Below are 72,089 nucleotides of genomic sequence, written 5' to 3'. Positions count from 1 at the left end.
AAACAACATACCCTTAGAAACATACATAAAAATTAGGCATGGCTTAAAAATGGTGGCAGACATCCAAAAGAAAGGACTTGAAGAGGAAGCATTTGTGGTGTACCACAAATTTTTAACATGAGAATCTGCACTTTCCATCTCCTTTCCTGTGACTGTTCCTTCACTAATCCTGTCTTCCTCTTCATGCTTCTCACCTCTGCTGAGCTTATGAAACTTGACAAAGACAACTTTCAATCAGATTTCTGGCAGCTCACACACACACAAGTTGATAAATGAATGAGGAACTTTCTTTCTCCAGGCACTGGGAAGGAAAGGGATGTGGGATCCCAGGGTGGAACTCTTCTCATTCCAAGAACTTCTGAATCCATGCCTAGAATTTTTATAGAAATAATTATGGAAATTCTATAGAAATGTCATATTTAGACATTTAGAACTTTTATGCATACCTTAGTCACTCTGCTTTATTCATTTAGACACTTCGTGGAGAAACTCAGAAAAGGCCCAGAATACTGCAACATGCTTTCTAAGGGAACAGGATCCAAAACCAACAAGGTAGATCTTTGTCTTTGTGATAGACCTAAATCTCCAGAGTCAGAGGGAGCTACACAAAGAAATGTCACAGAACTTAAACCTTGTTGGGAGTGGAGGTGATGCAAGCTTAGCATCACAGTACAGAAGAATGGATTGGCATTGAATGGAGCTCAAGTCAAACATAAGAAACTGACATCTCACAGAACCAGGATGTATCCCTGCTGCAGGAAAGTACTTTGAGAGCACATTCCCCATGGTGGGGATAATCCTTTAGCACAGATCCATGGGGGAGGGCCTAGGCCCTACCTCAAATGACTTGACAGACCTTGATGAACCCTCATGGAAGGCCTCACCCTGTCTGGGGATTGAAATGGTTGGGAGGATCAGAGCGAAAGGGAAATAGGACTTATGTGTAAAAGAAGAAAAAATATATTAAATTAAAAAAAGATTCTAATGTCTCTCCCAACTTGTTTTCTTTCCCCCTTTGCTGACATTAGCACTATTCTAATTCTCCATTTTGTTTTTGTGTTGCAGACAATAAATAGACAATAAATATAGCAAACTGCTGAAACAGTATAGCAAGGATTATGCAAAATACCTGCCAGATAAGGTCGTCAACAAGTGAGCATGACGACAGAATGTTTTTGTATCACTTAGTCAACCTGTGACCTGGGACTGTGTTTTCCTGTTCCAGTGGAAGTTTTGATCGAAGAGATACACTCTAGCTCTACACATACTTGCAAACACATGGGCTTGGACCTACACAAGTCAACACACAGACACACACACACACACACACACACACACACACACACAAGCACATGGATGTGCACAATCATACAAACACCCAAGGTTCATTAGGGTACTCAGAACATTGAGACAGAATTGTCACTTAAAACAGCTATGCAGTAACTGAGTAAGGGAGTCATGGTTGTTTTTCATAGTACCAGGGTTATGAAGGGGAATAGACTCCATGATGAGATGTCAGACCGGGACACAACTGCAGGTTGTTCATCTCTTTGCTGTCAAGTCTGTTCTTCTCAGTTTTGAACTATTACACTCATCCCATTTCTCTTTCTATAGGAAGAGAGAGAGAGAGACAGAGAGAGAGAGGAAGAAGAGGCAGAAAACAAGGCCTTCTATGAAGATGTAAGGAATACCAACAAAACTCCTCAGACTTTGTCAAATGGAGTGCTCTTCTGGATAGGACGGTGGATGGAGTTGATAAAGACACAAGTGGGGAGGTGGTCCCCAATCTCTCATTGGCATTTAAAACTGCTGAAGTATCTTCAGAAGACAGCTTTGTTATTAAAACAGCAGTGGTGTGTGGTCCACAAGAATCCTTCAAAGAGATCAAACCGAACATATCATCAGACAAACATGATGGAAAGGTTAAGATGGTGGAAAGCCCAGGTAAGTCAACACATGTTTAAAGACTTATTTTTAAATAGACCCTATTGCATCTGGGTCAGCTACACACATTTGTGACTACAAGTCACAAGTCAAGTAAGGTGGTCTGTTGAACAGGTATCTGAAGTCTAGAGCACTGAGAAGCACAGAGAAAACTTCATCCCCTTTTCCATGTCCCCTTTCTTTGTCTTGCCTGGATCCACTTTGCTGTAGTAACAGAACCTTGTGTGACTGGTGTTCTCTTTCCTTCCTGCCACCTTGACTTCCTGTAAAAGAGGCCTTTAACTTAGTTTAAGCCACATCAGTTTCTTCAAAACTCGTTACATACGGATCCTCATCTTTTCAGAGCCCTGTAGAGATTAGAGGAAGCACATTGGGAAAATAATTAATCATATCCCATAGTAAGGAATGTGCTGTGCAGTGTTACTTTCTAAAAGTCAAACGCTCAGTTAATACAATGACATAACGGAGAGATGTGAAGGAGAGAGACATTTGGTTGTATGAGATTATGTTTTCAGCATTAGTTAGATCTTTGTAGGAAATTCTCAAGTAGATCAGGGAGATAATGACACTGACTGAAGTACTAGCAGTGACAGTGTCAGAACCTGGGACGGGATCTCCAGAAAGCACCCAACACCTGGGTGTGGTTGGCCATGGCTACATTCAAAGTTCTCTTCCGGTGACATGGGACAGGGAGACAGGAGAAGACACGGAGCACAGGGAAATTCTATTGGACTAAAAGGGCCAGGGAAGGCCAGCACTCCAGGCAGTCTGCTCACATCTGCAGATGTGCTGAAGCACCTGTTCATCTTTGCCCACACATGAATATGCACATTCTGAAAAATGCACACAGATCATAGGCATGTGTAGACACACGGGTCATATATGACGGGTTTCAAAAGGGAACTCCAATAATATTGCGTGGAAAAGTTCTCATATATGTCATCTCATTAGTTTATTTGATTTTATTGATTATTTGTATCATCATATGGCTTACAGCCTGAATAGGCCTCACTTGAGATCCTGGCACTTCACCAAAGAAAAGCTGAAAATCCAAATGTGCATACACTAGGCTGGATTTTCACAAGTTTCTAAAGTATTGGTTGGATCTTGTCTTATCTGGCATGAGTCAAAATCTCTTCTTGAGTGAGAACCTCAAGCCAAATTGCAATTATCTTCTTAATTAGGCAGAAGTGAAAGTCAGCCTTTCCTAGCTGTGCATTCAGCAATCCACACATTTCCATATGGAGTTGAGTCAGTCTTAGCCAACCTTGGGCCTGTGCACTCAGCAATCTACACATCTGCATAACATAAAGTCGGTGCATGAGTAAGCTTTTCTGGCCCTATTGGACTGTAGAAACAACCAGGAAAGAGTGAGTGGCCCCAGCTACATTGAGAAAACTCTACCAGGGACTTTGTTGAGCTTAGTGCACCATCTTCACTCACAATTGGAGTGTAGTATGCAACATTTTTAGTTTGTGTGTTCACATGAATGGCCATGTGAATTCCAGAACTCTAGAATCTCAAGGGTCTCCACCATCCCTACAAAATATCTTATTTGGGACTGTCTGTGGTACTATGACCTTGAGAAAGACTGTGTATGTTTCTATGTAATTGCAACCTCTCAAAATATGACAGGGTTTCTGTAGCCTCATAGATCTTGCAGGAAGCAAATGTTCATTACAACTGAACTTGCCCTCCAAAAGCTTTTTTCAAGGTAGAGGCTCTGGAATACTAGTAGTTAGGCTCCCTATATATATCTGTTAAACCAAATTGGGACATAGCTTCTAATAGTTCTTTTTCCTCTGGCCTCTGCAGGAAATGCACTCATATATGTAATCCCACATACAGACACACACACACACATACTTGTAATTTTTAAAAATACTGTAAAAATGGTCTATATATACAACTTCCCACATTTATGGCATGAAAGAAAAAGGAGTCTATTTAGGGGAACAAGAGGGAACTAGATGGAAAGAAACACAGGAGAGTCACTGTGGATGAATACGGTAGAAAAGCAAATCACACACACACACACACACACACACACACACACACACACACACACACACACAATTTTATACAAAAACTCATTTTGTATGCTAAGTTTAACAATTTTTAAAAGGTGTTCCATATAATTAAAAGGCAGGTTGGGTAGTCAATGGAGACAGAGGAAAACCAAGTCAAACTGCACATGTAAATGTCTTAACTAAATTTAAGAACCAACAGATAGGGGCTGGTGAGATGCCTTAGGTTGTGAATACACTTGACAAGGAGTCTGATGATCTGAGTTTGGTCCCCAAAACTCAAATGACAGAAGCAGGAGTAACTATCAAAAGTTGTCTTCTCAGCTCCACTTGTGCACCATGGTATGCAAATGTGTGTACACACACAAATAATAACATAAAAAAACTCAAAAGAAGTTAATAGGTGGATTTGTTATTGATTAGAAGTATCTGAACGGAAGCCAGGAGGTATGCCCTTTTAGTCCCAGAAATAGGTAGGCAGAGGCAGATAGATCTCTGTGAATTTCACGCTAATCTGGTCTACAAAGAGAGTCTAGGCAAGATCCAAAACCACAAAATAAAAGTAGCTGAACAGGGAATAAGGACAGTTGAAAACAAAATTGAACCTAAAGCATAAACAACAAAAAGGATATAAAGATATACATGAGACATGGTATGATGTCATAACACATGGGGATTAAGATATGGCTCAGTGGTTACAAGCACCCAGAAGACCTGGGTTCAGTTCAGGAATCATCCATACCACTGTCCAGTACCAGAATATCTAAACACCCTCTGCCTGCTCCAAGGGAAATATACACACATAGTACACAGAAATGCATGCAAGTACTCTCAAATTCATCTAAGGCAGAATCTAATTGTTCTTGTTCTCATATACTTTAAACTTAAATCAAAGATATATATCTGTAGTTCTAGAAAAAGTCAGAGTAGAAAGAACAGCACAGAGACATTTTTTAAAACAACAAACAAAAAACCGAGGCATGAAAATCTTTCATAGCACCAGACCTACCATTGTCATGAATTGCATCCATGACATCTTATACCAGGATAAATAATCATGAGACTCTTAAGACCATGCTGTTAATGAAAGATGGCTTTACCATTTTCACTTGTGCTTGTTAAAGTACAAAACAGACCCAGCCATGACAAAAAAGGAGAAATCTTGTTTCACACCAGAAAACAGTTGATTCAAATACATACATGAAAGGTATGTAGGTGCAGGAGTTGGGGAAGGGGCACAGTACCCATGCATGTTGAGACCAGAGGCCAATGCTAGGTGTCTCCTTTAGGTGTCCTGCACTTATAAAAAAAAAAAAAAAGAAAGGAAGGAAGGAAGGAAGGAAGAAGAAAGAAAGGAAAAAAGAAAGAAAGATGCATATGGATGCTTTTGTCTGCATATGTGTGTGTATCACATAAGTTCAGTGCCCTTAGGAGACAGAAGAGGGCACTAGATTCCCTGACACTTGGGTTATGTGCTGCTTGTGAACCAACAAGTAGGTTCTGGAAACTGACAAAGTCTTCTGATTGAGTAGCAGGTGTCCTTAAAAACATTGAGCTATCCCTCCAGACCCTCCTCCATGTCATTTTTTGAGACAGGTTTCTCTTCAGCTACCTTACACCTTGCCATGCTGAAGGGCCAACTTGCTCTGATGCCTGGTTTTTATGTGGTTTCTGAAGTCAGATTTTCAGGTTTACACAGACAGTGCCAACTTCCTGCACTCCCATGTGTTTTCTGATGCTGCCTGCCCAAATCCAGAGTTACAACTTCACTCTAGAGTTAAGTCTTCAGTTTTCATACAAGGGTAAAATGACTGATGTCCTATGTAGAAGTTTAACAATCTAGATAGGTTAGGGCATGAAACCTTCATGCATTTGACTTCACAGATCAGAGCTAACATATCTATCCCAGTCTGCCTCCTTCCTCAAGTAGAATAATGTTCCCCACACCTGCCTGTCCTATGGAAGTTGGGAATGAACAAGAGGTATCAAAACTATGACATGAACCTCATAGTAAAGAAGCTTGACCCTACTCACCAGCAATCTCTCCTGCTGCCCTCTCACTGAGATCATTCCTATTGATATTCTGGAAGATTCTGATGGTCACATCCCAGGCTTTCTTCTCTATGAATCTTCACTAGTAAGTTGGGAAGATCTTCCGATGAGCCGTCTTCACTTTGTTCCAAGAACTATGTTTCAGTTTATACTTCATGATTTCAAGCTCGAAGGCCTCTTGAACTCCATGAACTTTGAGAACATTCAACAAGTATAAAAACAAAATAGTCAGGCAGTAGTGTTATACATCATTAATTCCACTCACTGGCAGTCTAAACTCTATGAGTTTTAGCCCAGCAAGTTCTATAAAGTGATTCTAGGACACAGTGGACTACACAGGGAATCTTGTTGCAAGAAATGAAAGTAAATAAATACACTAAATAAATAATAAATTAATGATTTACCATGGTCCTATACACCTTTAAACCCTGCACTCAGTAGGCAGAGGCAGGATTATCTCCCAGCTTGAGACAGTCCATGGAATACAAAATGAGACACTGTCTCCAAATAATAAATAAATAGATAGATAAATAAACAAATAGGCCGGAATAAAATAACAAAAAAAAAAGTATAAATGAACAAAAAGAATCAGCTAGCAACTGGAAAACTCATCTGATGTCCAGCAGGTGTCAGAAGAAGAGGTTGTCACAACTTTCAATCCAGTCTAATGATGGTTTTGTTCCAACATAAGGGCTCTTAGAGAACAACAGCCCTTGTCTTCTTACTTCTTTTCATTTAAAGGATTTTGTTTTCTGCTTTAGAGATCAGTCCCTGGGCCTTGGGCATGCCACACAACCATTCTCACCACTAAGCTAAATCTTCAACCCCTGACAGAAAAGCTAAAGGCTAATTTTAACAGGTGAAAAATTCCTCCCTAAGACTTTGGATTCCAACATATTCATCAATCAACTGGGTCAAAAAGAACTCAGCTTGATTCATCCAGAACTTATTTTACACCCACACCCATGCTCACAAATCCATATGTCCTTACACATAACACAACACACACACACACACACACACACACACACACACACACACACACAGGGTTTTTTAAGACAGGGTTTCAATGCATAGCCATGGTTGTCCTGGCACTAACTCTGTAGACCTGGATGGCCTGGAACTGAAGTTAGCCTGCCGCTGCCTCCCAAGTGCTGGGATTAAAGGTAAGACCCACCAATGCCCTGTGAACACACCCACCACCTTTTCATTCATTATTTTATGTGGTATAGGGAGCTGGGTTCAAAGGCATAGGACACAAGATCAAGTATTTCCTTTATATACATAATAATATTGACTTTGAGGCATGCCTAAGCACTTGATCTCTGATAATATGACACAGTGGGGTGTGCATCACCAGATCAGAGCTTAATTTTAAAGTGTTTTCTGTCTGCTCTAAAACCGCTGCAGTGCTCACCTTGCTTCTCTTTTCTGCTCACATACCAACGCCTTAGGTTTGTGATACTGCATGCACCTACGGAGGTTTTTATGAGAGGAAGGGTGAAAAGCCAGGCAGTGGAAGGGAGCAGGGTCCTTGGCAGCACTTATTCAGGTAGGCAGGGGCCAGCACAAGCTAAAGGACTTGCACTCAACTCTTCTAGTTCTCCTGAGCGACACTAGTTCCCCCTGGGGATAATACACACTCATCCTGACATCTATTCTAGTCTAGAGATTGAGTCGGGTGGCTTCACACTCTGGGTCTCGATTGCTTTTATGCACTCTGAGCCAATTCCCTGGAAAGTGGTCTTGGGACTCTGTTGTGACAGGTATCCTGATTCAGCTTCCAATTCCTGGCCATCTATACTCGTACCCTTCTCAAATTCTTGTCTGTCCTCCAGCTCACCCTTCATTGTCGGCCGGCAATGTATAGCTCAGAACTTGCTATGTAGCATAGGCTGAGCTCGGAAGTGTAATATTCCTGTTCTAGCTTCTGACACATTAGAATGTAGAGTCCTCTCTTACCACATCCATGTATACATGCATGCATACATGTTCCTCAGCCTGCCCAGTGACAGGATTAGAGGAGATCACTACTGTATCCAGTTCTGGATCTTTTCAGTAGATACATGTATGTGAGAGAGGCAGCTATTTCTGTGCTCTCCCAAAAGAAAGCTATATGTAACAGCATGAGAACAGCAGATAGTGAGTATTTCTCTTCTCATTCAAAAGGTATGGAACCAGAAATGTGTCATCTTTTGAAGTTTCCTGGACCGGGGAGAGGGGGGTTTGGGGGAGACATTGGCTTGTGTTTGGTAACTATACAATCCTAATCTGAAAATTTAAAGCTGGGATTGATCTTATTTGAAGAGTTTTCAAGACCCTTTTCATTCTGGGTCATTTGAGATCTTGGAGTGTGATTCTCCTGTGCTTGCTTCATAGGATGGCTTGGAGTATTCTACAAGACAGAACTATTTAACAGACAATACCCAGCTTACTCCGGGCCTTCCAAAATACAAGGCAAAAGTTATGAACTTCTTGGATGTTCTTTGCACTTGATCCAAATTCTGGCCTCAGTACAGAGTACTGACATGCAGAGCTGCAGGTTGCGGAACGAGGATAACATGGAAAACCAGCATCTGATAGGTCGGTTGGTTATTTATTGTGTTTAGTTCTATGCTTGTGTTATCACCATGTCACGTATTGGAGGTCAGAAGAGAATGTACAATAGTTCCTTCTTTTAATTAGATAACTAATCAGTAACAATAGTGTACCACCTCAACCATGGCTCTGCCTCTACCCAATTCGCTTTCACTCAGTCCCTCCAAATGAAAAGGCCTCACTACCACCCTCCTCTCCACTCTCCCCACCACCACCTTACTCTCTCCCTCATCACATTTACCCTGCCACCCTGGGCTCCAGCCTAAAGGCAGAGCTGATTTCTCACCTTCTGCAGCTTGGTGGAGATCCAGTCTTTGCAGAGGCCAGGAGCTCTGTGCATGCTTAGTTAGGTGTGGGCGGGTACCTGTGGAAAAGACAGTTGGGAGGGTTGGAATTCTGGCCTCTGAGGCCTTGAAAACTGTGTTTCAGTGTGCTGTCGGCTGCCTTCTCTGATCCAGCAGGAGGAGAAAACTGCCACTTATTCCCAATTCAGAGGCAGTGGATCGAGACCTGCGATAGCCATAACACTCTCCCGACATCTGGTTAAAATTAGATTTAGAATCACTAGGGCCCAGCCGGACATTCATGACAAGAGCATGTCTCCCCACACCAAGGCTTTGCGGTTATTCTGACAGTCTGAATTTGCCAAATCAGCTTTTACCCTCAAACACAGCACATGCCTTCTTTCTTTTACATGGGACAGACGGCAGGTATCCATAGCTTCTGACTTCCAGGCTGTGTAAGCGGTGGAATTTCCTTGTCTGGTTTTCATTCTTTTCTCTCTTTCTGTCAGTTTCTATTTCTTTCCTCTCTTCCTGGATTAGAGAGCAGAGGACAAACCTCTCCATAAGAAAGCTCCCACATTTTTAAAAGAAAATATTTTTCCTATATTTATTATTTTCTCTTATTTTACACTTCAACCCCAAGTCTCTCTCCTTCCTTCCATCACACCCTCTTTATCCCCCGCCCTCCAGTCCCATTCCATGTCCCCACCCATAGAGAAGGTGATGCCTTCCAGGAGGGATCAAAAAAAAATCTGTCAAGTCATTTGGAGTAGGGACTAGGCCCTCCCTTCTGCCTCTAGGGTAAGGGAGTATCCCTCCAGGGCCAATGTGCTCCCAAAGTCTTTTCCTGAACCAGGGATACATCCTGGTTCCACTGTCAGAGGTCGCTTAGACAGTCCATACCTTCTAACTGAGACCCATGTTCAGGGGGTCTGAGTTGGTGCAATGCTGGTTTCCCAGGTATAATCTGCACATCCATTAGCTCCTCCTTGTTCAGGTCAGCTGTCTCTATGGGTTTCTGTAGCCTGGTCTTGCCCCCATTTTCTTATCACTCCTCTCTCTCTGGATTTGGATTCCAGTTTTATTCAGTGTTTAGCTGTGGGTGTCTGCTTCTGCTACTAGATGAGGGCTCTATGATGGCAAATAAGTTCCTCATCAATCTCATTATCATGGAAGAGCATTTATAGTTGCCTTTCCTCTGTTGCTCAGATCATTAGTTGAGGTCATCCTTGTAGGTCTCTGAACACTTATAGTCAGTTTTCTCTTTTATGTTATCCTTTATTTTTGCTCTCTTATCCTCCTGAGTCAATCTTCCTAGTCCCACATGCTCTCCTCTCCTCCCCGTCTCTTTGTCCTTGCTTGCACTCCACTCACTGCCCACCCTCACTCCCTATATTCTCAGGAGATAATGTTCCTTTCCCCTTCTATGAGGGACCTTGCATGAATCTCTTTGGTTCCTCATGTATCCTAGTTTCTCTAGCAGTGTGGATTATAGACTGGTGGTCCTTGGCATTATGTATAAAATCCATATATGAGTGAGTACATTCCATGTTCCTCTTTTTGTGAGTGGGTTACCTCACTCACAATGGTTACTTCAAGTTCCATCCATTTGCCTGCACATTTAAAGATTCCATTTTCCCCCCACTGAGTAGTATTCCATTGTGTAAATGTACCACATCTTCCTTACCCATTCTTTAGTTGAGGGACATCTATGTTGCTCCCAGGTTATTGCTATTATGAATAATGCTGCTATGAACATAGTTGTACAGATGTCCTTATTGCATGAATGTGGATCAATTTGGTATATGCCTAAGAGGGAGATTGCCAGTTCCTGTCGTAGACTCATTCCCATTTTCCTGAGGAACCGCCATACAGATGTCCAAATTGGCTGTACAAGTTGGCACCCCCACAGGCAGTGAAAGAATGTTTGACTTTCTCCACATCCTCTTCAGCATAAATTGTCATTGGTGTTCCTAATTTTAGACATTCTGGCAGGATTAAGAAGGTATCTCAGAGTTGTTTTGATTTGCAGTTCCCTGATGGCTAAAGATGTTGAGCATTTTAAGTGTCTTTCAGCCATTTTAGATTCCTCCATTGAGAATTCTCTATTCAGTTCTGTACCCCATTTTTAATAGGGTTATTTGGTGTTTTGGTGAGTAGCTTCTTGAGTTCTATGTATACTCTGGAGACCAGCACTCTCTCTGATATGTGGTCGGTGAAGATCTTTTGCCAGTCTGTGGTCTTGTCAACTGTGTCCTTTGCCTTACAGAATCTTCTCAATTTGATGATGTCCCATTTATTAATTGTCGATCTTAGTATCCTTGCTACTTTTGTTCAGTTCAGGAAGCTGTCACTGTACCAATTCATTCAAGGGTATCTCCTACATTCTCTTCTAAGAGGTTCCGTGTGGCATGATTTATTTTGAGGTCTTCTACAGGTCACCATCCTATTATGCCAGCACCATTTGTTGAAGATGCTTTCTTTTTTTCATTGTACCATTTTAGATATTTTGATAAAAATCAGTTATTTGTCGGTGTATGCATTACTATCAGGAATTACAATCCTATTAATTATAGGTTCATCTTCATGACTTGGTCTGTGCATTTGGAGAAAGTTAAAGGAGTCAATATTACGCATGGGAATGTTCTATCTTCCTGATATTGCAGTGGCCTTTTCAGTACTATGTTATCATCAATCTCTGTAAGTAGTTTGTGCAGTGGGCATAAAATACAGTTTATGTGATTCCCAACTCAAAAGATTAGGAGTTCAAAATATATCATTATGCCTTGTTTTTATGGATTTTATTGTTGATTATTTTTTTCAAAAACCCATACATTTTAGTTAAACTCACATGAAATGTTTCTTATGAGAATGGATTGACAACTGGTATAGAGTTATTCTTGTATTCTGTGGGATGGAGTATTCCTCGTTATGTCATAATCTACATTTATATGCTATGGAAAATAATTAGTCAGTGATTTATTTTAGGATGGAAGCCTCATTTAATGAGTATCATGAGGATACTCACATGATTTTTCTAGTGTTCCTTAAAGATTTAGTTATTTATTTATTCGTTCAATGGCAATGTTGGAATGCTGAATGGTGTTTATTGGGTGGATGGAGTGGGCTTATATACTGACTCACAGCACAGTGGAAAATAACAGACTTATTAGGTTTAGCTCCTCCCCACCAGGTGTGTGTTAGCATAACAGGTAGAGTACCAATGACAACTCTGGGTTGTGGATGGGGGCAGGAAGAGTACCAATAGTAACTCTGGAGCAAGAAGTTGTGGCCAACAGCTTCAGGCTTGCTCAAGATACCAGGCAGAGCCCTACTAATCTCAAATTCCACCTTCTCAGAAAAGTCTTCATTAACTACCTTTTATAAATCAAGTATTCTTCCTGCCCAAATAGTTATAGTCACATATTTTGATTTAAGGAGTGTTGTAAGGAGTAGGTTTTTCCGCCAGCCTGGCCAGTCTTATCCAGTTGCCACACCGACCCCAAATAACACACAGAGACTCTGTATTAGATATAGTGCTGTTGTCCACGTAGTAGTTTCTTGTTGGCTAGCTCTGTCTTAAGCATTAACTCATTTCGGTTAATCAACATTTTTCCTCCAGGCCTTAGACTAAAAGGGGAATTATAGTGGGATATTCACTTTGTGTCCTTCTGTGGCACTGACCACGCCCATTGAGGGTGGACAGGGGCAGAAGTGACCCATGGAAGGAAGTCTGAGTAGGAGGAAGGTGTTTTATCTCCTTGATCTGTAGTTACAGGTCCTTGTTAAGTGTCTACCTTGGTTGCTGGGAACTTAGATCTGGTTTTCTGGAAGTCAAAGGAACATTCTTAATCACCAGTTATCTCTCCATCAGCTCTAGCATTACACACCGACAGAAACTAACTCTGCAAGTCTCAAAGATGCTTTCTGGGATTGAAGCAGTGAGAGAGGCCTGTAAATTCTAACATGCCAGAAGCTGAGACAGGAATATTACACTTCTGAGCTCAGCCTAGGCTACATAGTAAGTGTCTGGGCTAAACAGGGTAATTTTGACTTCAGAGGGGAAAACTAATTAAAACAAAACAAAACAAACAACAAACAAACAAACAAGAGTTCTGAGACCAAAGCCAACTAAAGCTACTCTCTGTTTTTACTCATACAGAAGATGGAAGAAATCCTTACATGAAGTGATAAAAGTACTTCGTAGTTGAAACAGAAGTATAATCCTGTTACCTTTACACAATGTGACTACTAATAATGTGTAGAGAGCTTTTAAGCTGTGGGCGGGCTTTCCCTGGGGTCAGAAGATTTTTCAAGGTTCCTGAATAAAATGCTTAAAGAACAGTCGGAGCATTGTGTCTTCCTTGCTGATCGAGGTGGTCACAACAATATTGTGAATGAATTCTACAACTGCCAGGGCCATATGAGTCTCTTGCTTAAAAATAAATAAATAAAAATAATAACAGAGGGTTATGGAAGATGCCTTTAATACCAGCACGCAGGAGGCTGAGGTAGGCAGGTCTTAGAGTTAAAGGCCACCTGGACTACAGAGTGAGTTTCAGGTTGAGCAGGGCTGTCAAACACAGAAACACCTTCAGCAAACTAGCAGGATACAAGATAAACTCAAAAAAATCAGTAGCCCTATATTTTTCAGACGACAAAGAGGCAGAGAAAGAAATCAGAGAAACATCACCCTTTACAATAGCCACAAGCAACATAAAGTATCTTGGTGTAACGCTTACCAAACAAGTAAAAGATCTATATAATAAGAACTTTGTGACTCTAAAGAAAGAAATTAAAGAAGATACCAGAAAATGGAAAGACCTCCCATGCTCTTGGTTAGGTAGGATAAACATAGTAAAAATGGCAATCTTACCAAAAGCAATCTACAGATTCAATGCAATCCCCATTAAAATCCCACCACAATTCTTCACCGACCTTGAAAGGATAATAATCAACTTTATATGGAAAAACAAAAGACCCAGGATAGCCAAAACATCCCTATTCAATAAAAGAACTTCAGGAGGCATAACCATTCCTGACTTTAAGCTCTACTACAGAGCTATAGTTCTGAAAACAGCCTGGTATTGGCATAAAATTAGACAGGTAGACCAATGGAATTGAATTGAAAATCCTGATATTAATCCACGCACCTATGAACACCTGATTTTCGACTAAACAGCTAAAATTATACAATGGGGCAAAGACAGCATCTTCAACAAATGGTGCTGGCAAAATTGGATGAGGGTGTGTAGAGGACTGCAGATAGACCCATGTCTGTCGCCATGCACAAAACTCAAGTCCAAATGGATCAAAGACCTCAACATCAATCCAGCCACATTGATCCTCTTAGAAGAGAAAGTAGGAGGTACCCTTGAACAAATTGGTATAAGAGACCGCTTCTTGAACATAACTCTAGGGGCACAGACACTGAAAGAAACAATTAATAAATGGGACCTCTTCAAACTTACAAGCTTCTGTAAGGCAAAGGACACAGTTGACAAGACCAAACGGCAGCCCACTGACTGGGAAAGATTTTCACTAATCCTATATCCGACAAAGGGCTAATCACCAAAATATACAAAGAACTCAAGAAACTAGTCACCAAAACACCAAATAACCCTATTAAAAAATGGGGTACAGAACTGAAGAAAGAATTCTCAGTGGAGGAAATCAAAAAGGCTGAAAGACACTTAAGAAAATGCTCCACATCCTTAGCTATCAGGGAAGTGCAAATCAAAACAACTTTGAGATACCATCTTACCCCTGCCAGAATGGCTAAAATTAGAAACACCAGTGACACCTACAGACTACAGCTAGGATATCTGAATCTTCTTCGAATCCCCCAAGACAGCGCCCCTTACCAGCAGGAAGTAGTTTGGAAAGAACGACGCCCAAATTCCCAAATATTTTGTATAAATGTTTGTTTTCATTTAATTGGACTTTGTTATATAAAATTAAATATAAATAAAAAAAATTAAGACAAAATAAATAAATAAATAAATAAATAAAAATAACAGAGGGTTATGGAAGATGCCTTTAATACCACCACGCAGGAGGCTGAGGCAGGCAGGTCTTAGTGTTAAAGGCCACCTGGACTACAGAGTGAGTTTCAGGTTGAGCAGGGCTGTCAAACACAGAAACCCTGTCATGAAAAACTACAAACAAACAAAGACCTCCTTAGGCCTCCCTACAGCCATTACCTCGGCTATTTCAGGTGCATTTCAGACTCCCTAGTCCCTCTTATACCAGAGCCCTCTCCAGGACAGCTTCCCTCCACTATCCATTGATCCTGAAGGGCAAACAGACTAAGGCAGCCACGGGGAGACAACTGAGAGATCAGGAGAAACATACTCCAGTAGCCATAGAAGCAGCCACTTTGGCCGCCCCTCCCTTGGCTGTGGAGCTAACCCCAAGGCACATGTCCCCTGGAGGCCCACATGGCTGGATGATGTCACCCAAGGCTTCAAAGTGGAAGTGTGATCTTGGCCCATGGATGTCCCTGGAGCAAGTCTGTGTGTGCAAAGTGCCTATTTTGTTTCTTGAGCATAAGGGCTTTTTCCAGCAGAAATTTAAATAACAAAGAATCCTGGTGGCTGAAAGGTGCTGAACACAAGGAAGAAAGGGAAGGAGTAAGTGAGGCCTGAAGTAGACTGCATAGGAGCTCTCGCGAGGCCTAGATGAGAGACACAAAATTGGAACAGATGATATTATAGATGGTCGGAAACTGGAAGCTGAATCAGGGATACCTGTCACAAGGGAGTCCCAGGACAACATACAGGGAATTGACTCACAGTACACAAAAGCAATCAAGGCCCTGAGTGTGAATCTTCCCTACTCACTCTCTAGACTTGAAGAGAGGTCAGGATGAGTGTGTGTGTTATCCTCAGGGGACAAGTGCCGCTCAGGAAAAATAGAAGAGGTGCATCCTAGGCCTTTAAATTCTCTTGGCCATTGCCTGCATGGATAACTACTGCTCCCCTCCACTGCCTGGCTGTTCACCCTTTGTCATATGAGAAGCTTCCTAGGCCCAGTGTCACATAACAAAGGACTTGGTACTTGAGCAGAAAAGAGATGTGTCAGGAAGGGGAAGCAAGCACTGGAGCAGTACTAGAGGAGAGAGAGAACACTGTGAAGATTAAGCTTGTGATGTGATGACTTATACCCCTGCTGTGTCCCTTTGGCATGATTCAAAGTCAATATTATTATGTTCATGAAAAAAATAACTATATTCCTAATGGCTTAGAAAGGTTAATGAGACTAAAATAAATTGTACAAATACCTATGAACATATGAATCTATGTGTCATTGTAAATCAACTACTTGAGAAGCACTAAGTATACCAGAACATAGAAGGCAGAGGCAGGTGGCTGTCTCAGTACTAGGACAGCCAGAGCTACACAGACATACAACCTGTATTAAACAAACAAAACAGAGAGTGAGAGAGAAAGCAAGAGAGAGAGACTGAGAGAGAGAGAGACAGAGAGAGAGAGCCATCCCTGTCTTGAAGTACCTCAAAAATTGTGTATTCTGACTTTTTACCCCCTCCTTTAGAAAAGTGTAGGTATCAGTTACTGTTGATATGTTAACATAAAGCAGGTGGTTAGCCTCAGACTTGTTTTTACTGTATGGTTAGTGGAAAAGAACCCCGCAAAGAGGGAGGTATAATGTGATGTTTTAGTCTTACTTTTCTATGGGACACACCCCCCAATGCAAGAATCACACCCAGGGGCTTATTTTTAATACTGAATTTCTGGCCTGAGCTTGGTCTGTTGATAGCTTTTCTTAACTATAAATTAGCCCAATTACCTTTTGCCACTGGGCTTTTTCCTTTTTTTACCTCTGCATATCTTATTTCACTCTTACTCCTGGGCTCGGTGAGTGGCTGGTCCATAACATCCTCCTCCCCTTGTTCTCTTCTTGCTTCCTCTCTTCCTCCTTTCTCCTTCAATGTGTACTGTCTGCCAGCCAGCCCCACCTGTCCTTGCTCCAGCCACGCTATTGGCCTTCAGCTCCTTATTAGACCATCTTCTGTTTTAGAAAATCACAATAACACAACTTCACAGAGTTAAACAGATGCAGCATAAACAAAAGACAAAACTTAAAATAATATTCCCCAACCAGTAGGTTCAGGAAAGAGCACTACCCAGGGTTGCAGCAGAAGAAGGCCAAGTGAGGCACCTGCTGCCCAGGGAAGAATAGACTGTTGCTGCCCCAACTGGGGAGGAGGTGATGCTTGAGTGTTTCAGGACTGAATGCAACTGTGAAGTAGTTTCACTTAGTGTTTCCTAGGACATGTGCTGTTGTTGAGAGTGAGTAATGCCCAAGATGCTCTCATATTTGTGACTGAAAGTGGGAGTGGAGGACACCTCCCAAAGAGCAGCCACATGGGGTCCACAGATTGACGAACAAGGACAGAGGGCTGTGGTGCTCAATGTCCCCGTTCCCCCTCCTTGACCTCCCTGGAAGCCCAGGCAGTTTCCCCTGGTGCTAGAATGGCTCATTTCCCTAAAAAGCCCAGCTCCCTTTCACTTCAGTCTAATCTTGTGGTTCTGATTCATTTAATGACCTGGCTAATCCATATCTCAAGCTTCCTTCCCCACAGGGTTAGAGAAGTCTTGCATTACAAAGGATTTTCAATGCTTGAAAGAGTTACCTCAAAGATGCAGGACAGGAAGTCAGTGTTTGACCAGGCAGCAGTATGGTAGCTGCACAGTTAGCATGAGCATTACTGTTAAACCTTGGCAGCTGTGTGGAGCAAACACTTAGACAGACAGAAAGCTAGGCAAAGATGGTGGCTCTCAGGAATGGGGTATGAGGGTCCTGGTGTCTGAGACCAGAACAGTGAACCATATCACCATGTCTCTGAGCAGGAGCTGGGACTCCAGCAAGCTGAGGCCTTTATAAGTTCCTTCCTGAAGTAGAGCATACCACACTTGAGTCAGCAAAATTGTGAGAGCCATCTGCAGAGCAAGGCTGAGGTCTTGGAATATTTCACTTGCCAAAAGCCAAAGCAGCAGCAGAAAAAAATCCAAAGGCTTCTCTGCCAAACAGAGGCGAGTCATGAGGTTGTTTGACATTAACCCAGAGCAACAGAGGTACACACATCTTTTCTAAAGGCCTTGCCACTCACCATTGCCTAGTCTTCTAGGTCAGGCTGTGAATTCCTCAAGTGTCCAGGGTTCATTGGGCAGCCCTGCCCCCTCAGTCACAAGGGATCCACTGGTTTCTGCAACAAGAAGGGAGCCTCACCCTACCATTCTCTCTCTCTCTCTCTCTCTCTCTCTCACTCTCTCTCTCTCTCTCTCTGTGTGTGTGTGTGTGTGTGTCTTGGCTTGTCCTCTAAAAGGCAGGCTTTGGCTAGCCTGAGGAGGATGTTCATCCTCTGGCTGTTCTCCTAATCTCCACACTAATATCTCAGTCTGTTGCCCATGGCTTTCTAGAGAAGACGAACATCATGATATTCATTAATATGTATTTTCCTATAGCTTTTAATATCACAAGACATAATTTGCCACTCAAAGATTACTGACAAGGAGAGGTCTTGCATATGCATTTCAGAAGTTTCTGAAATGAAGGCATTACTGTCTTGTGGGAAGTTTTCTCCCTCCAAGTAGTTCTGAGTTTGTGTTTATAGCCACAATTTATAGGCTTTGTATAACACTCTATAGTCACAAAGCCTCCCATATCCCAGAAGGTGTGAGAGTTCCACTGTGCTGTGGGGCTGCCTCCCTGGGGTCCTTACAGAAAGGGCTTGTTTCAGATTTGAGCCTAGTGTTCTTGACTCAAATCTGGGCTTTGTGTGAAGGGCACCAAGACAAGGGATAATAATCCCAGCAAAAAGTTTTGGTCCTCTACTGTTAACTTTTAGTTAAACATGCTACCTTACACAAGGACCTGCCTGGCAAACTGCACCTTCTGTAATAGGAGTTAAACAAGACTGATGTTCATTTGTTCATTTCACTTGGGAGAACAGATAGGGTGAAGACCACATGGGTTGTTAATGGCTGTTATTACAATGCCACCTTCTGATGCTCTTCCTTCTCTGAGCCAGGGGCTCCAACATCACACCAACAACTGGCCAGCAGGAAAGGCATCAAGGCAGAGCTCCAACTCTGCCTATTGAGAACCTTGGAAAGGTTCTTCCAGGTAAGAAATTGAAGTCCAAGGAGGGGAGTGTACTTGGCCTTGGTCAATTGTCATCAGGGAATATGGACTTACACACAGTCTCAAATGCTCCCTCATGCTCATTCTCAGCCTCGAGCCTAGCTCTGTTTGGCTGAACACTGTAATTCCCAAGCTCATGGTGCTAACTTTCTCCATGTTTCAGACTTTATGACAGATGCACTCTCTCCCTTCCTCTGCAGGAACTCTGAAAGCAGTATCTGTGAGCTGTGCCACAGAATCAAGACAGACAATTGAGTTTTATTTCTGAATCCTGCCATGTTAGTACATCCCATGTTTTGCGAGCACTAGAGAAGAACCTGAGAAACTGGTTGGCTGTGCGTGTTTGTGATCTGTTTGCTTTGTTACAAACATTTCTTTATTGGCTCTCTTCACCTCCTAGGCAGCCACAGATGATTCAGGCCAAGCTCCTAAAGGCAGATCTCCATGGTGCTATAGTTTCAGGAAAATTCTACAGAGCATATGGTCATCTGGAGGCTGTTACTTAGTGGTGTGACTCAGTCTGTTGTCTGTCACTGGCATCGCTAAGTTACAAGCACTAAGTATCTCTAAGTTACAAGCACTAAGAATCTACAATGCTTATGACCTGACCCATCCTGGGTTCTAAGTAAACACATACTAATTGGTTTCTGCATGCGGCAGGCTCACACTGTTAGTGTCTAGCATCTAGCTAAGAGTTTTGGGGACAGATTCCCACTCATACTAGTTTCCAGCATGCCATCACCAGCGCAGACCTTTCCCATAATAGACCGACTCATTTACTCCATGACACCCAACAGCAACTTGGACATTCAAGATGTATCTCAAACTACCTAACAAAGATCCCTTGGTCTGTCCTGAGGTCAGCTCTCTCCGACCTGGATTCCTCATCTGTGATAATGGCAGATGATATCTAGATCCATTTTGTTCAAGCTAGAATCCTAGTAATTACCCCGACCTGCTGGTTAGTTGACAGGGACCCTGCCGGAGGGGAGGCAAATGAGGGAACAAGAGACACAAGAGATGGAAACAAGACAGTATTCTGATCATGTCTCATTTAATGAATATAACCACAGAGTTTAAGTGGTGGAGAAATGAGGGAACGGGACAAAGGGAGAATGTGGAGTATTTGAGGGAGGCAGAAGGTCCTTCCAAGCAGAATGCAGGTGTTCTGCTATAAGATAACTTGCTATATGATAAGCATGCAGCTGGGATTCTTTCAGGGTCAGATTGCATCAAATGTTTAACAAGGGAATAATATAGGAGAATGGAAAATTACCAGTATATTAGTATCTAAGAGAATAATAGGAAAGATGGCTGTTAAGATGAAAACTTTGCTCTGGTGTTCTGCACAGGTCCCCCTTTTAAATATAGTTTTAAAAAAATGCCATGAAGTGGGATGTTCTTGAGAGGACTGTGCCTGTATTAGGTTAGAGACATTCTTGGATCAGGAATGTGGCATAGCCTTACCTGTCATTGGAGATGAATACTTGTGACGAACATTCCTGTCTTAGGGGACTATTGGGGTAGGAAAACTCTGTCTCTCCTCTGTTGCCCGTCATTGGAAATGATCACCAAGGACAGGATGACTCCATTTTGTCAACACACAGGTTACCTGTGTATTGGCTAGAGTTTTTCATAGCTGTCTCCCATATCAGCCATTTCAAGGTGATGATAATGTACCTGTATGGGTTGCATTTTTATAGCATTTGATTTTTAATGAGGCACATCAGTTTGTTAACAGAAAAGGTCCTAGCGATAAAAGACTAAGTAGGCTAAGGATGGGACCTAGCAGGGGAAGGAGGTAAAGCAGGAGTCCATTCTAGGCATTCCAGATGGTTGATCAAACAGTCATCTGCAAAGTTTCTCGGGCTCTTCTTGATGTTTCTTGATTCTGTCTAGAACAATTCCGGACTTGTTAGCATAAAGCAGCATTTAGCTGTAAAGTCAAATAACTCACTTGTCAGCAGTGAGTAAGTCTAGCCCTCTTCTATTTTGTAGGTTCACCACTGCTAGAGAGTCAACTTGGTCCTGGAGGTCCTGGACTGACACTTAGATGGTCTGTTGAGACAGCCTAGAGTATGATTTTATTGCTATTCCCATTGTTGTTCTTTTGATGCAACTTATGCCTAAGAAACACAAACACGAGACTCAGCGCCTACGTGGATTTATTGAGAGAGGGGAGAGAAAGAGGAGGTAGCTGGTGGCCAACCGAAAGCAGGAGAGAGAGAGGGAACAGAGAGAGAGCAAAGAGAGAGCAAAGGAGCAGAGAGAGAAGCAGAGAGGCAGTGAGGAAGAGAGTGAGAGGGGTGTGGGCCACTTGCTTTTAAAGGGGACTTGCTCATGCATAACTGAGTCCTCTGGCTGCCAGGTAAAGCCAGGTAAAGCTGACATGGGGATGACACTGGCATGAGCCTCCCGCCCATCGTTGGGTCGGGGGTCAGCTGGCTGCTAGTTCCTAACACTCATGCCTGCAGAATTGTGGCTAGGTCTCCTGAAATACCAAGTCCAACCAATATTGGAATGAATTAGACTGCTCTCTTGTGCCTCAGAGTGAAATAGTCCATGCTGCATATTGGGATGGGCACATCCAGGTATTATTTCTATATCTGGAAGGAGGGTAGTCAGGACACCCAATCCTGTCCAATTAGCTGGCAGCAAGGCATAAGCTAAGTCATTGCACAAAGTAGGACTTGTCCAGAACCAGCACATAGAGCTGTGGAGACATTAATCACTGAAAAGCAAGAGGTAAAGGAGGCTTGTCCTACATCTCTATCAAAGCTGTCATTCATTCTTAAAATGTTTGTAAAACCATGAGGAATTATTAAATCCTGTGGGCTGGATTTTAAAAGAGACACTAAGTGTGAAGTTATCCTTCCCCATGAATTCATAATTAGGCAACAAGGAATCATTAAGCACAGGTAATGCTATGGACCAGGAGGTTCCCAAGGTCAAGCATAGCTGGCAGTCTTTTGCTAGGCTGGGGTTGGTAATGTTTAAAGCATAATGGGTAGCAGACTGAATATCTGACGTTTGTGAGTTGCTGTTTGTACCGCTGGGTTTGGGAAGTAATAATGTATGATAATCCATATGAGGAATCAGAGAGTCAATCATGGTTTGCATTTTTTCTGGACTATGATTTCTCTGCCCTGATCTCTCAGCCCACCATCAGAAACACGGATGGGTGCTATCTTATCACAACAGGCTGGTTTTCCAGGTGGAGCAAAGTGTGAAGCCTGAGCATATTTGTTGGAGTAGAGATCTTGAGGGATAGTTCCCTCATCTCCTCCAAATTACCCTTCATAGTTTTAAAAGGGGAATGCTGTAAAGTATGATCGATTTTTATGAATGCACTCTTGAGAGGTGCCATAATACCTGGCATTTATTTTATCTACAAAGTTGCACTCCATTGGACAAAGGTCTGGCTCTCCATTAATGATGGGGAGGGACTAAGGTTTGTTAACACGTATCCAGTCTTGAGTGACTCCCCTGTTAAGGGCAGACTGCATGGATAGATAAGCAGTTTTATCTCCTCAATCAACATATCCAGTGAAGGAACCAGTAGTAAGGTACTTTCCTCCCCTGCAATCACATGGGGCTCCATATAATGCTTTTATCAATTCACTGTCATCAATGAGCTGATCAAATCCTTGCTCTGAGAAAGGGAACAACAGGAAGGATGCCCAAAATATAATGTATGTCTTCATCTCTGGAAAACAGAAAAGAATAAATATTCGAAAGCAGGATACTTCCAGTTGAAAGAATTCATGTTAACATCTATTTGTTTAACTAATCTCGCAGAGAGCCATCATCTGGCTAACTTCATTTCTTTGAAGGAAAAGCATACTGATCCTTGGCCCCACATTGGGAATGGGTTGGGGCCATGGCATGTGTTATTTGGGGTGGGGATCGCTCCATATGAACGTGGTGAATGTTTTGTGTGTATTAGAGAGACAGAATAGCATGACAGCAGATTTTCCAACATTATAATGATTTTAAAATTAATAATGAAGAGTGTATGTGTTAGGATATTTCTTAGGATGCCTTTGGTGGGATACCAGGTTCTCCCCTTTGAATTTATTAACAGGGAAGTAAAGTATGAGGTTAGTTGCTGTGCAGCTGTGTGCTTTTCAGTGGTAAGAGGTATTGATCGAGCCATACTGCCTCATCGGACAACCATGTAATTGTGTTCTCTCTACTTATTGTCTGTCAGGTTTCCTGTCACACTGTGCACTTCTTGCAGTGATGGCAGAAGCTATGAACTAAATAATGTCTTCCTCATAATATTCATGTCAGTTATTTTATCACAGGAATGAAAAGTCTAACATGTAGGATGGGGACAATCTAATCCCAGCCAGGGTCTGAACCATCATATAGAACCCAGGAAATCAAAGCAAGGCCTTGGAGGTCTGCCTACTGTGCTCCCTGCCATACAAAGACATGGTAAGGGTATTGGTCTCGAACCCATAAAAGATGCCTTGGGTTGCACCCACCTCATTGTTGGGGAAAAGATGACAGGAACATCTAACTTACTAAAGCACAGATCAGGATACAGAATTTTGATCTGTAGTGAGATAGTCCTTTTGTGGCACTGACCACGCCCATTGGGGATGGAGCCATGGGAGGAAGTGACCTGTGGAAGGAAGTCGGAGGAAGAGCCTGGAAAAACTCTCTTGCTGGTGGGACTCGGACAGGAGGACATTCGGTGGAAATTGCTGGTGTTCATCTGTCTAGGCTGTAAGTTATTTCTTCCCTGAATAAACATCTGTTCGGCCTATTTGTTTATCCTGATCCTTATTTAACCGCAATATTGATCAGTTCATAATCACCTGTCAAGTGGGACATCCTGACTGCATGACAGGCGCTGAGATCAGGCTTCTGGGATTCCTGCACTGGATTAAAAAGGTACATGTCACAGCAGTGGATCCAAGCTGTTCTTCAGCCATTCTGAGTCAGACTCCAGGAGTGGAAGTCTTAGCCAGTGTTAATGTGACAAGCTGCTCACCAGTCACCAATATATGGGGATGGGATGGCACATTCCAGATGGCATCTAGGGCTCATTCATTCCTGATGCCTAATTTAGCATTCAGAATGGACAGGGCCTTAAGGGTTCAACATTCTGTGTGCCACAAAATTTTAAAAAGATAGCAATCAGGAGCAAATGCCTCAGCCTTTATATGTACTCACAGAAAATACTTCTGTATTTGTACTCCATTGGGCAGAGATGCCAGGAGGGGACGAGTGTGGAAGGGAAGAAGACAAGAACAAAGAAAGAGATGAAGTGAGAAAAGCAGTAAAAATGAGCTGAGGGTTGTGACATTGAACTACGGACTGGACACAGTGGGACTGACTCTGATAAGGTGGTTTGGTTGGGATGGTGAATGGAATGGGATGAGATGTAAACACTACATTGGTTCTGCCTCCACCAAGCGAACACCGACTCATACTTTGATGCATCTTTGCAAAGCCTAAGACTGACTTCATATTTATCTCATTTGACCTCCCTCCAGTCATCCTTAGCCTGAGTAACAATTCCTCACCTCTATAACCCCCACCATGCTAACTTTCTAACCTTCCTGGTTAAGACATATGCATATTAATAAACAACAGACTTTTTTTTAATGCATCTGAAGCTTCACTATCAAGAAGAAGGAGGAGATGGAAGAAGTACAACAATAACCACGAGTAAGGCTTCTAATTGCAAGCTTAGCAGCTTGAAGAACCATGATTAAGGCTACTAGCCAGGAGGTAGTGGCCCAGGCCTCTAATCCCAGCATTTGGGAGGCAGAGGCAGGAAGACCTCTGTGGTGAGTGCATGGCCAGCATGGTCTACAAGAGTAAGTTCCAAGAGAGTTTCTAAAGCCACAGAGAAACCCTGTCTCAAAAAACCAAAGGGGGTGCGAGGAGGGGGCTACTAAATGCAAGCTTAGAAGTTATCTGAAGTAATGTGAGCATCACCCTAGTAATCTTATCCCACATAAGAGGGTCCAGGCTACTAAGGGACTTTGCTTAAAAATGCAGTATGTTAACAAAAACATTATTTTATTATCTCCTGCCACCTCATAAAACACCCCTTACAACTCTACCCTAGACCTTTGGAAAACAGGTATGGTTGCCTTGAATCTGCTGGAACCACCTCATAGGTACAGCACAATTCAATGAGAAAGGCAGTGACTACTGTAAGAGTGATGTCAGATGTCTAAAATAAAGTAAGTCAGGCAAGAGAACTGGCATAGGCTATGACCCAGGAGCTACCAAGATCAGTTGCATTTGGAAGCTATAGGCTATAAGTGGTATGGGAAGATGTCAGGAAAAATGGGGAAGAGTTGAGGGGTAGACCAGAGAGACCAGGAAGAGTACCATAAGACCAGTGAGCAGGTAGCCATGGCCTGTGAGGAAAATCTCTAGTCTAGACCAGGGTTATCTTTGTAGGTTGCCTTAGTTAGGGTATGTTTTCTGTGATAAAACACCATGAACAAATATCACTAGGGAAGGAAAGGGTAAATTTGGCTTATATTTCCACTTTGCTATTCATCACTGAAGGAAGTCAGGACAGGAATCAAACAGGGCAATTGCCTGCAGGCAGGAGCTGATGCAGACTCTTTAGACCTGTGCTGCTAACTGACCTCTTTTCTTAACAGAATCCTACTCCACTAGCCCAGGGATGGCCCCACCCACATAGGTCTGGGCCATCCCAAATTGATCCTAACTGAGAAAATGCCTTGGAGCCAGACAGATTTCAAGGAGGCATTTTTTCAGCCAAGGCCCCTTCCTCTCCAATGACTATCTTGTGTCAAGTTGACACACAAAACCAGCCTTTCCAGAAGCACACAAACATGGTTTTCTGTCTTGTTTGCAATACTGGGAACTAAACCCCACCCTTGAACCAGCAAGCAGAACTCTGTACCAATGACCTATATTACCACACTTTTTAAAATTTTCCTTGTTTGCTTGGATGATTGGCTTTGATTATTTTTTTTTCCTTACAATGTAATTTCAACCTTGATAGCTCAGCTGGTTGGGAAATGCCAGTTCTCTTTCTGCCTCAGCCTCACAAATGCTAGCATTATAGACATAATATAGGCATGTTCCACCATGGCCTCTCAGAGAATTATTGGGTGTGAAAATACCACACATGAGCAAGGTTTAAGAAGCAGCCTCTATGTACTCACAGCCAGGTCGAAGAAAGAAGGATGGGCTAACAAGGACACACATGCATTGGAGGCTGGTTAGATGGAGAAGCTGGGTCCTGCTGCTAGCAGGACTAAACAGGTGGGGACCAGCCTGCAAGCACAGGCTCAGAGAAATGGGAAGTGGGAAGGAAGGCGGGAGAAGCCTGTTAGCTCCCAAATATCAGCGGCAAGGTTGGCACAGTTGAGTACCAGAAAAGTGGTTGCTTGCCTTCTTGGTTTTTTTGACCTTACATAAACCACCATCATCCTCCTGGTACCTCAGGGTCATTTTTAAAATAAAAATTATGAGTGAAATATATGAGGCATAAAGTTGTTATGTGTGGCTTCACCCAGACTTGCGGATCTCTAGCACTGTCTTCCAAACCAGGTACCAGGCACTTCCCAAGGCTGTTCCTACCACAGCAAACTCCAGTTAGCCCTAAAAAGTGTACACTGTCAGCCCATTGGCTAGCTGAGGACACAGCCCGACCTACCAAGAACTAATGCTTCTGTAGGTGGGTCGCAAGGCTTGACCTCCCTCCTCAAAATTATTTGTGTCTTCTGAATTTAACTCACCCTGAGCTTAAACCCACATGAACAAGAAAGAACCACGAATATTTTCTGCCAGGCAGGAACCCCTGCCAGTTCCACACTTCTTCCTGTGTTTCCTACAGGATTGAGAGACTGCAATAACCATCCAAAGCACTTTTATCTGAGTCCCACATTTTTCTCTGAAAACTTGGTTGTGTTGCTGTGATTTAATTTCTGTTGGTCTTAAGAGTTTTGAATATTTGCAATTATATTGTTAAAATAAACACCTTTATACCTTTATTTAGTTTAAAGACTGAAGCACACACTATCAACCCCAAGCCCTTCATCTCCCACACATCAGAGTCTCCCTCTGAGGTCCTGGCTGGCTTGAAACTATGTATATAGCCCAGGCTATGATCCTGCCTCAGCCTCCTCAGTGCTGGGATTACAGTTCTGAACCACCATTCCTAGATATTCTTTTCTCCAACTGTGTACTCATGTCCACTTTAAGAGTTTTCCCTCCTGCTAGGAGGTGTTAGCACACACCTTCATCCCAGCACTCCAGAGGCAGAGGCAGGCAAGTCTTTGAGTCTGAGGGCAGCCTGGTCTACAGGGTGAGCTCTATGACAGCCAGGATTACACTGAGAAACCCTGTCTTGAAAAACCAAAGAAATGATTTTCCTCTGGTAGTGGCTGTCCTGTACATATCAGATGCCCTATATGTAAAGTGAATAGACACAAGAGTAAGAAAATGTTAAGTTTCATTCTCCACTCAAAAACTTCAAGGGAAAGAGCCACCATACACAGTATGCCCATTTAAACTCAGAACCAAAGCACCTCGTGAATGGAGCAAATATAGATAAAACTTCAGGCAGAATTATCCTTGATTGTATCAGAATATCATTCATTGACTAGCTCTCCTGTAATCCCAAATGGAAACTTAATTCAAATTTTATAAAACAGTTTCATAAACTATTATAATACTATGGGCATGCATAATGGAAACCAAACCATTGTCTGTCTGTTCTTCCATTGCAGTCACCACAGTAGCTGAGGCAGAAAGAAAACTGTCATGCTGAGCAGTGGAGTGGTCACGGGGTTAGCCCTGGATGCTGTGGGAACATAAAGAACAGAAGTGTTTCTAACTGGCTATTGAGAAGTTCTGTACCATGCACTAGGTAATATTCAGGGAAAATAGAAATGCAGTGAGATTTGGTATCTGGCCCTTAACCAGGTAGAACTGTCTGGAATGGAAATGGCCGAATAGGGAATTCAGGAGAGTTATAATACCTTCCCAGGATTCTTCCTCGGTGCAGGCACTCAGGAAAACCTACCTGTTTCTTCCTTTTTCCATCTCCATTTCTTTCTGGCGCTGCCCACTGCCTTGGCATGGGTGGTAGTCTGAAGCTCATATAGAGTGACACTCTTAGGATATGTGACTTTGTTGGAGTGGGTATGACTTGTTAGAGGAATTATCTCACTATGGGTTGCGCTCTGATGCTTCCTAAGCTCAAGATACTGCCCAGTGCATCTCAGTCAATTTCTTTTTTCCTGCAAGCCAAGATGTACCCAAGTACCATGTCTCCTTTCATGCCACCATGCTTCCCACAATGCGCCTTATCATTGTAATATTGGACTTAGCCTCTGAAAGTGTAAGTTACCACCTTGTTAAGAATTGCTGTGGTCATGGATTCTCTTCACAGTAATAGAAACCCTAACTAAGAAAGTATGCTTTCCTGGATACATTGGGATTTCTCACTCTGTTTCTTAGAATCCCTCTCCCTTCTCCCCACTCCCCATGCAGCTGTTTATTTCCCAAGTCACTGCTTACAAACAATATGGCTCTCTTTCTTCCTCCTCTATTTCCCTTCACCAGGCAGTTGCCAAGATTTACAGCTTGCCTGCCCTGTTTTTTTTTCATTTCAAACTACATTAAAATTGTCCACAAGCTCCCTTCTGAGCCTATTTCTGAATTATTTTACTAACAACACTAAAGACTGCAATGTGTAAGTCATAGTGTCTTAGTTATGATTTCTATTGCTATGACCAAACTCAATCTAGGAAAGAAAGGGTCAATTTCTCTGGTCACATTACTGAGGAAAGTCAGGGCATAGAGTCTAGCAACAACATGGAGACAGAACTGAAGAAGCTGTGGAGGGGTACAGCTTACTGTTTCACTCATCATGGCTTTCTCAGCCTGCTTTTTTATAAAGCCCAGGACCACCATCCTAGGGATGACTACAATCATTGTGGGCTGGGCCTGCCCCCATGAATACTCAACCAAGAAAATGCCCATCAGACTTTCCTACACACCAGATGGAGGTATTTTCTCAAGTCAAGTTCCTCTTCCCAAATAACTACATTGTGGTGACAATCTAACCAACTAGGATACTCAACTTCCCCAGTAACAAAAATCAATACCTTCACCCATTTTTCTACTTTTTGGTAATTAAAATGTATATGTGAGTTTTCTCCTTAGGTTTCTTTTTGTTCTGCCAGTACACACACAAACACACACACACACACACAAACACACACACACACACACACACACACACACACACACATCAATTCTTTGAAGATCAAAACCACAAAATGCTCTCCGAGCTATATGAACTGATGCCCTCCGAAGAAGCCACATTGGTGTTTTTCATCATCCTGGCAGGAGCCAAGAAGGTCCAAAGATACCCATGATGTCACTCCATTTGGCTAGTGAGTATTGAAACAAAATAATTGAAGCAATTTGAATCTCCTCAGAGACTTATCTTGGATGAAGGAAAGACCAAAGCATTGACCAACCGAAAGAGAAATTGCCTCATTAAAGACATTTTGCATATTTCCAGAAACATATGAGACTACCTTATAAGACGATCCAAAATGAGCTAATGAGGAGTCAATGATGGGTGGGACTCTTGGCCATAACTGCTTAGTTATACTTGCCTCTTGCTCTCCATTTAAATATCAATCACACTTCAGGACTCCTGAACTATGGACTTGAGTGTGAATGGACCTCTGTTTCTCTGCACAGTGTGACACATAGAACAAATCTCCATTCTCTACTCTTCACAATTACTTGTCACTCTAAACAGCCCAATGAGGAAAGATGGCTAAGCTTATCTTGTAAGGATTGTGATGTATTGAGATCTGCAGACTGGATGACTTAGGAGGACTCTGTGACTAAAAAGGGATGCATCCCAGTAGGCCAAAAACCAAATGATCTTGCTCTGACCATGACCAAAAGCAAGAAGAAGAAGGAAACTTATTTTTGCTTACAGTTCCAGAGAGAGCAAACCATAATGGCAGAGGTTGAATGGCAGCCAGTGGCTGGAGCATGAGGCTGAGAGACCACACTATACCCTCACATAGCAAACAGACACCAAACTGGAATGGGGCAAGTTTGTAAATTATCAAAGCCCACCCCCATGATATAATTTCTCTCTATAGCCTTGTCCCTATTAGTTGCATGACCTCTCCAAAACTGCTGCCAACTGGGAACAAGTATTCTAAGGAATGAGTCCATGGGAGACGGCAAAGTCATTTAAGCATTATTTAAGTCAAAGCACTTGCCACCAAATCTGAAGACCTGAGAATGATCCTTGGAACCTGTGCTGGAGGAGAAAATTGACTCCTGCAAGTTATCGGCTAACCTCCACATGATCACACACTAGCTCTATCTTAAGTATTAACCCATTTCTGCTGATCTATGTATTTCTCTTATCGGGGAGCCAGCCAGCATACTGCTTTCTCCAGACTCTCCATCTTGGCTCTTCTCTCTACTTCCTATTTCCTTCTTCTCTCCTAGCCCCTCCTATCTTCCTTTCCTATTGGCCAACAATGCTTTATTCATTGACCAGTATGAGAAACATATATACAGAATGACATTTCCCATCATATATTATCTATAACCATATCTATTCTCCTTTCCCTCTCCTTTTTCCCTATATCTCATTCAAGCCATCTGGTTCTGTTGAGGCATTAAATCAAAATTCATCTGAAGTATTGACACAGAAATATCTGTGATCTGAAGTCCCACATCTCCTTCTCACAAGAACCAGCTGTGATGCTCAGAAATAGTGGGTCATCCTGATATGAACAGGCAGGGAAGTTATCCCTGACTCAGGAAGAAGGCACCAACCACTCTGTCATTTTTGATTCTACATTGTCCTCTAGTGGTCTACTGAAGTATCATCCTTAAGACCCTTGAAGCTTCGATGGTTAGTATTACTCAGTGGTGGCAACTTCCATGTGCAACATCTTCAGGGAAAGATCTCAGAGCTGACAGAAGATAATTGCTGCTAGACCTGGTGATGCAGACCTGTTATGCCACCTACATGATAGACAGAGGCAGGGAGATTTCATCTTCAAGGCTAGTCTGGACACCCTACCCTGGCCTCCAAATAAAAGGCAAAAAGGAGAGAAGGAAGTGAGCTTGTGACAGAACACATTCCTAGTACATTGAAAGTTGCTAGAGTTAATCTCACAGATGACTGCTTATCCGGGAACTAAGCAGGACGTTTGCTGTGATACTGGGGTGGTTTTAAGCACAGCAATTATCATGTGCTTCCTTTATATGTGTGGCTCCCAGTGAAAAGAAAGACCATGGTTTTAGCCCATTTTGTGGATCGTGTGTTCACCCACTGCGCCATTTTTTTTCCTCTAAGTAGTTTGAGGTGTCTGTCATAGAAACTTATGGGACTTTATTCCAGGTCAGAAAGCTAGGTCATCCACAGTACTGTCCTCTCCTGATCTAACCTGAACTTTCCTACATTTTATGGTTCTTTCTCTCCTGGTCTAGACTGCAGTTTCCTGCATCTGATGATTCTGTTCTCCCTTTGTCCAATCTGCGGTTTCCTGTGTCTCATAGATTGTCCCATCCTGGTCTAATCTGCAGTATCCTGCCTCTCATGGTACTGACTTGTCCTAGTCTAGCATGAAGTTTCCTGCATCTGTACATTTTCATCTATATTGCTTTTGGATATGTTCTATAATCCTTGTTGTATAGTAGGTTGCATGTTCCACATTAAAAGACAGGGAGTGTAGGGGAATCTAAAATTATCCCTGCCTCTCAGAAACCATGTGTCTTATAAACTGTTGCAAGCAGCTGTGCTGAGGCCTCTTTTCCAAACAGAGGTAGACTAAAGTAGCTCTTGGTCTTCTGAACCTGAAGGGGGGGGGCTATCTGTCTTCATTCCAGCTAGATGTCAGGACACAAGCAACACAGGAAAAGTTTAGTTTGTGCTTCTACTCCTTTCTCTCTCATTTGCCAATATCATGAACCACCAAGAAAGGATGCACAGGGAAATGTGAGGCCTGCAGCCATCATCTACTTCTCTGAAACTGAGCTTCTCAGAAATAGGGATACAAGAATGAAATGAGTGCATGCCCTTGCAGCCTATATGAGACCCCTTGGAAACTACTCTGGTGTCTCAGGAATGACTACCAAAGCCAAAAATATTCAAATTTATGTGAGCCTATCATAGAAAACAAAACCAATTTCACTCAATAGGGTCAATCCAAAGAAAGACACCAGGTAATTTAAAACATTGACTTAAAATAAAAACCTGGTATTGTGGTAGAGGCAGGTGGATCGCTTTGAGTTCAAACTATTCCAGTCTACACATAGTGAGTTCCAGGACAATCTGAACTATATAATGAGACACAGTCTAGGAAAAAACAATCTCCAGAAGCTCTTTTGTAGACAACATGGGTTCAGGACAGCCTGAAAAGTGACTTCCTCAGGTTTAAAGGCTATGGAATTAGAAAAAAGGACCTTAAGCTATGCATTATATATGTAAAAGGCTCTACTGTTGATAACTCTAAATACTAAATGTAGTGTCACCTACTGACCAAAGCGATGCATGTGACCTAGCATGCGAGTTCTATTCCCGGTGTGTCTACTTCTTCAATGCAGGAAGGGTTTGCATTGTAGACTGCCCAGTATTGAGCTGCAGGAGAGCTCAATCTCAATAGTACATCTGTTGCCCATCAAGTGGGAAACCTGGGTTCCATCCACAACATTGTGGGGCATAACAAAATAAATTGAGGGAAATAAGTTCTGATGTCAGACTCTGTTCTCAAATGGCTTCTGGTGTTGCTGCTAAATTAAAAGAATGGAGACAGCACAATGAGTGAGTCGGTAGGGGAGCTAGGCACAAAGACTGACAACCAGAGCTTAATGTCTTAAACTCAATGAGAGATGGAAAGAAGCAACTATTACAAGTTCTCTTCTGACCTCCACATACATGACATGGAGACAACACATGCATACACCCAAACACAATAATTAAACCAACCAACCTGGCAGATGCTGCTGCCACTGTATCCATGTTATCCTCAATCAAATTCCTCCAGGACTGCTCACCAGTCCTCTCTGTTCTGAGGCCAGTGTTTGAATCAAGTGCAAAATCACAGCCAAAAAGTTCATAATCTGTGTCTTGTATTTTTGAGGGCAGGGATGAAGCTGGGTATCATCTGTTAAGCAGCGCTGTCTTGCAGAGTACTCAAAGTCATTGTGTGAAGCAAGCACAGGAGAATCCACACTCCAAGATCTGAAGAAAAAAAAAAGAGAATCCAAAGTGTCTTGAAAAACTTGCAGGACAGGCATTGGTGGTGCACAACTTAATCCCATCACTCATAAAGCAGAAGCAAGAGGATCTATATGAGTTCAAGTCCAGCCTCTGGAACAAGAGCTAGTTCCAGAACAGCCTCTGAAACAAATTTGTATGATAATAAAATGAACAATAAACACATACCTCCCTAGATATACCTATCACACCCCATGCCCCAAGCCTCAGGGGTCTTCTTGGAGTAAGGTGCAGAAAAAATGTAAGTGTAGAGGTGATGGATCACATGAAGAAAAGAATTTTCCAGACTCAGCACAGATGTTGTACAGTTGAACTTAGAGCAATTGTGAAAGTGTGAATAAGAACTATTCAAGCTCAAATAACACAAAATCCTAGCATGGAGAGGTGAGGTAGGCACAAAATCCAATTCCTAGATGAGAAGTTATTGGCTGCTACGAGAGGGTCAGTTCTCTTCAATGACATGAATGCTCTTTAAACAAAGTCAAGGGCAGATGTCATTCCCAATAGTAGTTGCTCAAACAGTCTGGACTTGATGAAGGGGAAAAGAAGAATAAGAAGGAGGTGGAGGAGGAGGAGGAGAAGAAGAAGATGACGAAATCTTCAAGTTGTGTAAGTAGGGAGGTGAGAGTGGATTTAATGATGAGGTGTGAATATGATCAAAATGCTCAAACAATTAGTTACACTGTTGTAAATAAAGAAAATATTCATGTGAAGACCTCTTCTGAATGTCTAGGGAAGAACTCACTTTTCTTGTCATATTTTTATCATAGCAAAGAGCGGGGGCAGGAAAGATGGTTCAGAAGTTAAGAGCACTGGCTGATCTTCCAAAAGACTTAGGATCAACACCCAGATATCACCTGTTGCATAACAACAATCTATAACTCCAGTTCTAGGTGAACTGAAAATCTCTTCTGACCTCCATCGGCACAAGACATGCATTTGGTTCATGTACAAACAACCAGAAAAAATACACATGAAAGAAAAAGAAATTAGAAGAGAAGGAAGGAGACTGGGTGGAAAGAGTGGTCCTATGGGAAGTGAAATTTGAGTCTAGAATGGCTGAGGAATCCAGTACATAATCACTGCAGAAAACAATGTCTATCACAGGGAAGTCAGAGCAGAAAGAGGGGCTGGTTTTATATGCAGCTGGTTTATATTTGCATCAGAAAAATGCAAATCAAAGCCACTCTGAGATACCATCTTACCCGTCAGAATGGCTTAAATAAAAAAAGACCAATGGCAGTTTTTGTTGGAGAGGATTTGGACAAGGGCAACACACCTACATTGCTGGTGGGACTGAAACATATACCGCCAACTAGGAAGGAAAATGGGCATCAGTCTACCTTGAGATACAGTAATTCCACTGTAAGGCTTATACTCAAAGACTGCACATTTATACCAACAGCTGGTGCATTTTGACTGCTTGCTTATGGGAGCTGAGAGATTTGTGCAGCCATCAAGTTTCTCCCTGAGTCTAAGAAAAGTGCACAAAGGCAAAGCCAACACATTAATTCCCAGATCTCCACAAACTGGTGAGGTTTACAAATTAAGCTCAAGGAAACTAAGGACTCATTAGGGGATGCCAAATGAACAAGAATGCAGTGAAAGTTTCACTAGGGTTCCCACATGGAGAAGCCTTAAGATGACAGAGGGACATTAAAACCTGAATAATGAAATAAATGGTCATAAAACAACAACAAAAAGCCACGAAAGTTCACAAATCTGTACTGAACAGGGGAAGAAGATAATTTGAATTGTACAATGGACAGCATTGTCTTACAGATCCTATTGTGAAAAAAAAATTAAAGAAAGCACTGGCAAAACCAAAATTGGGCAGGAAAGGTCTTTCAATTTAGAGCCCATCATTAAGGGAAGCTAATGCAAGTACTCAAGGCAGAAACTGATGTGGAAATCATGGAGGAATACCTCTTACTGGCTTACTTCCCAACACTGTTTCAGCCTGCTTTCTTATAGAAACCAGGGCCAGCAGTGCAGTGATGTCATCATTCCCTGTGGTATAGGCCAATGTTAATCATTAATGAAAATATGCTCTACATACTTGCAAAAAGGAAAATATGATGGGGGGCAATTTTGTCATTTGTCCTTGCTCACACGTGGCTGTGTCAAGTTGATATTAAAAACAAACCAGCACAGACCTGTATACTCTGTGTGTTTCCTTGTTCACATGAATGTGTACCTCTCCACACCCTGTATATCTGAGCAACTTTGTGTGCTGATCTGTGTATGAAATGAGAGAGGGGGAGAGACAGAATGCAAAGCAACACGATTTGACCATTCTATAAAAGAGCGAATAAATTAATTCTTCAGCTTCCAATTTGACTTCATTCATAGTTCAGAAACTCAGAGCTAGATTTCCTTAAACCTTCTGACATAGAGCACCACTTAGTGAAGTGGGTCAGCAGACAACACTACAAAAGGAAATGATGGAATAGACAATTAAATAAGAGTGGGTGGTAGGATGGTTGTTGACATCAAGGATATTTGTTAAAATCTGGTTAAAAAGGAGATCCCACCTCACCCTGGTCTGTGTATTCTAAATGGAATATAAAGGGCTTGAGGCAAAGGCACTGGGAGTTCTAAACCAGGTCTCACCAATTGTGACTAGGAGTGTTGGATGAGGGAAAGTCAGAGCTACAGGAGTTTGAGGGTGCTGGTCCTTTGCACCACAGTCAGGAAACAGAAAAAGTTTAAACCACTGCTCAGAACATTTTCTCCTTGTCTGCAGTCCTGCACGGCTTCAGGGAAGAGTGGGAACCAAAATGGGCAGGTCTTCCCAGATCAATTAAAGTAATCAAGATGGTTTCCCATTGGAATGCACATCATCCAGGTGATCCTAGACTCAAGTTCATAATTAGCACTGTGGTAGTTTGAATATATTTGCGCCCATAATCACGAAGGAAGTGGCACCATTTTGGGGAATCTTTTGTTTGTGGGGGTTTGGCCTTGTTACAGAAAGTGTGTCAATGGAGGGGGTTGGCTGGTTTAAGGCTTCTTGTGATGGGGATACTGCCTGTTGTGTTAGATTGGCTTCCTGTGCTGCAAAATGTATTATGCTCAGATCCTGCAGTACCATGTCTGCTTGCACACCACCATGATTCTTACAATAATGCTAATGGATTGAATGTCCAAAACTGTAAGCCAGCCCATCCAATTGTATGGTTTCCTTATTGGACTTGCCATGGACATGGTGTCATTACACAGTAATAGTAACCATAAGACAAACATTAACCAAGAGAATAATTTTGCTTGTATATGAACATCTCCCAAGTTTACAAACGTATTCCTTTACAAGGGCTTGTTGGCCAGCCACAACTTTGGAGCAATACTCCTTATGTTGACATTAACGTCACTGGATTCTGATTGCTTCCAGTTTTCTACTTTTTCCTTACTAAATAAAACCTCAATCTATTATTAATCCAAAGTAGACTTCTCTCATCATTCATTCATTCATTCATGCTCTTTGAATCAGTTTCTCTGATGTCCTGGAATTTCCTCTGTAAACTAAGTTACCCTGAATCTCACAGACTTCTGCCTGCATATTTCTCCTGCTTGCAATTGTTAAAGGCATGTTCCACCTCAGCCCAGCTTCAAATTGACTTCTCATAGTCTTGGGTCTTCTCTGAGGTTTGTATTCTTGAAAATCATATATGTTCCAACCATTCCCAGCTAAGCCAGTATTTTTAACTTCCCTGCCTGGTTAGCTTCCTATGAGTGTCCTGATTGAGGATGGAATGAATGCCCCACAGAGTCAATAGCGTAATGTGGGGATTGGGTAAATGATTTTGTAAAGGGAGGTCACCTTAGAATGGAGTTGTTATGTTATGTCATTGTTATGTTCCACCTAGAGTGTTGATTTTCTCACTTGTTCTGAGACAAAGCGTTGCTGTGTTTAAGCTTGATAGATTTACACTCTAGTGTGTATCCCAGGGATGCTTCACACATAATAGCCCTTCTGTCTCAGCCTCCTCAGTGTTGGGATTGAAAGTATGTGTTACTGTACCTGGATCCACATTTGAAAAACAGAGGGATCTATCCAACACTTACTTCATGAGTCCCGCGATCCTTTCTCCAACCCTACTGCACTCACCTTCTCTGACATATAAACATTTCCTCATGAAGGAGAACAGCAAGTGCATTCACATAAATATGTCAAATGTCATGTTTCATTTATACCTGTTGAATGAGGTTTGGTGTTACATCAGAATTTCAGTGGGTGCATTTTCAAAACACACAAATGCAATGATGTTTAGATTGTTAAGCACAGTCGTCTTCTTTTCACATTATTGACAGCACCGTGGACAGTGACTGACTCCCAGATGTTGGTCCTTTGGGAGTGATGATGAGCTATGGACAAGACTGTAGAAACTACAAGAGGGACTCTGGGAATATTTGCGAGGATAAATGATTCCAGTTTCATCATCTAAACACAACCAGATAAGGTTGGATTTACAAGAACTTACACAGACCCCATGGAACCATATAATTAAGATATTTTAGTATGAAATACAGAAAGACAGAAGTTTAAATATTTAATTTCTAAATGGGCATGACTTTCTGAGGCCTAAAGAATCTCATATGTATATATGTAATATATACATACATAGGTATGTACGATGTTCATTTAATACCATTAGTCACTGGAGAAATTTGGATTACACCCTCAGTTCCTAACTAAGATTTATTTAATAGTGTGTAAGTTGATACCACAAACTTTTAATAATAAAAATGCTGACATTTGCCAAAATAATGAGTGGGTATGTCATATATTTTTGTTATGTGTTTATATAATCAATTCATGACATATTAGAGAAAATTCATCCAATTAATAATACATGCATCCTCAGATTCACCAATTTTACTCCTGGTATGTGCCCATAAGTACTCATACATATCTATGCTAATAGAATATGCAAAATTACTATAGCTGTCTCATATAAGGGCTATTTCCAGTGCCCCCAAAAGGCTAATACTCACCAAATAGTTTGCTCATGTAACAAGCAGAGGATGGAAATCAATAGGATTTCAGTTTGTACCTTTAAGCTAATGATTACAAGGACATGACTTGGGAAATAGAGTTATTTCATTAATGTGTTTTAAAATAGATAAACATGCCAGGGAAGATGACGATGACTAAGTCAATAAAATTGTTTCGGGAGCCAGATTGTGGTGGCAAACAACTTTATTCACAATACTTAGGAGGCAGTAGCAGGTATTTCTCTGTGAGTACCAGGCCAGCCTGGTCTGAAGATGTACTTCCAGAAGAATCTGTGCTACAAAGAGAGATCCTGTCTCTACACTAAATAAATGTATTTATTTACTTTAAAATGATAACTTTAAAATCATTGTTAAAATTTAAGTAAACACAGTGATCTGAATTCTGTCCCATAAATCTAGAAAAAAGCCAGCACAGTGGAAGAGGCATCTTATTCCAGAGCCAAGAAGGTAAAAACAGAAGGATCTTTGGGTTTCCCTGACTCACAAGGGAGAGTATAGTATATCTGCAAGAACGAGATTCGGGGAAAGACCTTGTCTCAAAGGCTAAGATGGAGTAGAACTGAGGCAGAAACATGGACAAGATTGGGAGAGGCAAGGGAGGGGGACCCTCTACAGATGGAGCCAGTACAATACCTATTTTTATAGTTGGTGTTATGTGGGGGAACATTCTAGTGTGCACTGGAGGAATGGGTGAATATACATACATACATACATACATACATACATACATACATATATATATATATATATATATATCTCTCACTGGGAAGTGTTTTCCTGAGAGTATACCTTCTGTCAGTGTTATACTAGCTCAGCAACTACAAATTTCCCTGTATAATTTTATGTGAGGGGCAGTTCAATCAAAAAGTAGAAACAAGAAATAGCATTTTAACAAAGAAGACAATATGTAAACAGGGGAAATTTAATTCACTGTGGTGCATGAAGAATGTAGGGACAGCAGCTAAAAAATTAGTCCTGAAACATCAGCCCAGAATCAACTTCAGACTCAGAGCACCAGTAGCACAGACTGACAGCAACAATTAATAAATGATACCTCATGAAACTGAGAAGCATCTGCAAAGAAAAATACATCTTCAACAAGATAATACAGTTTCCTATAGAATGGGAAAGATCTTCACCAACCCCACATCTGATAGAGTGCTAATCTCCAAATTATACAAAGAACTGAAGAAACTAGGCATCAAAACACCAAATAATCTAATTTTTAAAAATGGGTAGAGATATAAACAGAACAGTCTCACCAGAATAATCTCAGAAAGGCTGAGACCTAAAACACTGATGACAGCTTATGCTGGAGAAGATGAAAAGAAAGTGTAACAGTCCTCCATTGCTGGCAAGAATGCAAACTCTTACAACTGGTATGGAAATCAGTGTGGAGATTTCCCAGAAAGCTAGAGATCAACCTACCTCTAGATACTGCATTACCACTTTTGGGCATGTTCCCAAAGGCGGCACATCCACATAAAAAGGACAACTACTCAACTATGTTCATAGCAACATTATTCATAATTGCCATACCCTGCAAACAACCTAGATGTTTGTCAATCGAATAAAGTATAAGGAAAGTGTGGTACATTTACACTGTGGACTACTTATCAATGTTAAGAAACAAAATTATCCAAAATTGGCAGGCAAGTGAGCAAAACTAGAAAAAATCATTTGTTTCCCCCCTCACTCATGAGAAGATACCAGACAAAAAGCAAATGATACACAGGCTACAATCCACAATCCCAGAGAAACTACAACCCTAATCTAGAAACAGATGGAAAGAGATGCATAAATCCACACCTAATTATTGTGCACAAATTCTGACTCCAAAAATCACCAAGAGAACTGATCTGATGCAAAAGCAAAGTGTTTTAATTAATTAATAAGTTAACTATATTAATTTCTGTCCTCTGTCCATCTGACACATTGGGTGGATTGAGAAGCAGCCAGAGGGATGATAGGGCAGGGGATTTTTTGGGGTAGACCAAGGGGAGTGTCTGGGGTCTGCAACAGTCTGAGGATTTGTGTGACTCCAGGCTTGGGCAACTTGTCTTGTGTTGATTGGCCAACTACCCCTGCAGAAATGGTTGCCATGTTTAGAGGCCTCCCATGGAGTCTGCTATGCTCTGTACTTCACAACCTATAAAGCACATTCAGACCCACCCAGCTAACTTGCCCCAAGGCTTCCTAGTGACTGGGGCAAGGTTCAGCAAGGTCAGGCAATGTCAGAAGCTGGACAAAAGCTCAGTACATTCTGGTTAATCAGAGGCCTACACCTTGGTGGGTCTTCTGCAGGCTCTCATGGCTGGGTGAGGCTCTGGTCACTTCAATATCATTGGGTCAAGCACCTGAGTACAATTGAATTGAGGGAAGAGAAATAATATGAACAAAGGAGTCAAGACTGAGAAGGGGAAACTCACAGAATCAGCTGATACAAGATAGTGAGTGATCACTGACTCTGGTCTGACAAAGGGGAATCTGCTTAAGACCCAACTACACTCCCTTAACAAGGGTGGCAATGGTGTGGATGGGACACATATGAGGTTACTGGCTGTGGTTCCAAGATCCAAGTCTAATACACAAACAGACTTAGCGGAGCCCATTCTATGGAGAGATAAATTGTTCAGAGGAGACACACTTGTGTGGGTGTTATAGAGGTGCCATTTTCATGCCTCAGAGAGATGAATTAGTAAAATTACTAGGGGAGATGTTACCCTCTGAGGAGCAGATGTGAATTGTGAGAGACATGGGGGGAGGTAATGGCATTGGAATGTAAAAGATAAATAAAAAAATGTAAAAAGGCCATGCAGAGGTGCCACATGCCTTTAATCCCAGCATATGGAAGGGAGAGACTGGCAGAACTCTTGACTTTGAATCAAGCCTGGTATCCAAGTTCCACAAAGAAACCCCCTCTTTAAAAAAATACATATTGTTTAAAAAATTATCACTGGATGACATATCATAGTCTATTTAAATTGGAATTCAGTAGAGAAAAGGGAAATAGCAAAACGTAAGCAAGGCTGAGATTTTCAGCCGTACTGGGAAACACACATACACACAAGAACATACATGGAAACATAAGATTACAAATGCAAACAAATATATACATATATACATGTATACATATATGCATAAATGCATATAAGATTATACACACACAGACAGACACAAACATATAAGATAGTACACACACACACACACATATATGTATCTTCCAAGCAATGAGGAAGATGGAAGAACAAAGATGATGATGAGTATGAAGACATTTTAGTCTAAAACATTAGTAAAATAAAGGGAAAATGAAAACATAATTTACTCAGTCAGTTAATTAGGAAACAACCAGATTATGTTTGGCTCTTCTCAGATGACAACATAACTAATGCCTAGCTGTAAAGGCCAGGAGAAAAGAAAGTACAATAATGAGGTAAATGGGGACACTGACATCATCACTGTGATCAGTCTCATCCAGATATGGGTGGACATGTTGGAGATCTATGTCACTGGAGGGAGACTGTCTGGGATACTTTGTTACTGAACAGTTCCATGTATCTCTTCCACTGACACCTCCAACCTAGCTGGTCCTCCAGGTTCCATTGGCTCCTTGGATCAAAATTCTCTGCATCACTGGTCCTCCTGGCCCCATCAGCTCTCTGCATCCATTTCTTCTTCATGGCTCGTCCTCCTGGCTCCATCTGCTACCAGTATGCATCTACTCTGCATGGCTGGGCCTCCTCTCTCCAGCAACTCCAAGGAACCTGTACATGAGGTCAAGGAAAGACCTTCTGACTCCATCATCATCTGGTTCATGACCTTTATACACAGAACAGTATCCATGATGCCCTTCCTTCATTCCACCACTCCTGCCTTCCTACTCCCCTCTTCCTCCCTTTCCCACTTTCTGTAGCATGAAAAATAAAAGGACCAGAGACTGATATTGGGGTTACAATTCAATTGAAGATCAGAAAAGCAAAGCAGCTGAACACTACTTCTTTTCTACCTCAGAATGGAAGGCTATTCTGGCTCACACCAACCCTAAGACTATTTATAACTTATCCACAGTGTGGCTAGAGAATATGGAGACTTCAGGGTCTTCCTATCCTCATTGTGGCTGGAGAATAAATCCATGATAGTCTACTAAAGACCCTACTTCTATTCTTTATACCACTCTAGTGCTGGGTTTAAAGGCATATGATTCCTGGTGCTGAGATTGTCTTTGTGTCAATTGTTCCTCTTTAGGACTGGATCAAGCTTGTATAGATCTTGGTAGCCTTGGATTCACAGAAATCCATCTATCTCTTAATCTTGACTCCTGGGATTGAAGATCTGTGCCTGACTTCTATGGCTTGTGACTTAGCTTTCTGAATACTCTGGCAAACTTTAATAAATCTAAATAAAGTATCAGTCCATCTTATTTTATTCTCTTATTGTGTCACCGTGTCAGAGATTAAATAATGAATTTTAGATATTACTATCACTGCCCACTGTCATACTTCTCCCTCTCTTGCTGAAACCACCATTCCTTTCCACTTTCATGTCTTCTGTAATATAATAATGCTGAGTCTAATTGTAGTTTCTTGCCTAAGTGTCCAGTATGACATTTCCTGAGAAAAGAGCATTTATGTCAGGAACTGCACCACTAAAGAAAATGCTAACCATTTCTTAACAATCACTAACTGACTACTGTCCCTCAGGTTGGGTCCCATATCATCCATGAGGAACATTGACAAGAAAAGTTCTGTGCAGGTCTTGTACAGGTCACATTTGCTCTGTCATTTCTAAAAATGTTTGCTGTTGCTGTTACCCTTGTCCACAGTCTCAGCTCTTACCCACGTCCTAACCATCTTCTAAAATGGTTTCTGAATCTCAATGGTTTGTGATACCAAATCATTCAAGGTCCAATTCTCTCCCACCACTAAATTTTGGCATTTTTGTGAGTAATTGGCTTGTACATCAATCACCACTCACTGATTTCCTCTTGTACTATCCGTATACTGTGATCCAAATGAATTTCGCTTCTTCTCCAGCTGCTTCGATTATGGGATTTGTGACAACAGTGAGAAAAATAAGTATCACACTTACTTTCCTTTAAAATGTGCAGAACCAAAGTCAAGTTGTCAAAGGTGGGCCTGGAAGGTAGAAATAAATCCTGTTGAATCATGGAATACATGACTGCTTCTTCTTGCCAGTATTTGAGGACACTGCCATCCATACTTTCCAGTGTTCAGAAGAGTGATTTTATGAAAAATTGATGTATTTATCCTAAAAGTCACTTTAGAACAAACACACAGTGATTGAATTGAATAGAAGCGCTGTTTTGTCTATATACCTTATGTAGCACTTAACACTTCCTGGTCTCACATGTCTAGGTACAACTACTAGAAAATGGTTTTTGACTTGAGAAGAAAATGTTAATTTTTTAAAAAATATATAGTTCTTATAAAGAATTACTTAATAACATGAGATAAATAGATAATCTATGAATCAGATTCCTTCCTTACTTCTTTCCTTCTTTCCATTTTTTCCTTGAAAATTTCCAACTTTCTTTATGAGACAGAACTTCAGAATTGTGAAGTGGTTGAGGACAGTAAGCTGTGAACTCAGTCTCAACACTGTAGAAGTTTACACAAAATTAAGAAGTGGGTAAATTTGACTTTAATGCCTCTGATTTTCTCTACTTCACTAATACATGTCTCGCTAACATCCATATACCTCATTCTATGTTCAGATAATATATATTATTATTATAGGATAGCATGTATCCTTGTACCCCACAATCATCATAGAGTTTGGCTCCTGTAGCTGACTGCTGGTGGCTACATCATATCAAATACAAACCTGAGTTCTCCAAACCCATTCTCTAAACATTTACATTTTGTAAATTTTGTGGTTGTGGAAAGTATGACTTAGGAAGTTTGGTTTTTAATGTTTTCACTGCAGTGTTATGAAAAATTTTCTGCTGGCATAGTCATAGATATCTGTAATCCCACATAAATCAAGAGGGGGAAATAAACACATCAGAATTTTGAGGCAAATCTGGGTTTCATGATGAGACTAGAATTCAACTAAAACAAATAAAAATCTTTCTACAGACAAGAACACCACAGGTATTTCTAATAATTTACCATTTTTCTGACAAATTTTCTAATAAATATAGATTCCTACAAATATTAGGTAAGTACTTCTCCTACTGAGTCACATAAACCTCTATGTCTTTTATCCTATACGATGCTAAATATACAGTATGATATAGGCTGAGAAGATCACAGTGAATGTCCTATTTACAAAAGATGATACATATAAGATTCCAAAGAAATATATTAGAAACATAATATGGCAAAGCTAAAGTACCATCAGGGAAAACATCAACTTATAATGCAAGTCCCAAAAATTACATTTGTAAAATGATACCTATATATTCCGGTATGTAGTGTATTAGCATATTTTGACTGATAAAGGATCCAGAAGCTTCAAATTACCATAGAAGACACTCTTGATAATCATTACTTTTTATGAAAATAAATTATGTATAGGAGCTTCATATAAAACATAAATTCAAGAATGAACTATGCAATCTGTCTTAATGACCACTTGAGATATAGGTACATAGCCTAAGTAAGAATCTTTCCAGAATAATCTATTTTATGTGTAGTGATCTGTGGGCCCATAATGCCAGCTTCTAGAGAAAGTCACATTCAATTGGCACTCATCTTACAAATCTTATGTAAAGAATTAAATAAAACAAACATCATACTTGTAGCATAAAAGTGATTGGTTCATGAGTTGAATGCTTATTATCCTACAAATTGGGTTAGTATTATTACATATGCAGTACAAATTTGGAAAAGTAGATTATCAGAACATTACTTGAACTAATGTAAAGTTGAGAGTGCACCAGGTTGCAGAGAAAAATGAGCATGAACAGATCTGATGGAGACACAGTCTGAAGTTAATCATGTGTCTCACATCCATTGCTCAGTCCACAGGACATCTGCTTTCTGCTCACAGTCTCTCACAAGGAATGCTATAATGTTTTTGTCTACCCAGAAGTTCAGAACTGTGAAACAATGAGTACAGAAGACAAAAATGTATGAAGATATGGGTCTTGCAGACACTAAAGACTGACTATAGTAAATTATATGATGTATTATGTTCTGTTATAACACCTACTCACCCAGATGTTATGCCATACTTACATAGGAAGACACAGCTGCACGGAGCATAACTAAACCTGCTGAACTTGTAGTAACTAATTCTGAGAGTGAGCTCTATTGCTTAGCAATCGTGAAAGTATCGTTCTTCACTTATGCCTATTAGTTAATTTGTAATTAATTTGTGCCTACTAATTAATATTGTTTGAAGATCTACAAATACCACATAGTTAATTACAAGCTGTGTCAACTGCTATTATCAACAACTAACACTTTTGCTTTCTCCATTACCTGGTCTCCTCGGTACTGGATATGCAATCAGTCTTTCTAACCTACACATGCATAAAAATTCAAACAAGCAAGAGTTTAGAGTTGGACCACAAGTACCTTGACAATTATCTTCTCATTAGAAGAAATCATACATTCATTAAGTACTGTTATTCCCTTAGTAATTTATTAATTTACTAATACTAATTGAATGATCTTCAATGATACAAATTGTTTTGGAAGAAGAAATACACCTTAAACAGATTAAGTTATGGAATCTTAATTGTTATATCATTTCCCAATAATAGAATAATTTCAATTCAAATGAAAGGAAAATAAAATGTAAACAGTTTTATATGCATAATGCAAGCCAGCCAAATAGAACAATTTGTAAGTAGGATGAATAGGAAGACAACTGGTCTAATGTGTGACGACTGTAGATTTAGAAAGCTCTTCCTAATATATAAATATAAAATGAAAATAGAATTTACTAAAATTTTCATAGACTCTATGACTAATTTAAAAGAAAACAATTAAGATGTCATCTGAGGGTATAATTACTAAGTATAAATAACCTAACTATATATTTACTGTAAGATTTCATGTAGAGAAATGATGTATTGCTGAATATTTGCACAGAAAATCAAAACTGGTCCAGAAGATTGTATATCTGGGTAATGGGAATAAATTTTGCTTTGCTATCAGGGACATTTGTAGTAAGGATGGACATAAGAATAAAATGTTTACCAGGAAGGTTGTCATCTTGAAAAGGTTTCCCTGTGGTACTCAATGTAAGGAGGGGCCACCAGTCATGTTCAAATCTTTCTAACATTGTGTTTCTACAATGCAATAAAAGGAATCTTTATTAAATTTGAAATCCCATCATGTTCTAAGATGTACTATTATACTTTGTTGACATAAAATATGTAAACACTGTCTTATTCATTTTTACAGTATATATAATCTCTAAATGATTCCTAATATCAAACTATTTTTAAGAACTTACATTTTGTACTCTTTGTTCTCAATTCATACACATCCCTCTTTTATGTTAAATATTCCATACAGTCTGTTTTAGTCAGGAAATGTTGTTAGTCAAAGGGTTTCTAGCATCAGGAGTCATTACAAATACAAGAGGCTGAAACAAAAAACAGAAAAATACATTCACAATCTAGAATTGTAATTCTAGTAGAATGCAATATTAGATCAAGTTTTCTCTACTTATTCAAAAGAGCTATGATCTTTCACCTCAAAACGCAGCCATGAATATACCAAATGTCATAAATTAAAACATATTGCAGATTATTTTTCCTTTGCGATACTTGTGATTGAGCTGATGGCTTTGTCCATATTGCCTTATCACATTTCTCACTTTGTGCATTATTGAAGAAAGATATTACTGACAAGTCAAAAATATAGCCACCTCACCTTGAAATCAAATAAATTTCTATGATCTCACATCTAGACTCAGGGTTTGTACTCAAGAGGTCTTGACTTTATGTATCACATTCTTCTGTGTTTTATCGAAGCTTTTCCTAATTGCTAAAACAGAAATGTAGAAGTAAGTTCATCTGGGCTCTGTGAATGAACACAGTGTGCCATAAATACATACTATACCATTGATATCCTTAACACAGATGTAACATACATAACACAGGTTAACATACATACACAGATACACACCACCATACATTCAGTCACATATATACAAAATACACACACACACACAGACACACACACACAGGCTCCCACTGAGGTGGGTCTGTGGGATTTACTCATCGCAAATCCGTGATTGTCACCCTGCTGTTTTGGATGGTGACATGACGGCAGTCCTGCAATTGGAAAAAGGGAAATATTGTTAGGGAATGGAAATCAGTTTTGAAACAACTTGTACATTTTATTTATACCAAAAGAGGGCCTTGTGCGACATAGGCTAGCACACATAGCCTAGCTAAGCCAGAAGGATCCTGACATTATTCTACTGCTTCGAGGTTCCCAGTGCTGGATTATAGGCAAACATAAGCACAACTGTTTTCATCAGTGCTGGGAAAGGATTTCAGATACTAATGCTTAAAATTGGAACACTATCACAACTGAGCCACATCCCGAGCAGTAAGTTTTGATTGAAGAATTTCATTGCAGCCAGATAGTTCTCAGCCAAGTGGTGAAATCTTGATGTCATTAGAAGTAATGTCAAAAGTTCTGGTCCCCAACACTCCCACCTAGTTCTCCTCATGCCTCATGTTTAGAGTCAATCATCTCTGTGTATCTCAGGATCTTTTCCATCTATTTTCCAGAGTCACATAGCAAATAGTTTTTTGTTGTTGTTGTTTTTGTTATTGTGTTTGTTGTTAGAGATGTGTAAGTCCAGTGCACCATTGGAGTCATAATGTACATCAGATGGCAAAGGTGACCCAATAGACCTTGAGGGGAGTCATTACATTAATCAGATTGTAAGGGTGACATTACTGACATTTCAGGGATGGTCACTCTGGGTCTACAACATGATAGGTAATCATCAGTCTAAAAGTCTTATTATGTAACATCAATTAGCCTCAAATTGATGATCTACTGCAACTGCCCAAGAGCTTATGTTATGGGTGTTTTTCACCATGGAAGGGGTTATTACAATTGGCAACTTGGGAACTCCCGTTCTAGATAATTCGATTTTAAAATGAGCAATAAACTCCCATGTGAAAACCCACAGAGACAACAAATTAAAATAAAAATAGGTTCTATTTTTAAAAGGCTACACAATGAAAGTACAGGTATAAATATACTGAAATATAAAATTATATATCTTTTTAAAAGAAGAGCTGAAATGTATACAAGTGTTATTTTCCCTTTAGGATCAGAGTGTGATCCAAATTCTATACAAATGCATATACATATTAATTATGATACATATAATCACACACAGAATGTTCTACATCTTAGACTTAGCATTCTGATTCCAGGATTTCAAGCTTCCTTGAATCTCTGTGGTTGTATCCCCTGGCCCTTATAAATTTTGTGGGACAGGGTTTGGATATTCTCACAATGTTATTATGTTTCTTCTCCTGTATACAGATACCTACACAGAAAAGAGCTGAGTCCTGATTATGGGGATGGAAGCCCCTCCTGGGGCAGCTTGATATTTCTTTTAATCCAAAAGTTGTCAGTGTGAAAATTCCTGTTCTGAAAAGAGAAAGGCAGACTCACATTCAAACAGAAATCCCCACAACACTCATTCGTCTCTCTATCCTCTCCCTCTTTCCATCTTCTTCTCTCCCCTTCCCCTTTCTTTCCTCCCTGTCTCTCCTCTCCTCTATGTCCTCTCTTCTTTCTCTTTCATACCTACACTTATTCCCCTGCTCTCCTGCTCTCTCTGCTCTGACCTGCACAATTCTTCCTCCCGCACAGATGATGTGTATGTCTTCCTTCTATTCCTAGTAAACACTATCATTGAAGTTCTGTTAGACTATGTCTTCTTTGTCATGGTCCTAATTGTCCTCCCTCCCTTTTCTTCCTCTCTTTTCTCTCCTTCTCATTCCTCTCCTTACGTGTATCTCTCTCTATGGTTTTCTCTCTCTTGATCCCTTTCTTGTAGTTTGACCTAATAATAAAATTCTCAACAGTAGAATTGAGCACAAAGAAGAATCAATCCAGTTCAGGCCAATCACTGTGAGGAATAAATGGGGTAGCGCTCAAACCTATGACCACTAATTCCTGTGGGACATTATCCAGGGTACAAAATTCTTTCAAAGAAACAGGATGATTCATTGCTTTCCCAACACTAGCTCTGCTGAGGAATTCAGACTAAGGTGACATTGAGAATGACACTTTAGGCAGTTTCTTGTGTGGAATATCTTCAACCTCTGACACTTGAGATCACTTCTTTGTGCTTTGTCTTAGAAAACGAACAGTGGTGTCAGCACATCTGTTAAGAGCAGCTGGTGTTAGAATGTTCACCTTAAAACGGGGCTTCTATAGCACTCAGTTAAGACTTTCTGGATACTACTTAGTTTTTACAGTGTTCTGAGCCATAGACGATTTTGCTCTTGTACCGTCTAGGCTTAAATTATATATACTCACTGTTTATATTTGGGTGCGCACACCACTGCAATTGATTCTGGCAGCATCTTCTGGTAGCAAAAATGTGTGTGTACATCCACACTCGACAAAAAGGCAGTCTGGGTTGGATGGGTCTATGGAGACAAAAGAATTCAAGAAATCACAGTAAGCCCAATGACATACCCAACACAGCAGGTCCCAAGAATTTTCAACCACTGCCTCCCACAATGACTCGCCAAATCATGCTGGGACACATCTGTGGTCTGCTAGGTGGAGAAGGAAGAGGAAATGACCTCACTTATCAACCTAATCTATTAGGTCATTAGAAGCTGAGCTTTAAAAAATTACTTGAGGCTGTTCCCTCGCTGAGGACGAGACTTTACTTGAGGCTATTCCCTCGCTGAGGACTAGACTTTTATTCATCCATATTTACTTATACCTGATGTCTAAACAATAACCATTCCAAGTTTGTTCTTTAGCTTCTAACCTACATCTGCTTCCCTCCTGCCAACAATAGAATCTATTCCATCTTAACCAAGAGTTCCCAAACTATTTAGAACTTCAGTTCAACAGACTCTGTGAGTCTTCAGTTCCCTGCCATTAAGAGCTGTGGGATATCTTCCTATGTGAAGAGAAGACACATCTGGTCGTATTTTTTGTTACTCTACCTAGTACTGTTGCATTAACTTATGCCTCTTCCCTCCCTTTATTCATAGCCTGCCAGGTTTAAGCACACCTCAGGCAACTGCATGCCACAAAGGGGATGAACATTGCAGATGTTAAGGCAAGCAAGCCAGATGTAAAAACCAAATATCTAACCTCTACATTTCAAGACACAAGCAGTACTGAAATGCTGATATCATGGAGGAAGGCACACTTAGTAGATGAATACTAATGAAATGAGAAAGAGATGGTTAGAACAAGAAGGAGATCAGTCTCAGAAGAGAGAAGTTGCAAAGCTTGACAAGGCCCTTGGAAGGTTGCTGTTTCCTTCTCTAAGAGTATTATTCACATGGATGTTTCATCAAGAAGTCATTAATTACACTGCAAATGTATGCATACTTACAAATTAGCTATATTTTAAAATAGAAAACATTTGGAAAAAGAAAGGAAGTAAAAACTGGTAAAACCAACAAAACAAGCCATTGCCCCATTCATGTACATTTGAAGATTCTGTTAAACTAGTTCTGCACAGAGTGGCCTCATGACTCTCCCTTCCTATGGGATCTACAGCTTAGATGAAGGCTCAACATGACAGTCCTGTAAGACTCCCAGATAGCCATAAACTCAACCCATTTTTTTCAAGCCTCTTTCTCTCTGGTTATTACTTTTTGGTGCCAAAGTCATCATCCAGAAGTCTTACCTCCTGAATGACAGGATGCCAGTATTCTGCCTGTACACTGTATTTCTATGGATTAGTTAAACCTTTTAGTCTCTGGCACCATGGCCTGCTTAAATTTCAGAAGCCAAACTCATCAATGAACCCCAGCTCCAGCATGAGAACTGAATCCCCTTGCTGATGGAGATTGTCCCTAGGTCACATCCTTAATTCTCTCTCTTACTGTCCCTGGTCTGTGGCTTCTGGGAAACCCATGACCAGTTCTCCTGCAGACTTTTGTTATGGAATAACCCACTGTGCTCAAGCAGTCCCCATTAGGTCTTATTATCTGTCAGAAAGTCACTTCTCCTGCTGTCACACCCACCATTTACCAGGATGAATCTCAGCAAACAAAAGCCTCCAGGGGATTATCTCCTGCCTTCACCTGGCTTCACAGAACCTACTTCCATCTGCCATGGTGTATTATTGTAAGGCAAATAAGCAAATTTGGATGCAACTTTGCATGAAGAAGCTCTTTGGGTGTACAAAACCAAGTACTTCTTCATAAAGGCAAAAAGATATCAACAGAGGGAACTCTCTTGACTGAGTGAAATACTTCCATACAGCATTTAGGGTGATGGTGTCTACACCATGTTTTCTTACCTCCTAGGGAGTCTACAATGCACAACACATTAACCAAGAAGTGGAACAATGAAGAACTACACTGAGGAAGAGGTAAATTAGTAAAGCTGAAATGCACCAAGGAATGTGCCTTTTGACTAAACACTAGAACACCAGTGACTGTGGGTGCTCACAGATGGATGAAATTCATCTTGATTGTGCAGACACAGATCTGGGCTCACCACCTGTGAAATCAATTTGCTTACATGAATCCAACCTAACGTCAGAAGGCCCAGTTCCTCTTGCATGAAATATATTTCCTCCTCGTTCTCCGCATAACAATAATTAGGGCCTGCTGTCTGCACAGGAATAATTATGTGGGTCACATGGTATTCTTCTTTGACCTGCCACAAGAAAACAACTTGTTACAGTTACTGTCAATCCAACTTTCCATAAATAAATGAAGCCCTCACCCCAGTGAATGACCCTCGTCCTTTAACCTCACCCCAGTGTTTCCCCACCTTGACTGCTCCAGTGCTTTCCTGGGAAACAGAAAAATGTAGGGGTGATGAGATGAACATGAGATGTCTCCAATAGCATATCCTAGGTTAGGGTTTTGTTTGCAGCAGGCATTAGGTCTGCTCACAGGTCTTGAAGGGTTTAGTTTCTATTCTAAGCCTTAGCACAAAGTAGGTAATCACCAGGCCACAGAAACTCATCAAATTCAAGTTAGCTAATGTCATTTCACACATGGTTCCTTCTGTTGAGGGATATGTATGGATACAGCCCCTAGATATATTCTCTGGGAGTCAAGGGCAGCCAAAGGGGAATAAGATACAGCCTCAGATCAAGATGGGGTTTTCCTATATTTACCATGGTACCACATAATACACCGCATGTCTCTATGCCTTTCCTGGTGTTCTTCCGTGCACAGCGCAGAAACTGATCACAAAGGTCCTTTGGAAGGACTACAGGGTGGAGGCCTTTGGAGTTCTGACCTGCAAAGGAAAAGAGAGAGAAGTCTGAGGTTACAGGACCTGTTGTCCATGAGCGGAGCTCAGCCTGGTGGCCTGGAGGAAAAATCTCAAAGATATTGGATATCACTTCAGGAGCCCCCTGCCTATAATACAGGTGAGAACTTTCTTCTCAAAGCTCTTTCCCTCCAATTAGCTGAGGCCACATACTCTATCCTGGTTGTTTCTACAGTCCAAAAGGAACAGAATAGCTTACTTCTGCTCCGATGTTATGTTATGCAGATGTGTAGATTGCTGATTGCACAGGCTTTAGGCTCTCTAAGACTGACTCTCTAAGATCATCTGTAAATATGCTGATTGTTGAATACACAGGGCCACAGCTGGGGCACTCTGACTCTCACCAATGTGTAATTAAGAAGGGAATTGCAATTTTGCTTGAGGTTGTCATATAAGGAGAGATTTGACTCATGCCAGTGCAGACAAGAATCAACCAATACTTTAGAAATATGTAAAATTCCAGCCCAGTAGTTGCATATTTGGATTTTAAGCATTTCCTAGGTGAGGGGCCAGGATTTCAAGGTAAGGCCTATTTAGTCTATAAAGCCAGATGATACAAATAAAAAATAAAAGTAATAATGTATTTAGATGGCATATTGGAGAACTTTTTTCTTCAATATTCGTGATTTCTCCTTTGAAATCCTTCATATATGAACCATGTGTTTGTACATGTCTATGATATGTGTGCATTTTTCAGAATGTGTATGTTCATGTGTGGGCAAGGATGCGCAGGTGTGACAGCGCATCTGCAGATGTGAGCAGACTGCCTGGAGTGCAGGCCTTCCCCGGCACTGTTAGTCTAAAAGAATCTCTCTGTGCTCTGTGTCTTCCCTGCTATCTGTGCTGTGAAAAAACAGGTCTTCTCTGTCTCCCTGTCTCATGTAACCTGAAGAGATCTTAGAATAGGGAGGTGGCCACCCACAGCCAATTGTCAGGTGATTTCTGGAGATTCTACCCTAGGTTTGAGGCTGTCACAGCTAGCACTTCAGTCAGTGTCATTATCTCCCTGACCTACTAGGAGAATCCTACAGAGGTCTACCTGATGCTGAAAATTCAATCACATACAACCAAAATAGTTTTTTCGGAATTACCAATGCACAGCAAAGTCCTCACGATGAGCAATAATTCAGGAGTATTTTAATGTGCTTCCTCTATTCTCTCCAGAGCTCTGAAAAGATGAGGATCTGAATATCACGAGTTTTGAAGAAACTGAACTGGCTTGAACTAAGTTAAAGGCTTCTTTTATGGGAAGTCAGATGGCAGGAAGGAAAGAGAAAATACTAGTCACTCGAGGTTCTATTACCACAGCAAAGGGGATCCAGGAAAGACAAAGACTGGGGGAAATTGCATGGGGGATGAAGCTTTCTCTGTGCTGCTTAGTGCTCCCACCTTCAGACACCTCTTCAAAAGCACAGCACTACTAGACTGGTGAGGTGCACTTGCAAATGTGTGTGGCTGACTCTGATGCAATAGGCTCTATTTAAACATAAGTCTTTAAAATCATGAGGTCTAGAGAACTACAAGACTGCTGCCAACTAACAATTTGAGCTTCCATGGAAAGGCTCCCTTTCCGGAAGAGTGAGAGTGAGATCAACAACTAACTTATCCATGGAGAGGTCAACTAGTGCCTGTTGGAAAGAGGAGCAAACACCCATACATAAACACTGATTCGAAGTAGAGCTCAGATGCAGATGGAGAGGACAACACCAGGAGGCAGAAACACATAGAGACAGCTTACAAGAACAAGGAGTACCTAATGGGCCACCAGACTGATAGCTGGGAAGCCAGCATGGAAATGACTCAGGCCCCCCTGAATATGGGTCTCAGCCAGAAGGACTGAGCAGTCTAAGGGACCTCAGACAGTGAAACCAGGATGTATCCCTGGTGCACAAAAGGACTTTGGAACACATCCCCCATGGAGGGATAACTGCCTTAATCTAGAGACAGGAGCTAAGCCCTAGTCCCTACTTCACATGACCCCAACTGGATTCCATTCCCCTACATATGGAATTTGGGTGGGGGATGGGAGGGGAGGGTGGTTAGAGTGCATATGAGAGGGCAGAGAGAGTAAAAGAGAGTGAATAAGGGAGGGAGGGAGAGAGGGAGGGAGAAAGAACTGGGATCGACATGTAAAATAATAAATTAAATTAAAAATAAAATAAAATAAAAACATGAACCTGTGGTGACTTACCTGGGCTTTCCACCACCTTCACCTCTCCACCCTGTGTGTCTGATGATGGGCCCCTTTTCATATCTTTGATGGATTCTTGTGGACTGCATGGCACTGATGTTGTAATAACAGTGCATTCTTCAGAAGACACTTTAGCACTTTTAAGTGCCAAGTCCTCTCTGCTCCTGAATTCCTCAACTCCATCCACCAGCCTGTCTAGAAGATCACTCCATTTGGCAAAGTCTGTGGAGTGTTTGATGGTATCTCTTACTTCATGCCAAAAGGTCTTATTTTCTGCCTCTTCTTCGTCTCTTTTTTTCTATAGAAAGAAAAATGGGATTAGTCTAATATTTCAAAAGTCAGAAGAAAAAGACCTGCCAACAAAGAGATGAACAAAGGAAGTTGTGTTGAGGTATGACAAATCACCACAGCATCTATGATCCCCTCCATAACCTTGGTACTATGAAAAACAACACATACCCCTTTACTCAGATACTGTAAGGCTTTCTTAAGGGACAGTTTGGTCTCAATGTTCTCAAAACCATAATACTCTTGGGGTGTATGTATCTGTGACTATGAATATGCATGAGTATATGGGTGTAAATAGGTGCATGTGTGCGTGCATGTGTGTGTTGTCTTCTATAGATATGAGTGCATATGTTTGCAAGAATGTGTAGATCCTGTTCCTTGGATCACAACCTCCGCTGACAGTAAAACAGAGTCCCAAGTCACAGGCTGATTAAGTGATACAAAAACATCCTGTCTTCATGCTCACACACTGACCTTATCTGCCAGGTATTCTGAGTACTCCTCGCTATATTGCTGCAGGAGTTGTCTCTTCAGGGCCTCAACTATGTCAAAGACCCTATGTATTGTCTGCAAAACAAAACAGAAAGGGAGAATTAGAACTGACCTAATGTCAGCAAAGGGGGAAAGAAAACAAATGGGAAGGGACTTATGAATATTTTTTAATTTAATATTTTTTCTTATTTTATATATCTAATCCAGTTCCATCTCACTCCTATCATCCTATTCCCCACACAGACCCCTACCCATCCCATCCCCCTTCCACTCCCCAGAGAGGGCGAGGCCTTCCATGAGGAATCATCAAAGACTGTTAAATCAATTGTGATAGGGTTTAGGCTCCCCACCACCCTGTGTCTCCATGCTAAATAAGTATCATACCATGGAGAATGGCCTCTAAAAGTCCCTTCCTGTACTGGGGATACTATCTATTTCCATGAGATGTCAGAATCTTATTTATGACTTGACCCCAATTTGCTGCCATCCCTTTCTTCTGTATTGTGATGCTGAGAGATGTCCTGATTACCCAGGGACAGGATCTGTGACTTTTCTCTAAGTAGCTCCCTGTGACTTTGGAGATTTAGGACTGCCACACGGATAAAAAAGACCTACCTTGTTGATTTTGGATCATGTTCCCTTGGAAAGGGTGTTCCAGTATTCTGGGCCATGTCTCAGCTTCTCCAGGAAGAGTCTAAAGCAATAAAGCAGCATTAATATGTGAGCAGAAAAGGTCCAAATTTGTAAATGAGACCCTGAAAAAATTTGGTCTCTCTAGGCATGGTTTCAGAAGATGCTGGAGTGAGAAGAGTTCCACCCTGATATGTTACATCCATATCCATCCCAGTGCCTAGAGAAAGAAAGGTCGTAATTCTTCTATCAACTAGTGCGTTCCTAAAATATCAGATATCAAGTAGTATAGCTAATCTGAAATTGTGTGTGCTTGTCATCCTGGCATGCAGGAGACAGCAGGGAGGGTTAATGAGCTCACAGATTATCAAGGAAACAGACCATCCTCCTCCTGAACTTCAAAAGAAAAAATAGAGTGTGGTCTCATCCTTCTACTACCAAAGGAGAAGGATGTGTGCTCATAGAGAAGCACAGAGTATTGTTTCTGAGCAGGGAACAACCTCTCCCTGAGAGCATTAGGTAATGAAAAGAAACACTGGGGGAACACAGAGCTGCAGGGAGCTGTGCAATGGAACCTAGTGAGACGAGGCACCCACAATGACTGCTAACGTGCTTCAACACTCCTGTCAGTCCAGGAACCAAGAAAGTTTCTTGAGTGCAGGGTGGGATTGAAAACTGGTTGTGACAAACTGATGTTTGTTTGGAGGGGCAAATAAGTACTCTAGTAACACACTTATTTCTCTTAAGGAGAGGAAATAGAGGGGTGTTTACTGTAATCTCAAGAGATTACCTTCACCTTGCAGAAAAACAAAGTTGGAAAACCATCCAAATCATGTTCTTCAAGTTGCACAACCTGAGAATTATAAAATGTGGTATCTGTGTTCATGTCTAAGTCTGACCTTTCTTTTCCTCTGTGGAACCTGATGGAGATATGCCTACTCAGCACAAACAGCCTTCAGAAGATCAATAGATTCAGGACCACAGAGGTCTTCCCAAGAGCCTGGGCTCCTTACAGTCACCTGCATTTATGTCCTCAGGTTCTCTTTCACCAAACACAGGGCTAGGCAGGACTGGTGAGACCTTTGCCATCTTTCCCTTCCTCAAACACAATGCATTCATGTCACATAGGATAAGTGTAAATATCTGGTGACAGCTCTGCCATCTTGCATTTATTCTGCCTATCCACGTATGATCAAAAACACAGAAAGTATTCTAAGCCACTTTGACCCCAGGTAGTACATAGTTCTCTGGTTCCTATTTAGGTTCAGGAAATGCTAACTTCTTTCTTAACTAAACAATATGCTACAGGATTAAGAGAAGAACAATCTGGGCTTTGCCATACATAGGAATAAGTCTGTGACTGAATGCCTGGCCAGAGATATAGCAGTTGACACACTCACCAATGCAGACACAACCACTTAAACTGCAAACTTTCCTCTAAAATGAAGGCCATGTGGAAACATGCTCAAGAACTATCATGATTTCCCTTATTTGTGGTTCTCGTGTCTTTGAATAGCAAGGAAAAACATTTGTGTGAGCGGCCATAAATCTGACTGAAAGATGTATTTCTCAAGTTCTATAATGTCAGCAGAGGGGAGAAACATGAAGATGAAGACAGGATTAGTAACGGATCTGTCACAGGAATGGAGATAGAAAGTGCAGGTTCTCACGTTAAAAATTTGTGGTATAACACAAATGCTTCCTCTTTAAGTTCTTTTCTTTGTAGATCTGCCGCCATTTCTAGGAGGTCATCACTCATTTTGATATACATTTCCATGGGTACTTTGCCGCTGACTTCCACATTCATTCCTATGGAAATTAAAAATCTGAACCGCTATTTTGGCAGAAGAGATATTTCTTGGTATTTTTGCATGGTGCTCTTGTTCTAAAACAGAAGAGACAAGATAGAGGAACATCAGAAGCCACCTCCTACTGTCCTACCATTCTGTATGTCTCCTGTCTGACATTCACACATACACAGTGTGTGTGTGTGAGAGAGAGAGATAGAAATAGAGACAGAGAGAGAGAGTAAGTGTGTGAAAAAGCTCTTACTAAAGAAATTATAGTAAATAAAACACCACATGCAGCAATACAGCTCAATAAATGTAGTGAACTACCCAGTTTTGGATCTCCTTACTTTGCTACTAAAGGGGGAGGTAGGGGAATGGATATAAGGGAGGGAGAGGCACCTGGCATTAGTATGTAAAATAAGATAGATTTTAAGTTAAATAACAACTAATTTAAAAACTGATTCCATTTCTTTAAATTTCTATATATGATTGCATGTCAAAGAACATTGTTTTCAAAAGGAATGAGACTTACCCCATTTGGGGCCATAGGAGTGAAAAGTCCCCGTGAGCTCTGTTGGTGTCTGAGACAGGATTTTAAAAATTTGCCTGTAAGCAAGAATAAAAGAACTTAGGAAAACAAATCCTCTGCTTCTCCAGAAACTAATGTTAGTTTTTGTTCATTTATGCACTGCTAATTTAATGACCACTATGGTCACAGAGTTGAAGGCTTTTAATCCTATTATATAGCTGATGAGTTTGTAGATATGACCTAACTTCAAATGCAACTGATTACATCCAAAATTTTTTCAAGAATTTATTCAGTAAATATCAATTTGAGATGTCAGTGGCTGCTGGCATCTGCACAACCACAGAGCAGCTCCAGGAGGCTTAGAGACCCAGGGAGACACTGAGGGGAGATGAGAGAGCAGAGGATATTGAGAGAACAAAAGAACTCTGAAACATTTAAAATATCAGGTCTTATGGGCAGATGCCTTTTAAAAGCATTCTCGTGAGACTGAAAAGAAGAAGATGATGCTGGCGATGACAGAGCAGATCTCCATGAACAGGCCAAGTAGAAGTGAAACAGAGCTGCAGAAGCCCACACTAATGGAGATGGAGAGTGGTCCTTTATCTGAATTGACCCGCCTCAAAAGGCCTCCATAGACTGTGCTGTAGCTCCATGCCAGATTGGTCTCTATAATCTATACTGCCTCCTGAAGCCATGTGGAAGTCAATGATCTGTGGTGTCATTGGCTGTTATGGCCTAGGAAGCTTCCTCTGCATTGGTATCTATGATGACAGACTCACAATTAAGAATGAGAAATGATTACAGGAGACTTTTATATTCCCTCACATTAAAAAGAAACAGTGTATCCAAAAGCCACTGAAGAGAGTCCTTAAATTGTGATAAAGATGCTGAAGTGTTACTCTACACACTTAATGGCTCAAGCAGAAAGGGTGAGTGTTGGCGGTGGAGAAGAACCAGATATCTTTAAGGGGTGGGTCAGTGAGACTTTGACCATGTTCCAGGGAATATACGGTCCCTATGCTGAGGTTAAAACTCAGGCAGTTTATATAGGGTTGGGGTGGCAAGAAGCAGGCTTACAGAAGCAGAAGCATGGTTACAGGGATTTCATTGGTCCATTCAATTAAGGCAATTTGGGTTAACCAAGGAAAGACTTGCTGTAGTCTTTTTCAATTTTTCTTTGGGATGGTCAAAAAGTTTGGAGGGAAAATATGGGAGGAGATGTAAGCTAATGTGATTTGATGGTTTGCAAAAAACAATTCCAACATCATCAACAAAAATATTATCATTTTGAAAGACCCCAAGAGTTCGGAGCCCATTGGGGTAAGGTCCTTGCCCCCAATAGGCGAGACCAGACCACTGGATGCAAGCACAAGAGGCTGTTTATTGCTTACACAGGTACCTGTGGACGCTTCAGTATTTCAGTGGACTTAGTGTGCTGAGGTTAAAACTCAGGCAGTTTATATAGGGTTGGGGTGGCAAGAAGCAGGCTTACAGAAGCAGAAGCATGGTTACAGGGATGTCATTGGTCCATTCAATTAAGGCAATTTGGGTTATCCAAGCACAGAGTTGCTTATTCAGGTTGGGCACAAAAAAATACAAAGAATTCAGTTGTGACTATCTCAGCACTCTGGTGGTCTCCATAGAATGCTCCCAGAACCTTCTGTTCCCAGATATCATCCTGCTGACCTTGCTTTGGTCCAAGCTGCAGACCACAGATATCTGGTTGACTTTGGATTAGAGTAGCAACTGGTTCCCTCCAGTATTTTTCCCATAACTTGACCTTGGCTAGTTGGCAAGAGTAGTTCAAACAGGCAATATGCATAGTGGGGGTCTTTCAATTTGAGAAATTAAAAAGAATTTTAACATGAACAAAGGTAACTTTAAAACTGGACAGAGCTTTGCTAGTGCTGGATCAGGTACCTCAGCTCCCAAGTGCTCAGGGAACACACCAAAAAAACAGTCCTGGAACTGACACTAATTTTCAAGAGTTTGTTTTGAGAGTCACAACAGGAAACACTATTGCTTCTGTTCTCTAGACATGAAACACAGACCCGTCTGTCCCATGAAGTAACAGGCCTAACTGTAAAAGCCAAGGTCCAAGAAACTTGCCTTCTGGTCCATGAGTAAGACATAGCTGCCTAACCAGCTTGGACGGCCAGGCAACCCTGCTCATGGAGGTGTGGAAGATATTGCAGACATTTCCACTGATATGCCAATATCACTGTTCCACAGTATTAACATGGTAATTCTCATGAGACAAAATTAGTGCAGGGAAGAATCATAGCCCTTACTTGACCTCTCTACGTACCCAGCTCTCTCTGTGCTTCAGCTGAAACAGTCCCAGGAATAGTCTTGTTTGCTTCTTTCATACTCTTAAGACACAATACCTCAGAGAGCCCTTCCAGCCTGCTATCTCACCAAGGAAAGTAAAGACACATTTAGTGACAGGATGGAGAAATTCTCTGTCCAATACACCCCTAGGAAATGTCATATCCAAGACTACATTTATGTCATCATCCTGATGTTCACCAATTTCCCCTTAATCCCACATTTTTTGATGCTTCCCAGTTTATGGAGCTGTCCATTAAAAAAAATTGAAACCATTAATTTTTTTTTCCTACCTGACATCTTCAAGTCAGGAACAACAAAGAAAAGGAGTAGATATGGATGAAGGGATGAAAGAACAGGTTGTTGGTTTCTAAAAGGTGTAGGATCTGGATAAAGGGATGAGTACTCTGGTTGTTGGGTTTCTCAGTAAAAAGTCCACGTCTGGGCACGATCAAGGATGCTCAGCAGTGAGGAATGTTTGGTCAGTTATTACCAAGGTAACCTCAAAACACTATCTACTGCTGATTGGCTGAGGGAGGGTGATGTCATTAAGCTGGTGAAAGCCAATGGGTATCCCAGAAGCCATGTGTTAAAGGGATAGAGGGAACACTTGCAGGAAGATTACAGCATCCTTACATGCCTGCAATCTGGGCAGCTGAAAACATACAACCTAGACTTGACAGTTTCTGTTATTGAGATACTTAATTCAGGAAAAGTGTCACAAGTTTGTTACCAGTGGTCATTAATACATTCATTAATCATTGACACAGGATTTTCTCATTTTAACTGATGTGGTGATATCTTTCTTACACAAACAAAGTCTTTCTGGGGTTCTGAGAATGGACTTTGCCACTAGTTAACAATACTGGTCTGCAGTACTGCCCAGAAAGGCAGGAGGTGATGGAGCTAGGCAGAAACAGGGTATAAGCAGGGAAAAACAGGAAATTGTTTTGTTCCTCCTGAGATGCTTAGAAGATAAGATGAGCTGTGGCTTGCTCCTTCTCTGTGATCTCTCAGCATTTGCATCTATATCTGACTCCCAAACAGACTTTATTTGTGTAAACAAGATATCACCACAAAAGGATAACATTAACATATTTCTATGCACAGATGATATACTTGGTGAGTGTCTTAATTACTGTTTTACTGTTGTAAAAGCTACCATGACCAAAACATCTGTTTTGCCAGGAAGGATGTGATTGGGTGCTTGCTTATAGTTTTAGAGTCAGTCTAAGATATTTTTTTTTTGTTTCTTTGATGTTTTAGACAGGGTTTCTTTGTAGTACTTTGGAGCCTATCCTGGGACTTGATTTGTAGACCAGGTTGGACTTGAACTCACAAAGATCTGCCGGAATTTTTCTCTGGAGTGCTAGGATTAATGGAGTGTGCCAACAAGACCCTGCTTAATTCAGAGAATTCTTAAATTATCTTCCATGAATGTATCAACATTTCTCACTACACTCTGGCAGGGGAGTTGAGTAGCAAAGTGAAAAGCAAGAAGGAAACATGGCCTTGGTCACTTCAAAAAGTTGCTTCATTTCATATTCATCACAGGAGAAATCCAGGAGTACAAAGTCTCAATTGTCAATATGTATGTATGACCCAAATAAAAGTACCTGCATTCGAAAAAGAAACACTACAAAACTCAATGATCACATAAAAATAAACTCACACACTCATAGTTGGAGACTTCATCACCCCATTCTCACCACTAGACAAGATCAGAAGACAGAAACTTTAAATATATATATATTTATATATATATAATTAACACAAATTATGCCCTAATTGGGGAGAGACATTCACCTGGGCCCAGCCAGGACAGATTTAAAAAGCCTCAAACTCATCCCGGCATGCTGGAGGCAGTGCAGGTCATTTACCCATGATAAGAATGAGTGAGAAGAAAATGGGCATGTACTCCACCCAGGCTATGATAAACTTCAGCAGCAACAAAGATTCCAGGACAGGACCTGCCATCACATCACTGCTCGATGAGACACTTGATGGCCAAAGGTGTGGTCAAACCTGGGGAAATGCTTACACAGCAGAGAGCAGTGCTCACACTGAGTGTCCATCTCCATCCATGGATGAGCTGCCCCTTTTGGGAAGGCCAAGTAAGTACCTCTGGCTTTCCAAAAATGGACAAACCTCAAGCCAGAGCTATTTCCCAAAAGCATCACACCTGGGTTTCTAGCATTCCCACTGAAGCTTACCCTTTGAGGCCACATTCCCAGTCAACGCAGTCTACCACACCCAAAATATTCCAACCAGCTCCTGCCAGCATGTCTTTGATGGCCTCTGACAAGACAGCTGTTCTGACTGCCACCAGTGCCACACCACCTAAATTAACCAACCACATCCATTTTTGCAATAGGCCTTGACAAGCATCATCTCTTACTTTACTCCCAAGGGACTTGTTTCTGCTGCCAGAAACAAGGCCCCATCACCTCCCAAACCTCAAATGCAATATCTTCTACTAGACTTCAGCTGCCATCCAATTCCATAAACGAAAGTGAAATTCCACGGCCACTCCCCCCTCAGCCCACCACAGCTGCCAGAGTTCAGAGAGGGAGGAAATGAAGAAGTGGGGCCTCACAGGAGCGACAGAATGCTGCCAAGTGCACCTCTCTAACTGCACATTTTCATTCTCAGGGAGAAGGATAAGGATATGGAAGTTGATCCATATTATGGCTATGTGACTACTTAATATTAAAGCAATTAGCCAAAAACTGCAGTGTTGATAGTATTGTTCTCCTTGTCTTTTATTTTCATTATACTACTTACTAGACATAGTTGCTTCTCAGAGGTTATAATATATAGTGATCACATTCCTGCTCGCTTCCCAATTCTTACGACTCTGAACCTCGCACCCCAGCCATATAGTCATTACTAGTCTGGGACAAAGCAATTCCTGCAAATGCATGAAATACAGGACTTCAGGTGTACACAGACAAGCACTCATTGTGAAGTGAACATACCCATGGGTGACTATCTTTTTGAACTGCTTTTAAGTTGATTACTATGTTTATCTCAAGTTGTAGCCAGTTTGAAATCACCCATTTCATGTTTTAATTTATTTTATGTGTGTGTGTCATCCCCATGATTTCCTGTATGGAGTGCCCAAGGAAGACAGAAGAGGGCACCAGATCTCTGGAATCTGGATTTCACTGAGTCACTGAGTTTGAAAGTCAACATGAGATACTCTGTATTCATTCTGGGAACTGTAAGAAGAAAAAGTGTCCTCATCTGCCGAGCGACCTCATCGAGCCCCATTTGGATCTGCATAATACAAACAACAGAACTACTTTTTATATAAGGCTGAAAAGATGTCACATTCTCAGTACATCACTGAGCTTCATCTGTGGCAATGCTTTTGGACACCAGGCTAGGTTCACTAATGTTCTGCACACAGTGATGCCATCAACATTGATGGGCAAGTACCTGTTTATAAAATATAATAAATCTATCAACGTGATCCACTATATAAACAAACAGAAAAAGAAAAACCATATGATTATCTCCCTAGATGTGGAAAAAGCCTTCGACAAAGTTCAACACCCTTTCATGATAAAGGTATTGGAGAGGTCAGGGATAACAGGAACACACCTAAACATAATAAGAGCAATATACAGCAAACCGACTGCCAACCTCAAACTGAATGGAGAGAAACTTAAGCCAATTCCTCTAAAATCAGGAACAAGACAAGGCTGTCCTCTCTCTCCATATCTCTTCAATATCATACTAGAAGTTCTAGCTAATGCTATAAGACAACAAAAAGGAGATCAAGGGGATCAAAATTGGAAAGGAAGAAGTCAAACTGTCTCTATTTGCAGATGATATGATAGTTTACATGAGCGACCCAATAAACTCTACCAGGGAACTCCTACAGCTGATAAACACCTTCAGCAAATTAGCAAGATACAAGATAAACTCAAAAAAATCAGTAGCCCTACTTTTTTCAGACGACAAAGAGACAGAGAAAGAAATCAGAGAAACATCACCATTTACAATAGCCACAAGCAACATAAAGTATCTTGGTGTAATGCTTACCAAACAAGTAAAAGACCTATATAAGAAGAACTTTGTGACTCTAAAGAAAGAAATTAAAGAAGATACCAGAAAATGGAAAGATCTCCCATGCTCTTGGTTAGGTAGGATTAACATAGTAAAAATGGCAATCTTACCAAAAGCAATCAACAGATTCAATGCAATCCCCATTAAAATCCCACCACAATTCTTCACCGACCTTGAAATGATAATAATCAACTTTATATGGAAAAACAAAAGACATAGGATAGCCAAAACAACCCTATTCAATAAAAGAACTTCAGGAGGCATAACCATTCCTGACTTTAAGCTCTACTACAGAGCTATAGTTCTGAAAACAGCCTGGTATTGGCATAAAAATAGACAGGTAGACCAATGGAATCGAATTGAAAATCCTGATATTAATCCACGCACCTATGAACACCTGATTTTCGACAATACAGCTAAAATTATACAATGGAGCAAAGACAGCATCTTCAACAAATGGTGCTGGCACAATTGGATGAGGGTGTGTAGAAGACTGCAGATAGACCTATGTCTGTCGCCATGCACAAAACTCAAGTCCAAATGGATCAAAGACCTCAACATCAATCCAGCCACATTGATCCTCTTAGAAGAGAAAGTACGAGGTACCTTTGAACAAAGTGGTATAGGAGAACGCTTCCTGAACATAACTCCAGGGGCACAGACACAGAGAGCAACAATTAATAAATGGGACCTCTTCAAACTTAGAAGCTTCTCTAAGGCAAAGGACATAATGGACGAGACCAAACAGCATCCCACAGACTGGGAAAAGATTTTCAAAAAGCCTATATCCAACAAAGGGCTGATCTCTAAAATATACAAAGAACTCAATAAACTAGTCAACAAAACACCAAATATCCCTATTAAAAAATGGGGTACAGAACTGAAGAAAGAATTCTCAATAGAGGAAATCCAAAAGGCTGAAAGAAACTTAAGAAAGTGCTCCACATCCTTAGCTATCAGGGAAATGCAAATCAAAACAACTTTGAGATACCATCTTACCCCTGCCAGAATGGCTAAAATTAGAAACACCAGTCATGACTTAAGTTGGAGAGGATGTGGAGAAAGTGGAACACTCCTCCACTGCTGGTTGGAGGGCAAACTCATACAGCCATTTTGCAGATCAGTATGGCGGTTCCTCAGGATAATGGGAATTAGTTTACCACAGGACCAGGCAATCACCCTCTTAGGCATATACCCAAAGGAATCACATCCATGCAACAAAGACATCTGTTCAACTATGTTCATAGCAGCACTATTTGTAATAGCAAGAACCTGGAAGCAACCTAGATGCTCCTCAAATGAAGAATGGTTAATGAAGATGTGGCACATCTACACAAAGGAATACTACTCTGCAGAAAAAAATAATGGTATCTTGAAATTCGCAGGCAAGTGGATGGCACTTGAAGAAACCATCCTGAATGAGGTAACCCAGTCACAAAAAGAGGAACACAGTATGTACTCACTCATATATGGATTTTAGACCTAGATCAAATGATCACCAGCCTATAATTCACACCACCAGAGGATCTAGGATACAAGGTGTATTCTAAGAGATTCATATAAAGTCCCTCACAGAACTGGGAAGGGACAAGTCCCTCAGAGCTCAGGGGAAGTGGGGGGGCAGCAAATGGAGAAAGAAGTAGGAGAAAATGAAGGGGAGGAAAGGAAAATATGTGCAACCTCCAACATTTCAGGTGCCTTTAGGCCTTCTTAGTCTGCACTCTTCCCAGAGTCTTCTCCATGACAGCTTGCCTCCTATATTCCTTTATCCTGACCAGAAAGGAACTGTTGCAGCCATGGGGAGACAGCAACTGTAATGAGCATGAGAAACAGACTGCACCCTCCACAGTGGATGCCACTTCACTGCCCCTCCCTTAGCCATGGAGCTAAACCCAAGGCACATATCCCCCAGAGGACAAAGCTGCTCCATGATGTCATGGAAGGTGCCAAATTGGAAGTGTGATTACTACACATCGATTTCCCTGGGGCAAGTCTGTGTGTGCACTGTGCCTATGTTGTTTCCTTTGCACAAAGGTTTTTCCAGCAGAAATTTAAACAACAAAGAGTCCTGGTGGCTAAAAGCTACACAACAAAGAAAGGGAAGGAGTGCATGAGGCATGAAGTAGTCTTCATAGGAGACCCCAGGAAGCCTAGATGAGAGACAGGAAATTGGAACAGATGAAAGAAAAGAGGGTTGAACAAAAGAAGCTGAATCAGAGATACCTGTCACAACAGAGTCACAAGACCACTTCCAGGGAATTGACTCAGAGTACACAAAATCAATCGAGACAGAGTGTGAATCTGCTGGACTCAGTCTCTAGACTAGAATAGATGTCAGGATGAGTGTGTTTTCTCCCCAGGGAAACTAGTGCCACTAAGGAGAACTAGAAGAGGTGCATCCAAGGCCTTTAGTTTCTCTTGGCCACTGCTGCATGGATAACTACTGCTCCCCACCACTGCCTGGCTGTTCACCATTCCTCATATAAGAAACTTCCTAGGAGCAGGGTCACATACCTAAGGCATTGGTACTTGAGCAGATAAGAGATATGCCAGGAAGGGGAAGCAAGCACTGGAGCGCTATTAGAGGGGAGAGAGAGAACACTGTGAAGATTAAGCTTAGGATGTGATGATTAATTCCCCTGCTGTGTCCTTTTGGCATGACGCAAAGTCAATATTATGATGTTCATAAAAGGAAATTACTTTATTCCTAATGGCTTAGAAAGGTTAATGAGACTAAAATAAATGGTACAAACACACATGAGTGTGTGAATCTGTGTGTCGTTGTAAGTCAACTGCTTGATAGGCAGGAAATATACCAGAGCTTGGAAAGCAGAGGCAGGTGGCTGTCTCAGTTCAAGGACAGCCAGGGCTACACAGACGCACCCTGTCTCGGGAAAAAAAAAAAAAAAAACAGAGAGTGAGAAAGAAAGAAAGGCAGATGGAGAGAAATTCCAAGTGAGAACATAGCTGACAGTGAATAAAATGGAGTTTGGCTGGACATGGGGTGCACTGTGGGGTGCACTTGGGCCCATCTTGGCACAAGAACAGAGAGTTGAAAGCTGTCCTCAGCAAGTCTTAAGACCTAAAGGCCAAAGGTGTGGCTACAGTAGAATGTTTGTCTGTCTTAGTCTAAGTAATATCAGATCAGAATCTGAGGTGTGGCTACTCCTGACCTCAAGGCTAAGGAACAAGAAGTTTGGAGCAAAGGTGTGGTTACTGAACCCTTAGAATAAGGGACGGGGAAAAGTCTGTTTGTTCCATATACATGATACTGTGTTCCCCTTTTTGGTTAAGGTATATAAGAGTAGTGAAAAATAAACTTTTGGCATTTTGCCTGATCGGTCGTCCTGACCTTTATTCTGTCTCTCTGTCTTTTCTTTATTGTCTATAGGTAGCCTTTCCCTTGTCCCCACTCCCTCACTCAGGTATGGACTTGGGGCAGCTTGGCTGGCTCAGATTGCAGCCCCACAAAGACTGCTCCTGACCATGCACACATGTGATCCCAGCCCTAGAGAGACTGAAGCAGGGAGATCATGAATTATAGACAAGGCTGGGATATAGAGACAGAGCCTTTCTTAATAAGCAAAGCAAAAGTGTAAAATGAAAGGAAAGTGTTATTAAGACAGGGAAAGGCAGATTCATAACTTTTCCATTCACAATTTCTTAGAATTATGGCTGCTTCTATCCTTTTCACTTACATGATGAATGCCTGTACTGTTGTTTTTAAAGCACAGGTCAATTTTGAATTTGTTTTTTGTACTTTCATTGGGTTATCCATTCTTCAGTCTCCTTAACTTTCTGAACAGGAGGAGGGATGTGCTGTCCTGGTTGAGGCTTTGCACTTGGGTGTGGCTTGTCCTCAGTAAAGTCAGGACATCAATACTTCTGATGGTTGAATGAGCGAAAACATGATCACAACCTTTCATCTGTTCAGATGTTTTCAGTCACAAGTATCAGAAATTCAAATTTGAACTGGTAAGAGGAAACTTGCAGTCAGGTGTGGTGCCACAGGTTTATAATCCCACAGGGAGACAGAGGTGGGGGATCATGAGTTGAGGCCAATTTGAACTGCACAGTGGGTAAGAAAGAGAACTAATTTATTATACACACAGCAAGTTGAGAAGTCAGAGCAGTCCAGGGCTGGCTGACATAGTGGTTTGTCTACACCCTGCACAATTCCACTTTTCGAATCTTTTAGACTTATTTATCTTTATGTGTATGAGCATTTTCCAGGGATGTATGGACACCAGGAGGATGTCTTGTGCCCACAGAGGTCAAAAGAGGGTGTCAGATCCCTTGGGTCTGGAGTTAAGGATGGTTGGGAGCTTCCAAGTGGATTGAGGAAGCTGAACACAGGTCTGTGCAAGAACAAGTGCTCCTACCTATTGAAACACCATTCCACCTCCCAAGATTCCACTTCTCTTGCTCCCTCTGCAATTTTCTGCCTGTGCTCCCCTTTGGGGAGTGGCATTCCTTCATACTAGCTGCTGACTTTCATGTAGAGACTGAGTCCCAGTGTTTTACTGACTTTTTTCTTTTCTTATTTGACATATTGAGTTTTTCTTTTCTTTTTTATTTAATTTCTTTATTTAATTTATTATTTTACATGTCAATTGCAGTTCCCTCTTCCTCCCTCACTCACTCACTTTTATACACTCTGCCTCCACACATGCACCCTGATCACCCTCCCCTCCCATCCCCCCCCAGCCCAATTTCACATGTAGGGCAATGACATCCAGGTGGGGTCATGTAGATCTGTCAAGTAATTTAATGTAGGGACTAGGACTTCTCTCCTGTCTCTAGGTTAAGGCAGTATCCCTCCATGGGGGATGTGTTCACAAGGTAATTTTGTGCACCAGGGATACATACTGGTTCCACTGTCTGAGGTCCCTTAGACTGCTCAGTCCTTCTGGCTGAGAACCATTTTCATAGGGGCCTGAGTCAGTCCCATGCTCGATTCCCAGCTATCAGTCTGGGGGCCCGACAGCTCCTCCTTGTTCAGGTCAGCTGTCTCTATGTGTTTCCATACCTGGTCTTGTCCTCTCTGACTGCATCTGGATTCTAGTTAGACTCAGTGTTTAGTTATGGGTGTTAGCTTCTGTTTCCAAACAGGTATTAGATGTGGGCTCCATGGACAAGTTAGTAGGTGATCTCAGTATCCAGGAATGGCATTTATTTTAGCCTTTCCACAGTTGCTCAAATTGTTAGTTGGTGGCACACTTGGAGGTCTCTAGACCTTTCTTTAGCTTCAGTTTTCTCTTCAAACCAATAATGGCTCCCTCTTTTATGCTCTCTCTCTCTGTTCTCTCTGTCTGTCTCTGTCTCTCTCTCTGTGTCTGTCTGTCTCTCTCTCTCTCTCTCTTTCTCTCTCTGTCTCTCTGTCTCTCTCTCCCCTGATCTCTCCGTGGGTGTACGTGGGTCAGGAGTTTGATATCTGCAACTCTGGATCATCCAAGCTCTCTTGAAGGTCTCTCCTCCAGCACAGGGCAGGCCTTGGTGTCCAAAGATCAGGTGAATGTGGCCTCAAGGTGGCCAGGCATGGATAGTTGGGTCCAGGGTGCTCAAAGCAGACCCAGGAAGTTCTATGGAGTAGGAGGGTTTGCTGAACCCACACTGTGGCCCAATACTCACCTGAAACAGTGGGCCCAGTAGGACAAAGGGTGAGGGGAAGGCAGGTCTGGGTGAGTGTATGGTGCAGAGTACCAGGACTGTACTATCCAGAGCCAGGATATATGGGGGAGTGAGATGCAGAGCTAACCCAGTGAGTTCCCAGGGATGGATGTGGTGGTGGGGGATTGGACCTGAACTGGTCCTAGACTCACCTCCAGCAGAGGGCAGGCCTTAAAGTCCAAAGATCATGCCAGTGCAGCCTCAAAGTGGCCCCACATGGATAGGTGGGCCCAGTGTGCTCAGAAAGTTCCATGGAGGTGGAGGGCTGTTGGACATGCACTCTGGCCCTATTGTCACCTGAAGCAGTAGGCCCAGCAGGACAAAGGGTGAGGGAAAGGCAAGCTAGGTGGTGTATGGGCAGAGTCGGGTTTGCCCTTTTCAATATTTCCAGACAAACAGCATCAGGAATGGTCCTAGTTAGTTTTAATTGTCAATTTTACACACACTTGAGGCATCTGAAAGAACGCTCCAATAGAGAAATTGCCTAGACCACTTTGGCCTGGTCATATCCGTGGGGGAATTGTCTTGACTACTAATTAAGGCAGGAGGACCCAGATTACTGTGGGCATCACCATCCATAAGTAGGTGGCCCTGAATTGTATGGGAAAGCTAGATAAGGAATGGTGATCCTGTAAGTGATACAGCAAGCAACATTCTTCCATTGTTTCTCCTTCAAGCCCCTGCTAGAGTACCTGTCCAGACCCCCCTGAATGTGTCCTGGAAGTATAAGACATACAAAACCTTTCCCCTTTAAGTTGCTTTGGTGATACTGTGTTATCATACTAATTAAATGAGGGGGAGGGGAGACAGGAAAGGGTGGTGTCAAGCTGGTTACTGCGGGCCAGACAAACTGGATTCCCAGGAAGTAGTCTGGGAAGTTGCATGATATACCCACAGCACTGATCACTCCAAGTGACCATCTGTCACCCCAGCCAGCCCCCAAATAATGACACAGAGACTTCTTATTAATTATGAAAGCTTAGCCTACAGCTAAGGCTCAGTTCAGAGCTCTTAGTACATAAATTAAGCCATTTACATACATCTATGTACTATTAACATATTTATAGTAATCCATGTTCTATTACATGGTGTTATCTCACTTCCATATTGCTCTTCTGTGTCCTCTGTGTATCTAGCAGACCACTCTGCCTTTCTTCTTCCTAGAGTCCTGACTGTCTCTGGGAATCCTAAGTATACCTTCTGCCAAACTACTGGATGTCCAGGATGTTATTATACCAATCACACCAATATACCTTTTAAACACTGTACAAATATCGC

The 72,089-nt window shown here is 41.4% G+C and overlaps 1 long non-coding RNA gene across 1 annotated transcript; it reads right to left on the bottom strand.

Moving 5' to 3' along the window:
• Window positions 1-47,558: 47,558 nt before the first annotated feature.
• Window positions 47,559-49,980, bottom strand: LOC127214442 (uncharacterized). Its single transcript, XR_007833844.1, has 3 exons — window positions 49,871-49,980; window positions 48,874-48,973; window positions 47,559-47,628 (listed from the first exon to the last, which is right to left on the bottom strand). It is a non-coding gene; the product is annotated as an uncharacterized LOC127214442 (long non-coding RNA).
• Window positions 49,981-72,089: the final 22,109 nt, after the last annotated feature.

Source organism: Phodopus roborovskii, unplaced genomic scaffold, assembly GCF_943737965.1.
Source record: "Phodopus roborovskii unplaced genomic scaffold, PHOROB, whole genome shotgun sequence".
NCBI lineage: Eukaryota > Metazoa > Chordata > Mammalia > Rodentia > Cricetidae > Phodopus > Phodopus roborovskii.
Note: the sequence above shows the minus strand (reverse complement) of the source record. Positions and strands in the feature narration are given on the sequence as shown.